The sequence below is a fragment of the Dendrobates tinctorius genome, unplaced genomic scaffold (genome assembly GCF_039654945.1).
Source record: "Dendrobates tinctorius isolate UK_male_01 unplaced genomic scaffold, ASM3965494v1 ptg000016l, whole genome shotgun sequence".
In the NCBI taxonomy this organism is placed as follows: Eukaryota; Metazoa; Chordata; class Amphibia; order Anura; family Dendrobatidae; genus Dendrobates; species Dendrobates tinctorius.
This window is the reverse complement of record NW_027361684.1, coordinates 59,882,081-59,954,169: the sequence shown is the minus strand read 5'-3', so window position 1 is coordinate 59,954,169 and position 72,089 is coordinate 59,882,081.

The following is a 72,089-nucleotide window of genomic DNA, read 5'->3' as shown; positions in this document are numbered from 1 at the left end:
CGCCCCACTCAAAATTAAACAACAATAAAGAATACACAGATTTGGTATTTCCGTGATCAGAATCACCCAATTATCAATATATTTAAAAATAATTAATATGATCGTTGCACAAAAAAATCCAAACAAAATTTTTTTGGGCAACCCAACATTGCATTAAAATGCAAAAACGGGTGATTGAAAGATCATATCTACCCCCAAGTGGTGCCTTAAAAGATCATATCTACCCCCAAATGGTGCCAGTAAAAACATCAGCTCGACACACAAAAAATAAGCCCTCCATCAACCTTAGATCCTGAAAAATGAAGACGCTAAGTGTCTCGGAAAATAGCAACTTTTTCTTTTGCAAACTTTGAATTTTTTTTTTGTTTAACTAAAAAAGAACCTATACATGTTTGCTATCTACAAAATCGTAATCACCTTGGAAATCATGGTAAAAAAATGAAAACCAATTGTAGAATTGCACTTTTTTTTCACCGCGCTTTGAATTTTTTTCCCACTTTCCAGTACACTATTTGGTAAAACCAATCATATCGTTCAAAAATACAATTTGTCCTTCAAAAATCAATTCCTCACATAGCCATATTGACAGTAAAGTAAAAAAGTTATGACTTTGGGAAGAAGGGGAGCAAATAACAGAGATGCTAAAACTGAAATACCGCAGGTCCTTTAGGGGTTAAACTTCCCTTCCTTTTTGTATTGTGTGAAGAACAAAAACAAATGCTGGTATTAGGCTAGTTTCACATTAGCGTTTACGGCCGCAGCGTCGGGCTGCGCACGGCCACCGCTAAGCCCCGCCCCAGCCGCGCCTCCGCCCGTAGCTCCGCCTAAGGGTGCATGACGCTGCATGCGTCCTGCGTCCCCTATCTTTAGCACTGGGGATGCAGGCCGAGCGCAAGTATGCGTTTGGCGGTGCTTGCGTCCTTTTGACGGTGCGCCGTCCAGCGCCAAACGCAACCTGTAGCAATTTGGTGCGCTCGGCGCACCGTCAAAAGGACGCATGCACCGCCAAACGCATACCTGCACTCGGCCTGCATCCCCAGTGCTAAAGATAGGGGACGCAGGACGCATGCAGCGCCATCCGCCTGTAGGCAGAGGCGCGGCAGGGGGCGGGGCTTAGCGTCGGCCGTGCGCAGCCCGACGCTGCGGCCATAAATGCTAATGTGAAACTAGCCTTAAGGTGATGTCACTGCAGTATATTGCAGATCAATCAGTTTACATTGTGGTTACACTGACTATGCAGATTTCTTTGGGTGATTATACACAGATTGAAATCACCGCTTTCATTTTTCAATATGCTTCAGCACTGCATTCACCACAATCATACTGTATATAGTTCTTTTCTTTTCATACCTGTAAAGGGTTGTGTGTTCCGAACTCACCTGAACTGCAACAAGCTAAAATGATCTCTTTTTTTCAGACAATTTTTATAGTACCTCTGATTAGCTGCACTAGATCATGTGATGTGAATAATACAAGGCATTATGCTTTGTCTACTGCTATCTGCAGAAGTGAGAGCAATGGCGTTGAGCATTTTTTTGTGATCCTCTGTAATAGAATAACAAATTTTTTTAATTCATGGGAATCTGTAGATTTGTAAAAAAATTAAACAAAGTTGATGTGCAGAAGATTGATATGCTCTTCTATATTAACAGTTCAGAAATCCACTGTCACCAATCACCTTGAAATAGTAATAATAAAGGAAAATGTTACAATTGAATATAACTGCTTTTACTATGAGTATTAGAAGATTACAATGTGGCTTATTTTTCGTGCTACTTTGGAGTCTCCTCTTTATACTTCAACTTACATGAAATTAATAGATATTAAAGTCCTGCAAGCTAAGATCATATAACCGTGCATTAATCTTAATTATAAAAAGCTATGCTTGATTTCCTTTGATGTAATAAATATCTACAAGAGCGGCAACATTTAAGAGGTGCATAAAGTCTATGTTTAAATTCAACATTGCTCATGTCTACAAGAATTATTTCAACAATTTTCTGTAATTTTTTATCTCAGTGATTCTCACCATTAACTATTACTTCTGCAAAAAAACATTTCATCCATTTTCTCTTTTTGCAGTTCAGTGTTTCTCAACATTAAATATTACATTAATTTTAAAGCCAATTTTTGATTTAGTGATTAATCCAGTAATAGATTAGATTGTAAATTTTAATGGATGTTTATCTGTGAGTTCAGTCTCGAAAGTAGTCTCTAAATAAGAATTCATAGAGTTGACAATGACTGGTTAAGTTCTCTATTCAAAATATTCAAAATAAACTTGGGTGGAATCTCCCCCCACCCACGAAAATACAGCTCTACAAAGAAGTGCTTTAATGGGGCAGAGATCAACCATACAGAGCCTTCATTAATCGTTAATAGGACTTTTGGAAATAGACAAGTACATCACATACAGTACCCTATATTATTTCATGCACTATTGCTGTTTATTAACTGCAGGGTAATTATGTTTCTGTCTTTGTTTTTTTTTTCTGTTCAGTGGCCAGTGTTAATGTGTACATACATGCTGCATGCACAAAAGTTTGTATCCCAGTTAATTTTTTTAGTTGTTATTTTTCAGTCTGTTTGCCCCATGTGCATATAAAGGAGTGGCCTGCCTTTTTTTTTGCACTGGACATTATATTGATGTAATTCCCCATGGCTGTGTCTACTAGCTCTGCTCAGTCATTTTCAGCCATTATCCATGTCATACCATGCATGTAAATTGAAAACGGTAAGGCTTTAATATTAGAGTATGACCATCCCAATTAGGGTCACCGTGAAGTGGTGGGATGACTTTTGCATTTTATAATCAAAATTATGTTAACCAAGTACTGTTTATTATTTTCAAGCACCATTGTTGTTTGTTTATTTATTTATTGCAGTTTATTTACTTGTTATGTTTCTGTCTTTGTTTTTTTCTGTTCAGTGTCAAGTGTGAAAGTTCACATCCATGCTGCATGCACACAAGTTTGTATCCCAGTTCATTATTTTAGTTTTTTTTAGCAAAGTATTAGTTTAAAGATGTGCAAATTTATGCAATCGCATTATATTAATTATTTATATTTATTTTTCCACCTGAGAAGATTTCAATTTGTTTTCAACTGAATTGTGCAGATTATAGGTGTTAGGAGTCTGATTTCTTCCTTCCCTATGATGAAATCTAGACCCTTACATGCTGCAGTCTCCTGCGTTTCATCTGTGGTAGAGGAGATTGCAGAGGAGAGTGCCTTGCGGCAACTCTCTCCAGAGGCTAAGTCCTCTGTTCCCTCCACTGAGCATGCTCATGGGACGAGCTCCCATTGGAGTTTGGGAGTCACATGCTCAGGTCCTGTGTCTAATCCTATTGGCTCCTCCTAGAGCCTTGGAGACTTCCGGAAGGTCCCGTTTGGTATAAAAAGCATGCATGGCTGGTCCGCCATGCGCTAGTATTTCATACTTTCTGCTGTATGTATGGTGATGGATGCTTGGACTGGTGACTGACTTATTAAGAAACCCCTTCCCTCTGATAATACAATTGTGTGAGTGTTTGGGCTCAGCCAGTAGCAGCGCTAGCGCCAGCGTGCATATGCTCCATCTTGCTCAGCAGCTTAGTGTCTGCATTGCGCCAGCATTATTGCAGCGCCTTGCCAGTGGCTGTTCTTGCCACGCTGCAGTTGCAGCTTTCTCTGCGTCCGCGGTTGTGACGCTTTGCACCTTATTTGTCGGTAGGTCTAGACGGAATAGTCCTGCTGTTTAAGGCTACTCCTGTGACAGCGAATACCACGACTGTATTGCTGTGTGTCTGTGACTCTGAACAGACTCAGCGTTTAATTTGAGCTTATTTGCCTGCAGCTCTGTGAGTATAACAGAGCTTGCTTTTGTGCACTGGGTGCCGCCTAACCCTTGTGCACATTACCGCCTTGTGCTCTGCCTCTCTAGCAGCGGTCTTTCCATCCATCGCACGGTGGACCCCGGGTGGCGAAGACACTTTATTTATTTTTTATTTAGTATCTTCCGCCACTCCTAACATAATACTAGCGCCAGGGTCTGGCTAGAGATGGCAGATCAGCAGCAACTGGCGCTGTGTGTGCGACAGCTCGAGGCTCGCTTGGCCACCCTTGAGAGGTCTCTCGCAGCTGCGCAGGCCACAGATGCTGCTGTTCAGGCACTTACAGATGCCATGGGGCATATGTCCGTGTCCTCCCTTGTGCCGACAGTTACCCGTCTCCTGTTGCCTGAAAAATTCTCTGGGGATGGCGCCTCCTGCAGCGGTTTCATCAGCCAGTGCTCTATACACCTGGAGCTGCTGGCTGCGCAATTCCCTACAGAGCAGGCTAAGGTGGCCTTCATTATCTCCCTACTGTCGGGCAAGGCTCTGGAATGGGCTACGCCTCTATGGGAACTTGGTGACCTCGAGATTCGGACTGCGGCCAACTTGCTAACAGCCACCAAGCAAGTATTTCTCGATACTCGGGTCACACATGATACGTCTCTGCAGCTGCTCGCCCTTACTCAGGGGTCGCTCTCGGTTAGCCAGTATGCTGTCCGTTTTCGGACACTGGCGTCCGAGTTGGAATGGTCCAACAGAGCGCTTATCCCCGTTTTTTGGCGAGGTCTAGCAGAGCACCTGAAGGATGATCTCTCCACTAGAGAGATCCCCACCAGTTTGGAAGAGCTAATTTCCGTCTCCTCACGTATCGACCTCCGTTTTTCGGAGCGCGGTATGGAGAGGGCTCACTCCAAGCAAAGAGCTGCTTCAGCTCCAAAATTTTTTGTACCTCCTGAGCTGTCTGAGCCAGAGGTTATACCCCCTGAGCCCATGGAGGTGTCTTGCACTGATCTCAACACAGACTCTGATCAGAAATTCATTTGCGGTTGTCCCCATGTATGTGCGGTTTCTCCGAAAGCCAGCTCCCCGCAATGGTCAGAATCTGAACCGCTCACCGAGACCTTTGTCCCTCCTCATCTTAGGGCTCAAGTTCTCACATGGGCGCATGCCTCCCATGTGCCTCAACATCGAGGTTACATGCAAATCTCGAAGCTCTTGGCCGGAGCGTATTGGTGGCCTCATAGAGCTCGGGATATTAAAAAATTTATCCAAGCTTGCACTTCATGTGCCCAGGTTAACCTTCCTAAACGGAGAGTGGTGACGGTCGCTGATTCGCGGCGGCGTTCACTTGCATCGCCAGCTCCTGCGATCTCCCTGGTGTCTCTGTTGAAACCTGGTGACTTTACTTCCACTGATGCCTTCCAGGTGTCCCTGTTTACTGTAACACCTACCAGGACATCAAGCTCGCCTTCGGGTGAGTTTGAGCCCAGGTTGATGGTTCGGAAGGCTCAGGGAGGAGGGGGCCCTAGGAGGGGGGTAATGTTAGGAGTCTGATTTCTTCCTTCCCTATGATGAAATCTAGACCTTTACATGCTGCAGTCTCCTGCGTTTCATCTGCGGTAGAGGAGATTGCAGAGGAGAGTAGAAAATAGGGGGGGAAGCCAGCACTGCTTAAGGTTAGAACGCATAAATTGAAGTGCATATGCACATAATATCCAGCTGTATTCAAAAATGAGATGTTTGGCAAAAAAATTGATCAATTCAATTGAGCCACCCCGCCGCGCCAAGGCAATCTCATGTGGGGGGTCCTACTCTACATTTATAATAAATACTGTGCCATTACGGCCTCCTAAGAGCATGACCACATCAAGTGCAATCTGTACCTGAACATTGCTGGATCGCTCCCATGAAGCCAGATGAAACAAGTGCAGATGAAGGCCAACCAGGTCTGAACACAGACATATCAGGATTGACCTCCACACATTGCCCAACCAGCAAACATAGATGAAGGGCGATATTGGCCCGGACACAGGTGCACAATTAAATAAAGCTTGGGGCAGGGTGGGGCTGCCGTGTGTGTGCACAGCAGCCTAGATCCATCATAATGAACACAGAAAAATTTATAGCGGACATAGCCAAGCGTGCTCGGCAGCAGTGGTGGTGAGCCACAAACCAACAACAAGAAAATAGGGGGGGAAGCCAGCACTGCTTAAGGTTAGAAGGCATAAATTGAAGTGCATATGCACATAATATCCAGCTGTATTCAAAAATGAGATATTTGGCAAAAAAATTGATCAATTCAATTGAGCCACCCCGCCGCGCCAAGGCAATCTCATGTGGGGGGTCCTACTCTACATTTATAATAAATACTGTGCCATTACGGCCTTCTAAGAGCATGACCACATCAAGTGCAATCTGTACCTGAACATTGCTGGATCGCTCCCATGAAGCCAGATGAAACAAATGCAGATGAAGGCCAACCAGGTCTGAACACAGACATATCAGGATTGACCTCCACACATTGCCCAACCAGCAAACATAGATGAAGGGCGATATTGGCCCAGGCACAGGTGCACAATTACATAATGCTTGGGGCAGGGCGGGGCTGCCGTGTGTGTGCACAGCAGCTTAGATCCATCATAATGAACACAGAAAAATTTATAGCGGACATAGCCAAGCGTGCACGGCAGCAGTGGTGGTGAGCCACAAACTAACAACAAGAAAATAGGGGGGGAAGCCAGCACTGCTTAAGGTTAGAACGCATAAATTGAAGTGCATATGCACATAATATCCAGCTGTATTCAAAAATGAGATATTTGGCAAAAAAATTGATCAATTCAATTGAGCCACCCCGCCGCGCCAAGGCAATCTCATGTGGGGGGTCCTACTCTACATTTATAATAAATACTGTGCCATTACGGCCTCCTAAGAGCATGACCACATCAAGTGCAATCTGTACCTGAACATTGCTGGATCACTCCCATGAAGCCAGATGAAACAAGTGCAGATGAAGGCCAACCAGGTCTGAACACAGACATATCAGGATTGACCTCCACACATTGCCCAACCAGCAAACATAGATGAAGGGCGATATTGGCCCGGACACAGGTGCACAATTAAATAAAGCTTGGGGAAGGGCGGGGCTGCCGTGTGTGTGCACAGCAGCCTAGATCCATCATAATGAACACAGAAAAATTTATAGCGGACATAGCCAAGCGTGCACAGACCTGGTTGGCCTTCATCTGCACTTGCTTCATCTGGCTTCATGGGAGCGATCCAGCAATGTTCAGGTACAGATTGCACTTAATGTGGTCATGCTCTTAGGAGGCCGTAATGGCACAGTATTTATTATAAATGTAGAGTAGGACCCCCCACATGAGATTGCCTTGGCGCGGCGGGGTGGCTCAATTGAATTGATCAATTTTTTTGGCCGAATATCTCATTTTTGAATACAGCTGGATATTATGTGCATATGCACTTCAATTTATGCGTTCTAACCTTAAGCAGTGCTGGCTTCCCCCCCTATTTTCTTGTTGTTGGTTTGTGGCTCACCACCACTGCTGCCGTGCACGCTTGGCTATGTCCGCTATGAATTTTTCTGTGTTCATTATGATGGATCTAGGCTGCTGTGCACACACACAGCAGCCCCGCCCTGCCCCAAGCTTTATTTAATTGTGCACCTGTGTCTGGGCCAACATCGCCCTTCATCTATGTTTGCTGGTTGGGCAATGTGTGGAGGTCAATCCTGATATGTCTGTGTCCAGACATGGTTGGCCTTCATCTGCACTTGCTTCATCTGGCTTCATTGGAGCGATCCAGCAATGTTCAGGTACAGATTGCACTTAATGTGGTGATGCTCTTAGGAGGCCGTAATGGCACAGTATTTATTATAAATGTAGAGTAGGACCCCCACATGAGATTGCCTTGGCGCGGCGGGGTGGCTCAATTGAATTGATCAATTTTTTTGCCAAATATCTCATTTTTGAATACAGCTGGATATTATGTGCATATGCACTTCAATTTATGCGTTCTAACCTTAAGCAGTGCTGGCTTCCCCCCCTATTTTCTTGCAGAGGAGAGTGCCTTGCGGCAACTCTCTCCAGAGGCTAAGTCCTCTGTTCCCTCCATTGAGCATGCTCATGGGACGAGCTCCCAGTGGAGTTTGTGAGTCACATGCTTAGGTCCTGTGTCTAATCCTATTGGCTCCTCCTGGAGATTTGGAGACTTCCGGAAGGTCCCGTTTGGTATAAAAAGCGCGCATGGCTGTTCCGCCATGCGCTAGTATTTCATACTTTCTGCTGTATGTATGGTGATGGATGCTTGGACTGGTGACTGACTTATTAAGAAACCCCTTCCCTCTGATAATATGATTGTGTGAGTGTTTAGGTTCAGCCAGTAGCAGCGCTAGCGCCAGCGCGCATATGCTCCATCTTGCTCAGCAGCTTAGCATCTGCATTGCGCCAGCGTTATTGCAGCGCCTCGCCAGCGGCTCAGTTCTTACCGTGCTGCAGTTGCAGCTTTTTCTGCGTCCGCGGTTGCGACACTTTGCACCTTATTTGTCGGTAGGTCTAGACGGAATAGTCCTGCTGTTTAAGGCTACTCCTGTGACCGCGAATACCGCGACTGTATTGCTGTGTGTCTGTGACTCTGAACAGACTCAGCGTTTAATTTGAGCTTATTTGCCTGCAGCTCTGTGAGTATAATAGAGCTTGTTTTTGTGCGCTGGGTGCCGTCTAACCCTTGTGCACATTATCGCCTTGTGCTCTGCCTCTCTAGCACCGGTTTTTCCATCCACCGCACGGTGGACCCCGGGTGGCGAAGGCACTTTATTTATTTTTTATTTAGTGTCATCTGCCACTCCTAACAATAGGTGACATTAAAGTTGGAATAAGATCTTGGTATAACACTTTACTTAGCAAAAGACAGGTATTTTAACAGGGGTATGTAGACTTTCTATATCCACTGTACCTGTTGAAGTGGTTTCGTTAGCATTCTGCAGGTGAAAGACTTACTTTAAGGGTGGAGTGCATAAATCTTGCCAAGGTTTTGATTTCAGTGACTGCCTCTAATGAGTTGTTGTCCATACAATACACATGTTAAGAATTCCTATTCTTTAGATATAAGAATAAGATAATTCTTCAGATATAAGCTACAGTCTTAAACAGAGATGATAACACACAAAGAACAAAAAACCGCGATCCAAAAATTCCAAAGAAATTATATAAATTTGCAAAAAACTAATGTATTAAATAAATAGGTACAAAGAGAGGAATAGTTCCACCAAATAGCGCATGTAGAAATAAGGTGCTCACAAGGACAAAATATAAAATATTAGAATGGCATAGAGAATGTGTCCTAGTACGAAAAATCAATACAAATATTGCACACTCCCCATATAGCCTAGAATGTCAATATTAAACCCCCTACATCAAATATATCATTTTGAATTTACATAAATTCATGCTATTACCTATTAGATGGTCAGAAGTAAGTCCTGGAGCGTCCTCCCTGACTCGCATTTTCTTGAGAAAGGCTTATACCGCTGAAATGTGCTTCATGACTAACAATACAATTTCCTATATTTTACTTCTATATTATGGATTGGGATCCCATCCAGGTACCTGATCCTGACTGGGAGTGCTGTATTTCCTCTTCACCAATACAAATTACTAAACATACTATACAGGGTGGGCCATTTATATGGATACACCTAAATAAAATGGGAATGGTTGGTGATATCAACTTCCTGTTTGTGGCACACTAGTAAAAGGGAAGGGGGAAACTTTTCTAGATGAATGGTGACCATGGTGTTCATTTTGAAGTCATCCATTTTGGATCTAACTTTATTTTTTTCAATGGGAAGAGGGTCATGTGACACATCAAACTTATTGAGAATTTCACAAGAAAAAAATGGTGTGCTTGGTTTTATCATAACTTTTTTCTTTCATGAGTTATTTACAAGTTTATGACCACTTATAAAATGTGTTCAAAGTGCTGCCCATTGTGTTGGATTGTCATTGCAATCCTCTTCTCCAACTCTTGACACACTGATAGCAACACCACAGGAGAAATAGTAGCACAGGCTTCCAGTACTCGTTTCAGATTCTGCACATCTCGTATCTTCACAGCATAGACAATTGCTTTCAGATGACCCCAAAGTTAAAAGTCTAAGGGGGTCAGATCCAGAGACATTGGTGGCCATTCAACTGGCCCATGATGACCAATCCTCATTCCAGGAAACTGTTCATGTATGAATGCTCGGACCTGACACCCGTAATTAATGGTATGGTGTGGTATATGGGGTACAAAGATAGTGGGGCCATTCTTCATCAATGGAAATCTCAATGCCACTGGATATCTGAAATTGCTACATGATGATGCGTTGCCCTCTTTATGCACTGAAGATGGCATGTTCTCTGAGTTTTTCCAGCAAGATGGTACACCACCACATTATGGGTGTAAAGTCCAAGCATTCCTACAAGGAATCTGACCCCCTTAGACTAGCATTTCTTCTGCGGTGTTCCTACCAGTGTGTCAAGAGTGGGAGAAGAGGGTTGCATTGACAATCCAACACATTTTATAAGTGTTCATAAACTTGTAAATAACTCATAAAATAAAACCAAGCACACCATTGTTTTTCTTGTGAAATTCTCAATAAGTTTGATGTATCACCCTCTTCCCATTGAAAAAAATAAAGTTGGATCAAAAATGGTCGACTTCAAAATGGCCACCATGGTCACCACCGATCTTGAAAAGTTTCATCCCTCCCATATACTAATGTGCCACAAACAGGAAGTTGATATCACCAACCATTCCCATTTTATTTAGGTGTATCCATATAAATAGCCCACCCTGTACATCATAATGCATTAAAGTAATACACATGTCTTCAAGGGAGAACGTGGGCAAACCTCCACTTCCTTACAGAGGAAACACAAGGAGTTCAGTTTTAGATAGAGGTGAGACTTTGTGTTAGAGACAAACGACGAAACAAAAAACCGGAGAAATGTCCATAATCAGTTAAATAATTTATTTTAAAAAATCAAAATTAATGCAGGGAAGGGTGGGAACAAAATACCAAAAGGAGAGGCTACACTAGGGATCAATAGCACTGATACAATGCACAAAGACAAATATGGGTATACAAGGTGGCTACATATTATCCATAAAAAAAAAAATATATATATATATATATGTGTGTAAACAAGCCACAAATTAATAATTAATCAATAAGATGTAAATATTCCCATATAAGTGCATATGAAAAGTAAAGTGCAAATGCGAGACAGTACTTAAGTAAGTTCAAGAACATGGGACAAGGGAGTATAGATAAAGTGCAAATGTCTAAATATATATAAGAGACACCAAAATATAAATTGCAGCTACTTCAAAGAGCGCAGTATATGGCATGTAATCTGTTTAAAAATTATACGCCTTAGAAGTATATAGAGGCCGTAGATTTTTGCTACAAATGCCCATTGATTAAGATATAGGGGAAAAATTACATATGCTAATGGTGCAAGTAATATGATTCATGCCTGAACATAAGTACATGCGCTGCTGGCACAAATAGTTGTAAGGTGTCCCCAAATTTTTTTTACCTTAAGTCCGTGCGTGCAATCCCCAGGATTAGCCTAACCCCTACGCGCGTTTCGGAGTCTGCCTTCGTTGAAACTTTGTGTTAGAGTCAGTAGATTATCACAGAAGATCAGTCAGGAGAAGACCAAGCATTCCAGGAGTTTAGAGATGAAGAGGAAAATGGAAACAGTTCTGTAGTTACCAGCACAGTTCTGGCTGAGAGATGTTTTTTTATGTAATGGGTGTATGATGACGTGTTTGAAGGAGAAAGGAAAGATGCCGGATGACAGAGAAATGCTAAATATTTTAGTTAGGTGAAAGGTAACAGCTGGGGAGAGGAACTGGAGGACATGAGAGGGATTAGGATCAGTGGTGCAGGTAATAGGGCAAGAAGTGAGAAGCATGGTAACGGGAAAAAGTATGAATGATATTATGGGATTGGGAGAAAATTTCCTATCGGATATGGCCAATTTTTTCTTTCAAATAATTTGCCAGTTGATCAGTTCTGAGATTTGTGATAAGTGCCTGCACTTTAGGACTGAGGAGGAAGTTGAATGTGTTAAATAGTCATTTTGGATTGTTAGATAGTGAGGTGAGTAGAGAAGTGTAGTAGGCTTATTATATTATTATAACTCTCTCTGTTGGAGTCCCACAAGGCTCTGTTTTAGGACCCCTACTCTTCTCAATCTTTACACTTGGTCTGGGGCAACTCATAAAGTCCCACGGATTCCAGTACCACCTTTATGCTTATGACACTCATATCTACCTCTCTGGCCCAGACGTCACCTCCCTGCTGTCCAGAATCCCAGAGTGTCTATCAGCCATATCCTCCTTCTTCTCCTCTCGCTTCCTCAAGCTCAATGTGGACAAATCTGAACTCATCATCTTTCCTCCATCTCACAGATCTTCCTTACCCGACCTAGCTATAACAATTAATGACATCACGCTTTCCCAGTACCGGAAGTCCGCTGCCTCGGATTAACCTTTGACACTGCCCTGTCCTTCAAACCGCACAACCAAGCTCTTTCTACCTCCTGTCGCCTCCAGCTCAAAAATATTTCCAGAAGCCATCCTTTCCTCAACCCTCAATCTACTAAAATGCTTGTGCATGCCCTCATCATCTCCCGCCTTGACTACTGCAACATCCTTTTCTGTGGTCTCCCTGCTAACACCCTCATACCTCTCCAGTCCATCCTTGACTCTGCTGCCCGATTAATTCATCTCTCTCCTCACTACTCCTCCGCTTCTCCCCTCTGCAAATCTCTTCACTGGCTCCCATTCCCTCAGCATATCCAGTTCAAATTACTAGAGTTGAGCGACTTTTGTTTTTTTAGGGTCGAGTTTCGTTTCGTGAAACCCGACTTTTCCAAAAGTCGGGTCAAGCAGCCGTGTGCATTCCTCAAAACACTGAAGGACTTTACAGAGGTCTTTCAGCTTCGACCACTGCACACCTGTCAACTCCATGTCTGCTCTCAAAGTGCCTGGCCATGTATCCTCCCACAAATGCATTATGGCCTGCCTCTGCTCGCACAGCCGCTCCACCATGTGCAGGGTGGAGTTCCATCTTGTTGCAATGTCGATAATGAGGCGGTGGTTGGGAAGGTGGAGCAATCGCTCCAGCTTCTGCATACGAACGGAGTGTACAGGCGACTGGCGGATGTGCGCGCACAGTCTTCGCACCTTCTGGAGCAGGGCTGTTAACTCCGGATAATTTTTGAGGAAGCACTGCACCACCAGGTTCAAGGTGTGAGCCAAGCAAGGTATGTGGCTGAGTTTTGAAAGGGCTATGGCTGCCACAAAATTACGGCCGTTATCACTAACTACCTTGCCTGCCTCAAGATGTACACTGCCCAGCCATGACTCAGTTTGTCGCTTCAAGTACTCGGCCAGCACCTTGGCAGTGTGTCTGTCGCCCAAACACATCATCTGCAACACAACCTGCTGACGCTTTCCACTAGCTGCTCGATAGGGGGACACCTCGTGTGCAACAGTGGCAGCTGCAGATGGAGTGCTCGAATGACTGCGCTCTGTGGACAAGCTTTCGCTTCTGGAGGAGGAGGAGGAGGGTGGAACGCCTACAGCCAACTGTTTCCTATACCGTGGGCTAGGCAGCACTGTCCCACCACCACTGTCCCCTGTGGACCTTGCATCCACCACATTAACCTAGTGCGCAGTGATGGACACGTAACGGCCCTGGCCATGCCGACTGGACCATGCATCAGTTGTGAGGTGCACTTTTCCACTCACTGACTGCTTGAATGCATGGTCAATGCGGTCTTTTACATGATGGTGGAGGGCTGGGATGGCTTTGCGAGAGAAGAAGTGGCGACTGGGTAGGTCATAGCGTGGTACTGCATAGGCCATGAGTTCGCAGAAAGCTGCGCTTTCCACCAACCGATAGGGCATCATCTCAAACGAGATTAGTTTGGCAATGTGGGCGTTCAAACCCAGTGTACGTGGATGAGACACTGAGTACTTTCTTGACCTACTCATAGTGTCTGGGAGGGTGAGCTGGACTTGAGAGCTGCATATGGTGGAAGTAGCGGTGGACAGGGCGGACTGAGAGAGGGTTGATGATGGTGATGGAGTTGGTGTTCTTTCTGATGGCCTAGATTCAGTATTTCGTTGATATAACAGTGGGATTCCCTGACTGCTGTGGCCTTGCAACGACACCTCAACATTTGCTGCTGTGCTAACCGGTGGGCTTACAGTGGGGGAAACAATATATCGTTGCTGACTACCTTCTTTGTGATCAGTTGCACATGTGGCACTTGAGGTTTGGTGTTGTGTCCACGCTTGCAAGTGCATGGTGGTTAAATGTCTAAGCATGCAACTGGTATTCAAATTTTTCAGATTTTTCCCTCTGCTAAAGGTCTTTGCGCACTTCTTACAGATAACCTTGGCCTGATCATGAGGATTTTGTTCAAAAAAGTGCCACACTGCACTCTTCCTACTTTGGCAGACATTTTGCGGCCTAGCACGCTGTGATCTTTTGACCCTCTGGACAAGCTGTCCAGCAATTCTTTTGATTTTTGGAACCTGTCTTTGGAGTGCTCCGGGCCTGCCAGATAACAGCTGTTGCGATGTCGATGTCTGCTGTGGATGCTCCTCATCTGAGCTATTGGAAGCAGCACCCTCTTCCCCCAATGGATGCCAATCTGTGTCAACAACTGGGTCATCCATCACCTCCTCTTCAATGTCATGTGCACCTTCCTCTGTGTCACCATGTATGCTGGTATAGTGTGCGGGAAGGGGCACCTGAGTCTCATCAGGGTCAGAATCTGGCTCTGTACACTGCGAGGACAATGTAGTGCTCTGAGTGAATGTACCAGCAGAATCATCTATCAGCGGCTGTGCATCAGTGCACTCCATGTCAGATTCATCTTGGCCTGGGTAATTCACCATTTCACTTGATAATCCAGGCATGGTATGTGAAAACAGCTCTATGGAGTAATCAGTAGTATGGCCTGCGTCATCCTTCAATCTTGGTTGGGGTGAAGGACACAAGGAAAGGTGTGGTTCATGAACATGAGCCTCCAATGACGACTCAGTGTTTTTACTTTTTACAACTTCAGAAGAGGAGGCGATAGAGCTGGAGGCTGAGTCAGCAATGTAAGACAAAACTTTTTCCTGATGCTCTGGCTTTAAAAGCGGTTTGCCAACTCCTAGAAAACTAAGCCTTCGAAGCCTTATGGAGCCAGACGATGACGCAGGCTCAACACCTCCTGCATTCGGTCCTATTTTGCTCCTGCCACTACCATCAGATCCACCACCAACACCATCATTACCATCTGCCAACCCCCGCCCAATTCCACGGCCTCTTCCACCAGCCTTCCTCATTTTTTGTAGAAATGTAGACAAAATCCAACAAACTATATAGTAATGTAAAACAAGGTACAAGGTGTCTATAGGACAGGGGAGATTTTGAATTTCTGCACACACTTGTGGACACTGGACACTTTTGGATTGTGTGAGGCCCACTGAATATCACAGCGCTATGTCACAGGCTCGATGGCACAGGTGTGAAAAAAGTGACTACAGGATCACAGAGATTTTGAATTTCTGCACTCACTTGTGGACACTGGACACTTATGGATTGTGTGAGGCCCACTGAATATCACAGCGCTATGTCACAGGCTCGATGGCACAGGTGTGAAAAAAGTGACTACAAGATAAGGGAGATTTTGAATTTCTGCACACACTAGTGGACACTGGACACTTTTGGATTGTGTGAGGCCCACTGAATATCAGAGCGCTATGTCACAGGAAGAAATTGGCTAGTGTATCACAAACTACAAGGTGTATGTAGAATTGGCAGAATAGGAATCTCCCTAGAGTGTAGATCTGTAAGAACGGAACAAGTCCTCCACTTATCCTTCCACAGTGACACACAGATAGCTTCACTGTGGCCGTGATAACAGCTGTTACACGGTACTGAGAGGAGCGTGCACGTACACGGCTGTCCGGTGTACGTAAAATTGTCAAGCTCCGTGTTTTTTAAGTATACGGACTGACACACGCTGTCTCTCTATAGTTTTGAATGTGATCAAACAGCAAATATATTTAACTGTTTGAAAGCTAGACAAAACTAGTAGGTGCAGGTCTGTAAGAACGGAACATGTCCTCGACTTATTCTCACAGAGTGACACACAGATAGCTTCACTGTGGCCGTGATAACAGCCGTTACACGGTACTGAGAGGAGCGTGCACGTACACGGCTGTCCGGTGTACGTAAAATTGTCAAGCTCCGTGTTTTTTAAGTATACGGACTGACACACGCTGTCTCTCTATAGTTTTGAATGTGATCAAACAGCAAATATATTTAACTGTTTGAAAGCTAGACAAAACTAGTAGGTGCAGGTCTGTAAGCACGGAACATGTCCTCGACTTATTCTCACAGAGTGACACACAGATAGCTTCACTGTGGCTGTGATAACAGCCATTTCACGGTACTGTGTGAGGAGCGTACACCGCTGTACGGTGTGAAAAATGCATGCTCAGTACCTCAGCAGGACAAAAAAAAAAATTGGGATTGCTTTTAAAAAAGCAATGCAGCTGTCAGGAAGCCTTAGAAGGCAGCCTAACAACCACCGCTGATCCACCACAATATAGCCTCCCCTTGCACTGCACACACAGTGACTGGTGTGTTGTACAGGCAAAATCGCTAGCAGCAGAAGCAGTTTTTTTTTCTTCTTCCCTGCCTAACGCTCTCCCTACAGAATCAGCAGCAGCAACCTCTCCCTATGCTAAGATCGGCAGAAGTAAGATGGCGGTCGGCGTGCACGCCCTTTTATAACCCCTGTGACGCCCACCAAAGCAAGCCAATCACTTGCATGCCCTTCTGAAAGATGGTGGTGACCCCTGCCTATGTCATCACTAGAGTTGAGCGACTTTTGTTTTTTTAGGGTCGCGTTTCGTTTCGTGAAACCCGACTTTTCCAAAAGTCGGGTCGAGCAAGATCGTCCGATTATAGGGAAAAGTCGGGGTCGTCCCAAAACACGAAACCCAATGTAAGTCAATGGGGAATAAAAGTCAGCAGTGAGAGGAGGACAGGAAACACACCTACAGTGCCCATTTGAATGCCAAAAGCATCAATTCTTCTTACTTAAGCTTAAGCTTGTCAACCTTAATTAACTTCATAATACAAGTTACGCACTGAAAAATGGGGTTATTTGGCTAAAGTTGTGGGGGGGAGGGCTGGCTGCAGGTTTTCATGTGCCGTGGGCGAAAGAGCGCCCCTTTAACACATACCACAACTCATCATGCTCCGATACGGCAGAGAAATAGCGGTGTAGTACAATGAAAAATACCTCACTTTTTACATCTCATGACGAGGCCAATCTATTTCTCCATACAGAATCATTGGTCCCATATAATGTTTGAAACAGTATATGATGAGCTCCACATAATGCTACAGTATATGTTGGTCCCCATGGATGAAGCTCCACTGTCTTATGGGCCCAAATAATGCTCCAAACATAATGAGCCCCATTTCTAATGCTCTAGTGTATAATGGGCCCTGTAAATGCTGCTCCAGTGTCTGATGTCCACCTTTGGAATGTTCCAGTGTATGGTGGGCCCCATCTATCATTCTCCAGAGTATAGTGCTCCCCAAAAATTGCTGTCCCAACATTGAAAACAATCAAATAAGTCTCCTCGCTAGGGAATCCCTGTACTTGTCTGGATTCCTTGTCGTCCCCATCTTCCATCTCACTGCACAGTATTTCAACTTTGCAAGTGCTGTGATCCTGAGCAAGCAGGGGGGGCCCACTCATTGGCGACGGCACTGGCACAGGGCCCCTGATAGTACGGTGGTGTGTCTGATGGCGGGTGGGCCGAACCTGCACTTTCATCTGCAGCTTCCTCTTTGTCACCGTGTAAGATGGAACTGTATATGGGAAGGGTAACCTGAGTTTCATCAGGGTCAGATTCAGGTCGTGTAGCGTGCGAGGGGAATGTAGTGGTCTGGGTCAATGTACCAGCAGATTCATCGAGCAGTGGCTGGGCATCAGTGCACTTGTGTCGCCCCCAGGAGTACGGTCGCCACAGTGGCATTACATTCTTCCTAGGGAGTGTGATGTCATGCTTGGGAGCAACGAACGATCTCTCTAGCAGGTTAACTGATTGGGCGGCGTTATTCCCACGAGTCAAGACCCTCCAAACAGCATTCATGAAGGCAAAGTGTTTGTTTTACGTGGGCAGTATGGTTGCAAAGCTGAACCTTAAAGGAATGTCCAGAAGGGCACCACCAGGAGTGGAGCCTACAGTTAAATTCGACTCCACCTGGGAAACCTCAACCATGCCAGCTACAGAACAGATGCACACATTGCAAGCTTAATTCCGTTAACGAACGAGACTCCATCATGCCCCGCGGTCCGAGTCTGGCTTACTAGAGGGACACGTGAGGCTCTGGCACATGAGATTGGCCAATAACTGGTGTGTCATGCCCTTTCATGTCCGTGGCTGCATGTGCGCTACACTGAAAAGGCCAGCGTTTGTCGCTTACAGGTGCAGATAACCCGCTGAACAACGTTAGTGATGGGGATCACTGATTACAATTATTACCCGCGAACAATGATTTCCCAGTAAGTGCAGGTCAACCGCAGTTCCGGAATTAGGCCTAACCGTCATTCCTGAAAAAATGAAAAACTTACATGTGCAAACCACAGGTGCTGTAGCTTGCTTAACAGCTCGCCAGCCGTTCTCACGCCCAGTATGGATTACACGTGATTGCACAAAGGTGAGAAAGGGTACCGTATCCCCAGATAACATGTATGGATAGCGTACACATTCAAAATATATGTCTATACATCAGGAGGCAGGCTCAGACGGTGTTAGGCCCAGTATGGATTGCACGTGATTGCACAAAGGTTAGAAAGGGTACCGTATCCCCAGATAACATGTATGGATAGCGTACACATTCAAAATATATGTCTATACATCAGGAGGCAGGCTCAGACGGTGTTAGGCCCTGTATGGATTGCACAAAGGTTAGAAAGGGTACCGTTTCCCCGGATAACATGTATGGATAGCGTACACATTCAAAATATATGTCTATACATCAGGAGGCAGGCTCAGACGGTGTTAGGCCCAGTATGGCTTGCACGTGATTGCACAAAGGTTAGAAAGGGTACCGTTTCCCCGGATAACATGTATGGATAGCGTACACATTCAAAATATTTGTCTATACATCAGGAGGCAGGCTCAGACGGTGTTAGGTCCAGTATGGATTGCACATGATTGCACAAAGGTTAGAAAGGGTACCGTATCCCCAGGTAACATGTATGGATAGCGTACACATTCAAAATATATGTCTATACATCAGGAGGCAGGCTCAGACGGTGTCAGGCACAGTATGGATTTGACGGCCCAGACTACACAGCGGAGGAGCAGGGAGAGGTAAAGATTGCAAATGCTGGGGCCCTGCCCAAGCAAGGGGGGCCCACTCGTGGGCGTCGGTACTGGCACTGGGCCCCTCATAGTACGGCGGTGTGTCTGACGGCGGGTGTGCACCACCACCGTCAGAGACACTTGATTGCACTATGAAGGACCCTGTACCAGTGCCCGCGTCCAAGAGTCGGCCTACCCACCTGTCCAGGGCAACGGCACTCGCACGGTGTCGTGCGCTAGGTGGTGACCCCGGCCATGGGGGGGGGAGGCAGCACAGTTAGGGAGTTTTAGAAAGTGGCATATGTTGATGTTGGACATTCAGCTGATGCAAAAGGTGAAATAGGTGAAGTCCCAGGAAGAGGTGGACCAAAGCAAGCCATTTTTCTGTCACCCTATGTGTCATCAGAGGAAGGTGGGACAAAATCCTTGGAAACCCATGCGTGGTTCATTTTAATGAAGGTTAGATCATCCACATTTTGGGTTGACAGACGGGTCCTTTTTTCTGTCACGATTGATCCAGCTGCACTGAAGACTCTTTCCGATAGCACACTTGCAGCTGGGCAAGCGAGCTCCTGTAAGGCATATTGTGCCAATTCAGGCCAGGTGTCCAGTTTAGCGGCCCAATAGTCAAAGGGGAATGACCTGTGTGGGAGAACATCGATATGGGAGGAAAAGTAGTTCGTAACCATAGTTGACAACTGCTGTCTCCTGTCACTTTCCATCGATGCAGTATTACCAGTTGTGTGAGCGGTACTTGAAAAATCAGTCCACAACATTGTCATGAAACCCCTGTCTCCAACGCCACTTCTGCTGTGTGCACCACGAACACCTCTGCCAAGCTGCCCCCGGCCCGTACGGCTCGTGTGAGAACCATCACCGCTGCTGTGTGCTGGGAATGCCTCAAGCAACCGATTTACCAGAGTTGCTTGTTTATTAGCCAATATTAGGTCAAGGTTCTCCTGTGGCATGATGTTTTGTAATTTGCCTTTATAGCGTGGATCCAGGATGCTGGCCAACCAGTAGTCATCATCGTTCATCATTTTGGCAATGCGTGGGTCCCTTTTTAGGATCTGCAAGGCATAATCTGACATGTGGGCCAATGTTCCCGGTGTCAATGATGCACTGCGAGTGCTGGTTGGAGGAGCAATTTCTGGCAAATCCACATCCCTCCAGTAACGCACAAACCCTGTACCAGACCTTGCCACGCCAACATTTTCACTTGACCCACGAGATGCATCCTCCTCCCCTAAGTAATCATCCCCATCATCCTCCTCCTCCTCCTCTTCTTCCTCCACCTCGTCCAGGAGAGGTCCCTGAGCAGAAAATGGCTGAATGTCATCAAGGATTCCCTCCTCCTCTTCCTCCTCATCAACATTGGCTGCAGACGCCTGCTCCTTAAGTTGCGTCAAAGTTTGCATGAGCAGACGCATAAGTGGGATGCTCATGCTTAGGATGGCGTCGTCTGCGCTTACCAGCCGTGTGCATTCCTCAAAACACTGAAGAACTTTACAGAGGTCTTTCAGCTTAGACCACTGCACACCTGTCAACTCCATGTCTGCTCTCAAAGTGCCTGGCCGTGTATCCTCCCACAAATGCATTATGGCCTGCCTCTGCTCGCACAGCCGCTTCACCATGTGCAGGGTGGAGTTCCACCTTGTTGCAATGTCGATAATGAGGCGGTGGTTGGGAAGGTGGAGCAATCGCTGCAGCTTCTGCATACAAACGGAGTGTACAGGCGACCGGCGGATGTGCGCGCACAGTCTTCGCACCTTCTGGAGCAGGGCTGTTAACTCCGGATAATTTTTGAGGAAGCACTGCACCACCAGGTTCAAGGTGTGAGCCAAGCAAGGTATATTGCTGAGTTTTGAAAGGGCTATGGCTGCCACAAAATTACGGCCGTTATCACTAACTACCTTGCCTGCCTCAAGATGTACACTGCCCAGCCATGACTCAGTTTGTCGCTTCAAGTACTCGGCCAGCACCTTGGCAGTGTGTCTGTCGCCCAAACACATCATCTGCAACACAGCCTGCTGACGCTTTCCACTAGCTGCTCGATAGGGGGACACATCGTGTGCAACAGTGGCTGCTGCAGATGGAGTGCTCGTACGACTGCGCTCTGTGGACGAGCTTTCGCTTCTGGAGGAGGAGGAGGAGGAGGGTCGAACGCCTACAGCCAACTGTTTCCTATACCGTGGGCTAGGCAGCACTGTCCCACCACCGCTGTCCCCTGTGGACCCTGCATCTACCACATTAACCCAGTGCGCAGTGATGGACACGTAACGGCCCTGGCCATGCCGACTGGACCATGCATCAGTTGTGAGGTGCACCTTTCCACTCACTGACTGCTTGAGTGCATGGACAATGCGGTCTTTCACATGATGGTGGAGGGCTGGGATGGCTTTGCGAGAGAAGAAGTGGCGACTGGGTAGGTCATAGCGTGGTACTGCATAGGCCATGAGTTCGCGGAAAGCTGTGCTTTCCACCAACCGAAAGGGCATCATCTCAAACGAGATTAGTTTGGCAATGTGGGCGTTCAAACCCAGTGTATGCGGATGAGAGACTGAGTACTTTCTTGACCTACTCATAGTGTCTGGGAGGGTGAGCTGGACTTGAGAGCTGCATATGGTGGAAGTAGCGGTGGACAGGGCGGACTGAGAGAGGGTTGATGATGGTGATGGAGTTGGTGTTCTTTCTGATGGCCTAGAATCAGTCTTTCGTTGATATAACAGTGGGATTCCCTGACTGCTGTGGCCTTGCAACGACACCTCAACATTTGCTGCTGTGCTAACCGGTGGGCTTACAGTGGGGGAAACAATGTAGCGTTGCTGACTACCTTCGTTGTGATCAGTTGCACATGTGGCACTTGAGGTTTGGTGTTGTGTCCACGCTTGCAAGTGCATGCTGGTTAAATGTCTAAGCATGCAACTGGTATTCAAATTTTTCAGATTTTTCCCTCGGCTAAAGGTCTTTGCGCACTTCTTACAGATAACCTTGGCCTGATCATGAGGATTTTGGTCAAAAAAGTGCCACACTGCACTCTTCCTACTTTGGCAGACATTTTGCGGCCTAGCACTCTGTGATCTTTTGACCCTCTGGACAAGCTGTCCAGCAACTCTTTTGATGTTTGGAACCTGTCTTTGGAGTGCTCCGGGCCTGCCAGATAACAGCTGTTGCGATGTCGATGTCTGCTGTGGATGCTCCTCATCTGAGCTATTGGAAGCAGCACCCTCTTCCCCCAATGGATGCCAATCTGTGTCAACAACTGGGTCATCCATCACCTCCTCTTCTATGTCATGTGCACCTTCCTCTGTGTCACCGTGTATGGTGGTATAGTGTGCGGGAAGGGGCACCTGAGTCTCACCAGGGTCAGAATCTGGCTCTGTACACTACGAGGACAATGTAGTGCTCTGAGTGAATGTACCAGCAGAATCATCCATCAGCGGCTGTGCATCAGTGCACTCCATGTCAGAGTCATCTTGGCCTGGGTAATTCACCATTTCACTTGATAATCCAGGCATGGTATGTGAAAACAGCTCCATGGAGTAATCAGTAGTATGGCCTGCATCATCCTTCAATCTTGGTTGGGGTGAAGGACACAAGGAATGGTGTGGTTCATGAACATGAGCCTCCAATGACGACTCAGTGCTTTTACTTTTACAACTGAAGAAGAGGAGGCGATAGAGCTGGAGGCTGAGTCAGCAATGTAAGACAAAACTTTTTCCTGATGCTCTGGCTTTAAAAGCGGTTTGCCAACTCCTAGAAAACTAAGCGTTCGAGGCCTTATGTAGCCAGACGATGACGCAGGCTCAACACCTCCTGCATTCGGTCCTATTTTGCTCTTGCCACTACCATCAGATCCACCACCAACACCATCATTACCAGCTGCCAACCCCCACCCAATTCGACGGCCTCTTCCACCAGTCTTCCTCATTTTTGGTAGAAATGTAGACAAAATCCAACAAACTATATAGTAATGTAAAACAAGGTACAAGGTGTCTATAGGACAGGGGAGATTTTGAGTTTCTGCAGACACTTGTGGACAATGGACACTTTTGGATTGTGTGAGGCCCACTGATATCTGAGCGCTATGTCACAGGCTTGATGGCACAGCTGTGACAAAAGTGACGAGAGGATAAGGGAGATTTTGAATTTCTGCACACACTTGTGGACACTGGACACTTTTGGATTGTGTGAGGCCCAATGAATATCTGAGCGCTATGTGACAGGCTCGATGGCACAGCTGTGACCAAAGTGACTAGAGGATAAGGGAGATTTTGAATTTCTGCACACACTTGTGGACACTGGACACTTTTGGATTGTGTGAGGCCCAATGAATACCTGAGCGCTATGTGACAGGCTCGATGGCACAGCTGTGACCAAAGTGACTAGAGGATAAGGGAGATTTTGAATTTCTGCACACACTTGTGGACACTGGACACTTTTGGATTGCGTGAGGCCCAATGAATATCTGAGCGCTATGTGACAGGCTCGATGGCACAGCTGTGACCAAAGTGACTAGAGGATAAGGGAGATTTTGAATTTCTGCACACACTTGTGGACACTGGACACTTTTGGATTGTGTGAGGCCCAATGAATATCTGAGCGCTATGTGACAGGCTCAATGGCACAGCTGTGACCAAAGTGACTAGAGGATAAGGGAGATTTTGAATTTCTGCACACACTTGTGGACACTGGACACTTTTGTATTGTGTGAGGCCCAATGAATATCTGAGCGCTATGTGACAGGCTCGCTGGCACAGCTGTGACCAAAGTGACTAGAGGATAAGGGAGATTTTGAATTTCTGCACACACTTGTGGACACTGGACACTTTTGGATTGTGTGAGGCCCAATGAATACCTGAGCGCTATGTGACAGGCTCGATGGCACAGCTGTGACCAAAGTGACTAGAGGATAAGGGAGATTTTGAATTTCTGCACACACTTGTGGACACTGGACACTTTTGGATTGTGTGATGCCAAATGAATATCTGAGCGCTATGTGACAGGCTCGATGGCACAGCTGTGATCAAAGTGACTAGAGGATAAGGGAGATTTTGAATTTCTGCACACACTTGTGGACACTGGACACTTTTGGATTGTGTGAGGCCCAATGAATATCTGAGCGCTATGTGACAGGCTCGATGGCACAGCTGTGACCAAAGTGACTAGAGGATAAGGGAGATTTTGAATTTCTGCACACACTTGTGGACACTGGACACTTTTGGATTGTGTGAGGCCCAATGAATATCTGAGCGCTATGTGACAGGCTCGATGGCACAGCTGTGACCAAAGTGACTAGAGGATAAGGGAGATTTTGAATTTCTGCACACACTTGTGGACACTGGACACTTTTGGATTGTGTGAGGCCCAATGAATATCTGAGCGCTATGTGACAGGCTCGATGGCACAGCTGTGACCAAAGTGACTAGAGGATAAGGGAGATTTTGAATTTCTGCACACACTTGTGGACACTGGACACTTTTGGATTGTGTGAGGCCCAATGAATATCTGAGCGCTATGTGACAGGCTCGATGGCACAGCTGTGACCAAAGTGACTAGAGGATAAGGGAGATTTTGAATTTCTGCACACACTTGTGGACACTGTACACTTTTGGATTGTGTGAGGCCCAATAAATATCTGAGCGCTATGTGACAGGCTCGATGGCACAGCTGTGACCAAAGTGACTAGAGGATAAGGGAGATTTTGAATTTCTGCACACACTTGTGGACACTGGACACTTTTGGATTGTGTGAGGCCCAAAGAATATCTGAGCGCTAAGTGACAGGCTCGATGGCACAGCTGTGACCAAAGTGACTAGAGGATAAGGGAGATTTTGAATTTCTGCACACACTTGTGGACACTGGACACTTTTGGTTTGTGTGAGGCCCAATGAATATCTGAGCGCTATGTGACAGGCTCGATGGCACAGCTGTGACCAAAGTGACTAGAGGATAAGGGAGATTTTGAATTTCTGCACACACTTGTGGTCACTGGACACTTTTGGATTGTGTGAGGCCCAATGAATATCTGAGCGCTATGTGACAGGCTCGATGGCACAGCTGTGACCAAAGTGACTAGAGAATAAGGGAGATTTTGAATTTCTGCACACACTTGTGGACACTGGACACTTTTGGATTGTGTGAGGCCCAGTGAATATCTGAGCGCTATGTGACAGGCTCGATGGCACAGCTGTGACCAAAGTGACTAGAGGATAAGGGAGATTTTGAATTTCTGCACACACTTGTGGACACTGGACACTTTTGGATTGTATGAGGCCCAATGAATATCTGAGCGCTATGTGACAGGCTCGATGGCACAGCTGTGACCAAAGTGACTAGAGGATAAGGGAGATTTTGAATTTCTGCACACACTTGTGGACACTGGACACTTTTGGATTGTGTGAGGCCCAATGAATATCTGAGCGCTATGTGACAGGCTCGATGGCACAGCTGTGACCAAAGTGACTAGAGGATAAGGGAGATTTTGAATTTCTGCACACACTTGTGGACACTGGACACTTTTGGATTGTGTGAGGCCCAATGAATATCTGAGCGCTATGTGACAGGCTCGATGGCACAGCTGTGACCAAAGTGACTAGAGGATAAGGGAGATTTTGAATTTCTGCACACACTTGTGGACACTGGACACTTTTGGATTGTGTGAGGCCCAATGAATATCTGAGCGCTATGTGACAGGCTCGATGGCACAGCTGTGACCAAAGTGACGAGAGGATAAGGGAGAATTTGAATTTCTGCACACACTTGTGGACACTGGACACTTTTGGATTGTGTGAGGCCCAATGAATATCTGAGCGCTATGTGACAGGCTCGATGGCACAGCTGTGACCAAAGTGACAAGAGGATAAGGGAGATTTTGAATTTCTGCACACACTTGTGGACACTGGACACTTTTGGATTGTGTGAGGCCCAATGAATATCTGAGCGCTATGTGACAGGCTCGATGGCACAGCTGTGACCAAAGTGACTAGAGGATAAGGGAGATTTTGAATTTCTGCACACACTTGTGGACACTGGACACTTTTGGATTGTGTGAGGCCCAATGAATATCTGAGCGCTATGTGACAGGCTCGATGGCACAGCTGTGACCAAAGTGACTAGAGGATAAGGGAGATTTTGACTTTCTGCACACACTTGTGGACACTGGACACTTTTGGATTGTGTGAGGCCCAATGAATATCTGAGCGCTATGTGACAGGCTCGATGGCACAGCTGTGACCAAAGTGACTAGAGGATAAGGGAGATTTTGAATTTCTGCAACACTTGTGGACACTGGACACTTTTGGATTGTGTGAGGCCCAATGAATATCTGAGCGTTATGTGACAGGCTCGATGGCACAGCTGTGACCAAAGTGACTAGAGGATAAGGGAGATTTTGAATTTCTGCACACACTTGTGGACACTGGACACTTTTGGATTGTGTGAGGCCCAATGAATATCTGAGCGCTATGTGACAGGCTCGATGGCACAGCTGTGACCAAAGTGACTAGAGGATAAGGGAGATTTTGAATTTCTGCACACACTTGTGGACACTGGACACTTTTGGATTGTGTGAGGCCCAATGAATATCTGAGCGCTATGTGACAGGCTCGATGGCACAGCTGTGACCAAAGTGACTAGAGGATAAGGGAAATTTTGAATTTCTGCACACACTTGTGGACACTGGACACTTTTGGATTGTGTGAGGCCCAATGAATATCTGAGCACTATGTGACAGGCTCGATGGCACAGCTGTGACCAAAGTGACTAGAGGATAAGGGAGATTTTGAATTTCTGCACACACTTGTGGACACTGGACACTTTTGGATTGTGTGAGGCCCAATGAATATCTGAGCGCTATGTGACAGGCTCGATGGCACAGCTGTGACCAATGTGACTAGAGGATAAGGGAGATTTTGAATTTCTGCACACACTTGTGGACACTGGACACTTTTGGATTGTGTGAGGCCCAATGAATATCTGAGCGCTATGTGACAGGCTCGATGGCACAGCTGTGACCAAAGTGACTAGAGGATAAGGGAGATTTTGAATTTCTGCACACACTTGTGGACACTGGACACTTTTGGATTGTGTGAGGCCCAATGAATACCTGAGCGCTATGTGACAGGCTCGATGGCACAGCTGTGACCAAAGTGACTAGAGGATAAGGGAGATTTTGAATTTCTGCACACACTTGTGGACACTGGACACTTTTGGATTGTGTGATGCCCAATGAATATCTGAGCGCTATGTGACAGGCTCGATGGCACAGCTGTGACCAAAGTGACTAGAGGATAAGGGAGATTTTGAATTTCTGCACACACTTGTGGACACTGGACACTTTTGGATTGTGTGAGGCCCAATGAATATCTGAGCGCTATGTGACAGGCTCGATGGCACAGCTGTGACCAAAGTGACTAGAGGATAAGGGAGATTTTGAATTTCTGCACACACTTGTGGACACTGGACACTTTTGGATTGTGTGAGGCCCAATGAATATCTGAGCGCTATGTGACAGGCTCGATGGCACAGCTGTGACCAAAGTGACTAGAGGATAACGGAGATTTTGAATTTCTGCAGACACTTGTGGACACTGGACACTTTTGGATTGTGTGAGGGCCACTGATATCTGAGCGCTATGTCACAGGCTCGATGGCACAGCTGTGACAAAAGTGGAGAGAGGATAAGGGAGATTTTGAATTTCTGCAGACTCTTGTGGACACTGGACACTTTTGGATTGTGTGAGGCCCACTGATATCTGAGCGCTATGTCACAGGCTCGATGGCACAGCTGTGACAAAAGTGACTAGAGGATAAGGGAGATTGGATTGCTTTTAAAAAAGCAGTTTGCAGAGCAGTGGGTAAACAGCAATGCCAGCCTGTCAGGAAGCCTTAAAAGGCAGCCCAACAACCAACACCACTAATACACCACAATATAGCCTCCCCTTGCACTGCACACACAGTGACTGGTGTGTTGTGCAGGCCAAAATCGCTAGCAGCAGAAGCAGTTTTTTTTTCTTCTCAGCAGGACAAAAAAAAAAATTGGGATTGCTTTTAAAAAAAGCAGTTTGCGGAGCAGTGGGTAAACAGCAATGCAGGAATGTCAGGAAGCCTTAGAAGGCAGCCCAACAACCAACACCACTGATACACCACTATATAGCCTCCCCTTGCACTGCACACACAGTGACTGGTGTGTTGTACAGGCCAAATCGCTAGCAGCAGAAGCAGTTTTTTTTTCTTCTCAGCAGGACAAAAAAAAAAAATTGGGATTGCTTTTAAAAAAAGCAGTTTGCGGAGCAGTGGGTAAACAGCAATGCAGGAATGTCAGGAAGCCTTAGAAGGCAGCCCAACAACCAACACCACTGATACACCACTATATAGCCTCCCCTTGCACTGCACACACAGTGACTGGTGTGTTGTACAGGCCAAATCGCTAGCAGCAGAAGCAGTTTTTTTTTCTTCTCAGCAGGACCAAAAAAAAAATTGGGATTGCTTTTAAAAAAGCAGTTTGCGGAGCAGTGGGTAAACAGCAATGCAGGAATGTCAGGAAGCCTTAGAAGGCAGCCCAACAACCAACACCACTGATACACCACTATATAGCCTCCAATTGCACTGCACACACAGTGACTGGTGTGTTGTGCAGGCCAAATCGCTAGCAGCAAAAGCAGTTTTTTTGTCTTCTTCCCTGCCTAACGCTCTCCCTACAGAATCAGCAGCAACCTCTCCCTATACTGAGATCGGCAGAAGTAAGATGGCGGTCGGCGTGCACGCCCTTTTATACCCCCTGTGACGCCCACCAAAGCAAGCCAATCACTTGCATGCCCTTCTGAAAGATGGTGGTGACCCCTGCCTATGTCTTCACGTTGCCCACAGTGTCTGTGGATCCTGATTGGCTGAAAAAGAGCGCAAAACAAACTTTTGAAACGCGACTTTGGCGCGTAAGTCGCCGACCTCGTTGCCGACCTCATCCTAGGGTCGGGTTTCGTTTCATGAAACCCGACTTTGCCAAAAGTCGGCGACTTTTGAAATTTTTCGACCCGTTTCGCTCAACTCTAGTCATCACGTTGCCCACAGTGTCCGTGGATCCTGATTGGCAGAAAAAGAGCGCAAAACAAACTTTTGAAACGTGACTTTGGCGCGTAAGTTGCCGACCTAGTGGCCGACCTCATCCTAGGGTCGGGTTTCGTTTCATGAAACCCGACTTTGCCAAAAGTCGGTGACTTTTGAAATTTTTCGACCCATTTCGCTCAACTCTACAAATTACTAATACTGACCTACAAGGCCATCTATAACCTGTCTCCCCCATATGTCTCTGAACTAATCTCCTGATACCTTCCCTCACGTAATCTCCGTTCCTCCCAAGACCTCCTTCTCTCCTCCACACTTATTCGCTCCTCATCCAACTGCCTCCAAGACTTCTCCCGAATTGCCCCTGTCCTCTGGAATTCTTTGCCCCAACTAGTCCGACTCTCAACCACATTGGGATCCTTCAGACGGAACCTGAAAACCCACATCTTCAAGAAAGCCTACAGCCTGCAATGACCCCGCTACCTCCTTCTCTCTCACCACTACCGGAGATATCACCTCCACTAACACCGAAACTGCTGCAACCCACCAACCTACTGTCTCCTTCCCCACCATCCTGTAGCATGTAAGCCTGAAATGGCAGAGTCCTCTCCCCTCTGTATCAGTCTGTCCTTGTTAGTTGGTTTACTGCAAGTGATATCTGTAATTTGTATGTAACCCCTTCTCATGTACAGCACCATGGAATCAATGGTGCTATATAAATAAATAATAATAATAATAATAATAATAATTAGGAAAGGTGAAGGGTGAATTTATAAGTTTTAAAGGGAATTGGTAATTGGGATCAACTTTCCTAAGCCATCTATATGGTCATGTAGATTATAGGAAGCTGAATAAAATTATACCTTGGTATAGTTAGAAATAAAAGATGAGTGATAGATGGGGAGAATTGATTACCAATAGGAATGTTAAAGTCCCCCATGATAAAAAGTATGGAAGTCAAAAAGTAAATTGATCCAGAAACTGGTGGGATTGGGATTAGCCTGGGGTATAGTACACAACTGTCAATCAGAGTGAGAAGGGTCAAAAAAGTCTGATGGTGTGGAAGTCAAAAAATGGGAAAATTAGTGATGGCACTGGGGAAATGACTTGAAAAGCAAATATTGTTGAAAGAAGTAGACCTACCCTTTAACCTTGTCTGTGTTCAGGTCTGGGCATATGTGAAAACTGCAGGGTACCATATGACAGAGATGCAACAGAGGTTGTGTCTGACTACTGAATCCAGGTTTCAGTAACAGCCAGAAAGTTAACAGAATTTGAAAGGAAAAAAAATCATGGATGTAAAGGAGCTTGTGACACATTGATATTGAGTTCTAGAGGGCATAGTTAAAGAAGACAGGAAAATGCATGCAAATAATTTCAATGAGATTAGCAAGGTTTCTGTGTATAGCAGAACCCAACCCAAGAGTGCAGGCCCCAACCACAGAGCTTCGAGCTGACGATCTGGCCAATTACTTCAAAGAAAAAATTGTTCATATCCGACAGGAAATTATCTCCCAATCATCTCATACCATGCACTGTCCTCCCTCCCCCACTGCATATAGCTCACTCTCTGAGTTTGAACCAGTCACAGAAGAAGAAGTAAGCAGGCTCCTTGCAACTTCTCGCCCAACCACTTGCACCAGTGACCCATTTCCATCACATCTGCTCCAGTCCCTTTCCCCTGCTGTCACCCCTCACCTATCTAAAATATTTGACCTCTCTCTCTCTTCTGGTATCTTTCCCTCCTTATTTAAGCATGCCATCATACATCCACTACTTAAAAAACTATCCCTCGACCAAAACTGTGCCGCTAACTATAGACCTGTCTCTAATCTTCCCTTCATCTCTAAACTCCTGGAACGCCTGATTCACTCCCGTCAGATCCGCTATCTATCTGATAACTATCTTCTCGACCCTCTCCAATCCGGTTTCCGCTCCCTACGCTCTACTGAAACTGCCCTCACTAAAGTCTCTAATGATCTACTAACAGTTAAATCTAACGGTCACTACTCCATGCTAATTCTCTTGGATCACTCTGCAGCATTCGACATGGTGGATCATCAGCTCCTCCTCACTATGCTCTGCTCCATTGGCATCAAGGACACCGTTATCTCCTGGTTTTCCTCCTATCTCTCTGACCGCTCCTTTACTGTATCTTTTGCCGGCTTCTCCTCCTCTCATCTTCCCCTTAGTGTTGGGGTTCCTCAAGGATCGGTTCTAGGCCCCCTCCTCTTCTCCTTGTACACTGCCCCTATTGGTAAAACAATCAGTAGATTTGGTTTCCAGTACCATCTCTATGCTGATGACACCCAATTATACGCTTCTTCTCCTGACATCACGCCAGCCTTTCTAGAAAACACTGGCGATTGTCTAAATGCTGTGTCTAACATCATGTCCTCACTATATCTGAAACTGAACCTGTCAAAGACTGAACTCCTTGTGTTTCCTCCTTCTACTAATGCACCTATACCCGACACTGCCATTTCCATGTGTGGTTCCACTATTACTCCCCATCAACATGCCCGCTGTCTTGGGGTCATACTTGACTCCGAGCTTTCATTCACCCCCCCACATCCAATCGCTCTTGTTATTTGCATCTCAAAAACATTTCTAGAATTCTACGTTTTCTTACCTTTGACTCTGCAAAAACTCTTACTGTTTCTCTTATTCATTCTTGTCTGGACTATTGTAACTCTCTTCTAATCGGTCTCCCTCTTACCAAACTTTCCCCCCTCCAATCTGTCTTGAATGCTGCAGCAAGGATCATATTCCTCGCCAATCATTACACCGATGCCTCTACCTTGCGCCAGTCCTTACACTGGCTACCCATCCACTCCAGAATCCAGTACAAACTTATTACCCTCACCCACAAAGCACTCCATGGCTCAGCACCACCCTACATCTCCTCCCTTATTTCAGTCTACCACCCTACCCATGTCCTCCGTTCTGCTGATGACCTGAGGTTAGCATCCTCGATAATCAGAACCTCCCACTTCCGTCTCCAAGACTATACACGTGCTGCACCAATTCTTTGGAATGCACTTCCCAGGTCAATACGAGTAGTCCCCAATCCCTACAATTTTAAGCGTGCCCTGAAAACTCATTTATTCAGACTGGCCTACCACCTCAACACATTAACCTAACTATCCCTGTGTGGCACAGTCAAAAGTTTTACCATAACCAGGTTCCCCGTATCATGTTCCCACATGCTTTATGCATCCATTAGCCCACTGAGTCCGTACTGTTACACACTTAACATTATGGCTGGTCCAAACAATCAGGGCAATTGTTACCACCCACCTTTCATGTCACCCCTTTTTCCCTCATAGATTGTAAGCTTGCGAGCAGGGCCCTCATTCCTTTTGTTATCTGTTATGATCTATGTGATTATTGTTATGCTGTAATGTCTATCGTCTGTACAAGTCCCCTCTGAAATGTAAAGTGCTGCGGAATATGCCGGCGCTATAGAAAATTTTTTTTTTATTATTATTATTATTATAGCAGAGAAGGAGTTAAATTTACCATTACAAGGAGGGCTTAGGTTCCGGGAAATATCTCCTATATCTAGGAGAAGATTAAAGAGAGTAAGCAGATTGTTCAGTGATTTGTGAGAGTGTATATTGTGTTATAGCATTAGAGTGAATGGATCTGTGTAGTTTGAGAATGTGAAAAAACCATGAGAGCTATAAATAGGACAGGGGAGGAGAGAGGGAGCAATATAGATGGAGAGCACAGAGTGTGTGATGGGACGGTATAAATGAAATAATGCAGCAGCTAGAACATAGGTAAAGTAACTATATTTGGTGAACCATTTTGTAGCACAAGCAAACTACAGTTGTGGCCAAAAGTATTGACATCCCTAAAATTCTGTCAGATAATACTCAGTTTCTTCCTGAATATGATTGCAAACACAAATTCTTTGGTATTATCTTCATTTAATTTGTCTTAAATGAAAAAACACAAAAAGAATTGTCCTAATGCCAAATTGGATATAATTCCACACCAAAAATAAAAAAGAGGGTGGACAAAAGTATTGGCACTGTTCGAAAAATCATGTGATGCTTCTCTAATTTGTGTAATTAACAGCACCTGTAACTTACCTGTGGCACCTAACAGGTGTTGGCAATAACTAAATCACACTTGCAGCCAGTTGACAAGGATTAAAGTTGACTCAACCTCTGTCCTGTGTCCTTGTGTGTACCACATTGAGCATGGAGAAAAGAAAGAAGGCCAAAGAACTGTCTGAGGACTTGAGAAACCAAATTGTGAGGAAGCATGTGCAATATCAAGGCTGCAAATCCATCTCCAAAGACCTGAATGTTCCTGCGTCTACCGTGCGCAGTGTCATCAAGAAGTTTAAAGCCCATGGCACTGTGGCTAACCTCCCTAGATGTGGATGGAAAAGAAAAATTGACAAGAGATTTCAACGCAAGATTGTGTGGATGTTGGATAAAGAACCTTGACTAACATCCAAACAAGTTTAAGATGCCCTGCAGTCCGAGAGTACAACAGTGTCAACCCGTACTATCCGTCGGCGTCTGAATGAAAAGGGACTGTATGGTATGAGACCCAGGAAGACCCCACTTCTTACCCCAAGACATAAAAAAGCCAGGCTGGAGTTTGCCAAAACTTACCTGAAAAAGCCTAAAACATTTTGGAAGAATGTTCTCTGGTCAGATGAGACAAAAGTAGAGCTGTTTGGGCAAAGGCATCAACATAGAGTTTACAGGAGAAAAAAAGAGGCATTCATAGAAAAGAACACGGTCCCTACAGTCAAACATGGCGGAGGTTCCCTAATGTTTTGGGGTTGCTTTGCTGCCTCTGGCACTGGACTGCTTGACCGTGTGGATGGCCTAATGAAGTCAGAAGACTACCAACAAATTTTGCAGCATAATGTAGGGCCCAGTGTGAGAAAGCTGGGTCTCCCTCAGAGGTCATGGGTCTTCCAGCAGGACAATGACCCAAAACACACTTCAAAAAGCACTAGAAAATGGTTTGAGAGAAAGCACTGGAGACTGCAAAGGTGGCCAGCAATGAGTCCAGACCTGAATCCCATAGAACACCTGTGGAGAGATCTAAAAATGGCAGTTTGGAGAAGGCAACCTTCAAATATCAGGGACCTGGAGCAGTTTGCCAAAGAAGAATGGTCTAAAATTCCAGCAGAGCATTGTAAGAAACTCATTGATGGTTACCGGAAGCGGTTGGTCGCAGTTATTTTGGCTAAAGGTTGTGGAACCAAGTATTAGGCTGAGGGTGCCAATACTTTTGTCTGGCCCATTTTTGGCGTTTTGTGTGAAATGATCAATGTTTTGCTTTTTGCTTCATTCTCTTTTGTGTTTTTTTGATTTAAGGCAAATTAAATGGAGATAATAATACCAAAGAATTTGTGTTTGCAATCATTTTCAGGAAGAAACTGAGTATTATCTGACAGAATTGCAGGGGTGTCAATACTTTTGGCCACAACTGTATACCATTAATTATAACTTGCAAAGATGGAAATTAAGTCACGCTTTATATGGCTTAAACACAGCAGATGAAATGAATATATAAAACTAATCAAAGCTTGCATAGATGAAGAGAAGTCTTGTTTTAGAAGGGTTAATACAGCAGATGAAATGAACATGCCGTGTTAAACTGCCTTGCACTTTGAAAATGAAGAAAAGACCAAATAACTACAAAATAAATATGTTATTTTTTTTTTATTAATGACAGCAATAAGCTGGTCAAAGACCTATTAAACAAGATAGGACAATTGCAAAAAAAAGAGATGGAGGGACACAGCACAAAAAGTAAAGCTGATGATAACCAATAAATATCATAGCGTTACAATTAGTATGACAGAATAAATTATATCTTAACAGATATAAATATAAAGATTGCAATTTAACAAAGTGCACTTAGCAGTAAAACAGGTAAAATGAGAAAATGAGCTAAAATGTAAATAAGCATCCAAAATGTGCATGGTACATATACATAATAATAATAATATATATTTATAAAGTGCCAATATGTTCTGTATCGCTTTAACATTGATTGGGTACAGATACAGACCATAACAGACTTTACAAAGTAACACATAATTCAACAATTATAAGGGGAGTGAGGGACCTGCCTGCTTACAATCTATGAGGAAACAAGGGGGTGGGGTATTAACTCGTTATATGAAGTTAAGATGAGTATCAATAAAATGCATGGTGTGATAAAAGAATAGATGAACCAAATATTGCTACAACATACACTCACTGGCCACTTTATTAGGTACACCATGCTAGTAACGGGTTGGACCCCCTTTTGCCTTCAGAACTGCCTCAATTCTTCGTGGCAGAGATTCAACAAGGTGCTGGAAGCATTCCTCAGAGATTTTGGACCATATTGACATGATGGCATCACACAGTTGGCGCAGATTTGTCGGCTGCACATCCCTGATGCGAATCTCCCGTTCCACCACATCCCAAAGATGCTCTATTGGATTGAGATCTGGTGACTGAGGAGGCCATTTGAGTACAGTGAACTCATTGTCATGTTCAAGAAACCAATCTGAGATGATTCGAGCTTTATGACATGGCGCATTATCCTGCTGAAAGTAGCCATCAGATGTTGGGTACATTGTGGTCATAAAGGGATGGACATGGTCAGCAACAATACTCAGGTAGGCTGTGGCGTTGCAACGATGCTCAATTGGTACCAAGGGGCCCAAAGAGTGCCAAGAAAAAATTCCCTACACCATGACACCACCACCACCAGCCTGAACCGTTGATACAAGGCAGGATGGATCCATGCTTTCATGTTGTTTACGCCAAATTCTGACCCTACCATCCGAATGTCGCAGCAGAAATCGAGACTCATCAGACCAGGCAACGTTTTTCCAATCTTCTACTGTCCAATTTCGATGAGCTTGTGCAAATTGTAGCCTCAGTTTCCTGTTCTTAGCTGAGAGGAGTGGTACCCGGTGTGGTCTTCTGCTGCTGTAGCCCATCTGCCTCAAAGTTCGATGCACTGTGCGTTCAGAGATGCTCTTCTGCCTACCTTGGTTGTAACGGGTGGCAATTTGAGTCACTGTTGCCTTTCTATCAGCTCGAACCAGTCTGCCCATTCTCCTCTGACCTCTGGCATCAACAAGGCATTTCCGGCCACAGAACTGCCGCTCACTGGATTTTTTTTCTTTTTCGGACCATTCTCTGTAAACCCTAGAGATGGTTGTGCGTGAAAATCCCAGTAGATCAGCAGTTTCTGAAATACTCAGACCAGCCCTTCTGGCACCAACAATCATGCCACGTTCAAAGGCACTCAAATCACCTTTCTTCCCCATACTGATGCTCGGTTTGAACTGCAGGAGATTGTCTTGACCATGTCTACATGCCTAAATGCACTGAGTTGCCGCCATGTGATTGGCAGATTAGAAATTAAGTCTTAACACACAGTTGGACAGGTGTACCTAATAAAGTGGCCAGTGAGTGTAGATAGCTATCTGCCACCACTACCACTAAAAGATAATATACAAATAATCATAAAAATCAATACAGACCTGAAGTCTCCATAATCACTATGTCTTTGACCTCACCATAGAATACACATTTTGCAAATACTTCCTTAAGGAGTATTGAGACAGGGGAATAGATGAGTATATAAAAGTCATAGGGTGAATAATAGGGCTAATAAGTCAAACATGGTGCTTGTGATCTAGGTGCTTAAAATTGCATCATGCCTATGAATGTCATCAAGGCTACTCCACACCAGCAATCAATGATGCTGTGAAAAGTGACGTCAATAAAAACAACTTTTACTAATTATCTATTAATAATCTTATAATAATCTTTATTTTTATATAGCACAAACATTTTCCGCAGCGCTTTACAGTTTGCACATATTTTCATCACTGTCCCTGATGGGGCTCACAATCTAAATTCCCTATCAGTATGTCTTTGGAAACCCACACTCCAAACTCACTGCAAACTCCTTGCAGATGGTGTCCTTGGTGGGATTCGAACCCAAGGCTGCAGCGCTACCACTGAGCCACCGTGCTGCCCTATTAAAAATATACCCAATATAGACAAATAAAGGATAGTAGATTTGTGACATAACCCAACTGTCCTAGTAAACAAAACATTACTTAGGGCTGCCTATGCACTGACAGCATCATATGGAGTTACACAATTGTGTTGAAGTCAATCAACACTATCTCTATTTAAGCTGAGGTACACTACAATAAGTCTTTATTATTAGGTAGGCATAAAACACAGTTTTCTTATATGTGCACCCAAGCGTCCTCATTAGACATGCAACAAAAAGCAAACAAACTTGACACATTATTATGTACCTATAAATCAACAGTGGTTGATGAAAAAAGCAAGCTATAGTACTTAGAGATACTTATATATAAAAGCTGACAGTGGCTGGGAAATAAGATATAAGTTTTTACAAACTCAAATGCATTTTATTGAGCTGACATATCAGATACCGTTTGCTAAATGCTTACACCTACACACAAATACATACATATATGAATCTTTCTGCAAGCTTATATTGTTACGGGGCTGGTGGAATGCACCAAATAATAAAGATGAAATAATATATAAGGTGCATTCGCAGCCCAGGGCCTACCGTGCAGAGGTGACCAAGTGCTGCTAAAAAATGAGAGAAAGGCATGTAGGAGAAAAGCAGGACACCTGTGCGTAACCACTGCTCCTGGGCTAACAGACACGTGCGCCGTTACTTTCCATAACATGTGCCTGCCGGCGAACAACCGCAACCTGTTAATGTCACAGGTCACGGGTTGTGAACCACTGCTGCAATGTGTGCAGTATCCGCCCTGACGGACACCACTAACCAGCCTAATAACCGGGTTGGAAAGCGCTACTAAAGCATACAGCGTAAGTAGTGGACGCTGCGATAGCAGTGGCCAAGGTGGCCTATATTGGCCGACGCCCAAGGCGTAAGAGGCAAACGATGAGGAACACTGCGGCACTATGCAGTGTCAGAACTGCTGTGCTGACTCCAATTCCTATCCCTAACGCATGCGTAATATTAGAGGAGGGGGGAATTATAATGCATCAGTCACCAGGTTCATTCATCCATCATCACACATACACTTAGTACCAGAGTCTATCATAGTGCATGGCGGGGTGGCCATGCGAGCCTTTTATAGCTGTGCACTTCTGGGACCTTCCTGATCCTCCAGGTGGACCAATCAGAACTGGAGAAGGACCTGAGCATATGACTCCCAATCCCCAATGGGAGATTGTCTCATGAGCATGCTCAGTGGACTTAAGGAAGGGCTCAGACTCTGGAGTCTTCTGCTGCTGGACAGGTTGCATTGTCATAACTGGACCAGAGGTGGCAGCAGCAACCGAACCCACAATGCTCGTGTGGGCAGAACGCTGTGATCCTGGAGTCTGCTCAGCAGGGTCCACTGTGGCTGGAGGGGAATGGGAGACCGCAGATGGCAAGTCTCGGGATTCCCGCTGCGCAGCGCTCGGAACCCGATGCCTAACATATATAAGATCACCCAATATTATCGCACAGTGGTGAAGTATATACATGGAAAGATGACACCAAAATATTAAACTTGAGAAGTTAATACTCCCATGTGGTTGTACCAAGGGCTTTATTTGCCCGAAGGACTATTTGAGGTCTAAAGCTATTCCCCTAAGGAATCCAGGATGGAAGAAACCCATCGGAAAGCTCAATAGGAAGTGAACCAAGCCAAATCAAAATAGCAGGGTAATCTGTGTCAGATAAACTGTAACTAATCCCCCTATATTAGCTCCTGGCACAACATTCTGTGATGGTGTAATCTTTGGAGATGAGATCTTTATTTACTTCACCACTGTGAGATACTATTGTGTAATCTTACATACACTTGCAAAAAGATTCAATTCATGAAAATCACCAAACAAAGAAAAATGGATGTCATTTCAATCACTGATGATGATTCCATCAAGCATAGAGCATGCTCTTGATGTCAGGTGCAGCCACACACAGACTTACCCAATAGGCCTTACAGATCCATATCATATATGATCTAGTAAAGTCAATCAGGAGGTACTATTACAGTGACGATAAAAGATGATGGTAGGGAAATCAGTGGCTATTTTATGATTTTACAGTCTAGGTATATAATAATAGAGAGTAAAGATATAGGGATAGAAAAACCTAAATCTGATTGTGCAGCACTAAAAAACAGTGAAAATGGGAGTGGTACTCCCAGTCTATGAATAACAATACAAAGATTGAAATGATGGAGAAATGCTGGACATGAAGAGCTCAGCGTGACTGTGAATTGATTGATCTTTGATATACTGCAGTATAGTTCCTTAAAAATACAGTTTTATTTTATTCTTTACTCACTACAAACATGGAGAGCAGTTTAATAGCTTTCCATACTAATTTACTTACTAAAAAGAATCCTGAAACCAAGGCTTGTGTGTCAGAAAACATGTGCTTCCTGGCTTGTGAGAAAGACCAGGCAAGAGCTATATTTTTTTGCATTTCATTCTTACTTTGAATCATTTTTTCAACACTGAAATTTTTGCACAGTAATGCATATCATTACACATTCTCTGTTAACACAACAATCTTCAGTGACAAATTAGTGCTTATCATCTTTAGACAGAGATGGCTATTATAAACTGGATATTATTTGTTTGATAATATTTAATATTTTTTTGCAACTGAGTGTGGTAGTAGTGCAGCCATTTTTTTTATTTGGTCCTTATTCTGAAAATTACATTCAGCTACTAACTTCTGTACTTCCATATCTGCTAGTTGCTTTTTACACATGTAACACTCCTGGGCTTCTTTATGCCACACTTACCACTTGTAGCTAGCTGTAGTATTTGTTTAAGAGAAAGGGTCAGATGGCCGTATAACTCAGGATGTTTGTGGCTAAACTGTGTCTGAATAAAATGTGATATTTTTATGGCGATTCCTGGTTTTCATGGTATGTTTTTTCTCTATATTTTCACTGCTTTTGGGCAGAGATTGCAACATAATGCTCAGACTGGCTGGTGGCTCTCCTGACATGAGTATGACAGCATATTTCTATGAAGAGCCCATGACCCGTCCGAGCATTGCGTTGTGAGCCTAGTCCGAGTTTCATGGCTGGCTAACTCTTCCTCAAACCTGTTACTCCTCTCCTGATACTCTGCACTTTGGTCACAATGCCGAACTCCTCTTTTCATACGTTAAGTTATCCTTCCCTTTAAATTTATAGTCATTACTCCAGGAAAAGTACAATAAGTTTAATAGACATGATTGCATGAAAGAAAGGTGCACTATTGTATGGCTAGTGGGTATACACAAATTGGTTAATTTTCACACTATATTTTATAAATATACTATATCAGTAATGCACTTTAATATTCAATATTTGTATATAGCATGGTGTTGTAGCCACCGCAGCTTGCACCAATTCAAAATTGTTTCATCCTGTTAGGAGGTCATATTTCATCTTTTCTAGATGGGTATAGATGTAGCATTTCTTAAATCAACACACTAGAAATATATTGTGCAGAAAATTAACTTGTCATATTTATCACAACAAAAGTCAATGAAGTTGTTTAGTTTGGAGTCAAGTTACGTTTCTCTATAAGGGGATATCTCGTTGCATTGTAATATATTTTTTATTTTAAGAAATGCTATATCTGTAGATAGATAGATAGATAGATAGATAGATAGATAGATAGATATTTTGTATAGCCACATATTGTACTTGAAGTAGTGAGGCATCCCATTTAAGTACTAAGTATATAAAATATATATGCTTTTGGCCATCAGCCACTTACTGGCTTCCATTAGATAAAAAGCTAAATGAATTAAATGATGAAAAGAAGGAAGACTTAAGTACTGCTATGTGCTGCTAGGATGCTTCAAATTGCTGTAAAGCAATGGTTCACCTTAGGTGACACTTTACTTTTAGGCATTTACAGCAATTCCCTTATATATACTTATTGGCTACATCTCTCACCTTCTAGCTGGGAATCATTTGGCTAAAGAAAAGCAGGCAGAGAACAAAGTTTGTCAAGTAAGCCACAGAATATTTCAAGTAGGTCAGGAATAATATAGAGGCATTTTTTTTGGATTGATACAATGTAAAGCCTAGGACTCATGAAGTGCTGAGAATTAGGCTATGTGCACACAGAGTTTTTTGGCTCTGCGGATTTTGTAGTAAAAACCGCAGATAAATCCGTAGGACTAAAGTCCTGCGGTTTATCTGCGGTTTTGCCTGCGGTTTTACACCTCATAATGGATGAGGTGTGAAACTGCAACGTTTCTGCACTCAGGCTATGTGCACACGCTGCGGATTCACCCATGGATTTGTATCTGCGGATCCGCAGGTAAAACCGCAGCTAAAATGACCTGCGGATTGGCCTGCGGTTTCCCCTGCGGTTTGACACCTGGACAATGGAATAGGTGGCAAACTGCAGCGGAATCCGCAGAAAGAATTGACATGTCAATTCTTTCTGTGGATTCAAAAGCGCAGCTTTTCCGCAGTTGAAAATCCACAGCATGGGCACAGCAGATTGTAAATCCCATAGACTTACATTGTACTGTACACTGTCTGCGGAACTGCTGCAGATCCGCAGAGGCCAAATCCGCAGCAGAATCCGCAGTGTGTGCAAATAGCTTCAAGAATTGACATGCTGCAGATTGTAAACCGCAGCAAAACCGCGCGGAAAAGTCCACAGCATGTGCACTGCGTTTTCCAGTTTACCATTGAAAACAATGGTACTGTACAACGCACCTAAATCTGCTGCGGACCCGCTGTGGATCCGCAGCAGAATCCGCACCGTGTGCACATACCCTTAGTACCTGAAATGTCATTCCATAGTGTAATAAAATCAGAGAAACAAAAAAATACCAAAAGGTATACTTACTATACAGGCAGACCATGTGCATGCTGGATATATAGAAAAACAATATGGTCAGAACATATTTTAAGTAAAACTAACCTCATCGATTCACAGAGGATTGAGTTTGAGTTGAATTCCTGTCCTGAAATTCACAAATCCATACGAATGTAACATTTTGAGATTTTATTTGTGGTTTTCAAAAAAATCAAAATTCCCTGAACACTGCTGAAGCATCAATGAGCGGTTTAATGTCATTTTGCATTGCTGCATAAGCCTCCCCATAATGTCCCGCTGCTATGACATCTGAAGGATCATTATACTTTTCTGGTGGTGGTCAGTACCTGAGCTATCACATTTCAGCTGTTCTCAGCAGAACACAGTTTGTACAGTAGAGTCATTTTCCATCTCCAGAGTCACTGGGTATGTCTTTCTCTCCTATTATGTGTAAGCTCTTATGATCAGTAGGGTTCTCTCTCTTACCTGTAGAATGTAAGCTCTTATGGATATCAAGGTTCTTCGGTAGTTGTAAGTCAAATTAGGTGCAGTAGTATGATAAGATGAACTCACAATAAACATAATAGTAGAGCAAGGCACTCTAGTATCTTGATAGTGAATGTGTATATATTTAAAGAACAGTATATGTGATTAAATCACTTTTTTACAGACAGCCAATATTTGGGTCCATCAGAAATCCTTTTCAAAGCCTATGTTATTCAGTGGTTTAGTGTGTATCTGTTTCCATATCGTGTACATACCTGAGTCACACCCCATTATCATTATGCAGAACTAGCATCCTAAATTGATCTAATACACATTTTCACACTCTTCAAAATATTTCTAACATTTCTACTTTACTTTAGAAGGATTTCTGTCATTGTACTGGAACTGAGAAATGGAAAAAGGAATAGTTTTGTCATTAGCAATAATTAGACTGTATGCTATTGAGATTTCAGCGCTGAAATCTATTCTCCCAAGATCTTTATGCCGAGATCTCCAGCTGCGCATCCGCTGCTCCCCGGTGGCCATTTTCCCAGAGTCGGGGGCTCTGGCCTTTCACAAAATGTCAGCAAAGCCCCCTGCAGCACCAGAGACTCACTCAGCAGCACCGGAGACCCCTGAATCACCGCTGGACACACCTGCAGCACTGCCGGGTACCCGCAGCGCCAGACATCCCAGCAGCACCGGACACCTGCAGCAGCACACTGCACATTGGACACCCCCCTCATCCCAGCCAGTGGCCTGCAGCATCACCCCACTTCTGCCCCCTCAAGCAGCAACCCTGGGACCCCGCTTCACTGCAGCCACCACCCCAGGTAAGCAATAAGACACATGGATTGTAAGAACCACCACCATTTCATTTAAAAAAAATCCTATTTTTCTCCTCAAATCTTGGCATGCATCTTATAATCCAGAGCATCTTATATTCTGCAAAATACGGTAGCCAAATTTTCTTGAATGTGAATCAAATTGCTGGCAAAAGTTTTTTTTATGCCTTGAGGTCTCTCTTTTTTGGAAGAGCTGTCCTTTTATGGGTACTATATTGCGGTACATACAATGAGTTGAGATAAAAAAAACAGTGATTATGTTTTTTTATTTTGTTGTGCATTTATCATGACTTTCTGTGATGTCTACAGTAGAAAGTGCATCAGATGGGGCTCACAATCTAAATTCCCTAACGGTATGTCTTTTGGTGTGTCTAGAAAAACTGGAGTACCAGAGGAAACCCATGAAAGCACATGGAAAATTCATCAACTCCTTGCTGATGCTGTTCTTGGCAGGATTTTAACTCTGGAACCCATCACTGCATGGCTACACTACTAATCATTTTGTTCATATTGTCATGTCGTGGTACTCCTAGGCTCATAAATGCTATACACTAAGTGTAATGACTGCCAAAAATTGCAAGCAGGGTCATCCATACACCCTTGAGGGCACCAACTGTGGAACCTCAGTCAAATATTGTGAATAAAGTATAGTTGCATTCCTCCTACACTCATAAAATTTCTGCACAGTGCAAAGACTATCAAAAATTACAAGAAGGGTCATCCATACACCATTGAAGGCACCAACTATAGTGTCTCATTCAAATAATCTGAGCAAAGTATAGTTATGGCCCTCCTACACTCAAAAGTTCTGCACAAAACAAAGCCTGCCAAAAATTATAAGCAGGGTCATCAATAAACACTTGAAGGCATCAACTGTAGTACCTCTTTCAAGTATTATGAGAAAATTAAAGTTGTTATACTCCTACACTCATAAAAGTTCTGCCCACTGCAAAGCCTGCCAAAAATTACAAGCAGGGTCATCCTTACACCCTTGAAGGCACCAACTGTAGTACCTCATTCAAATGTTGTGAAAAAAAAGTATAGTTGTGGTCCTCCTACACTTGTAAAGGTTTTGCACACAGTGCAAAGCTAGGACAAAAATTATAAGCAGGCTCACCCATAGACTCTTGAATGCAAGAACTGGAAAGCCTCATTAAAATATTAAGAAAGTGTAGTTTAGGTGCTTCTCCACTCAAAAACACTCTAAACAAAGTTCTAAGCCATGAAAAAAAATTATAAGGAGGCAACAACTGGAGGGCCTCATAAAAATATTTTGATAGTGTAGTTGATAAACTCCTACACTCATAAAGGCTTTGCACAAAATGCAAAGCTAGGAAAAATTATAAATAGGATTATCAAGTCATTCATAGGCCTTTGAAGTAAAAAACTGGTGGGCCTCATTCAAATATTGAACATTAAAGCCACTTTATGTACTGCTGTCATCTAAAGGTGTGGAAATGTTGTGGGTAATCCAAGCTTTGTTCAATTTTTTATCAGTGTGAACCTGTCAGCACTTTATGTTGACAGGCAAAAGCATCTGTCTGTTTTAATCCCCCCACCCACATTAAAAATCTGCTTAGACAAGATGCTAGCAGCAGGGCATCACAACACCTCCAAAACATATATAGACAGCTCTTGCCTCATGTCCAGCTTTGAGACCCAATAGCTGAAGTACGCACAGGAATTAGGGCGTACACTGGTTTGGTTGGCCAGGTATTGCATTACCATCTTAAAAAAACATTTTCCTCCTTGTCAAAAATACCTGTGCATCAGGGTCTGGATGCTGGGATGGTGTCATGAAATTGGTCCAGGTCTTTCACAGTTTACGCCTGCTCTGCTGTTTATACCTAGCCTCTCCTCCTTGATTGGCCAAGAAACTTTGACCCAAGCTGCTAGCGTCATCTGATGGGAATTTTTCCAACATATTTTCCACAATGGCCTTCTGCTATAGCACCATATTAGGTAGACCTCTCCACCACAGGAAAGAGAGATGCAAGGTTCTCCTTGTAGAGTGGGTCTAGCAGGGTGAACAACCATTACTCTTTTTTTGGCAAGATGAATATACACTAGGGTCACGGGAAAGACAATGGTGCATAAAGTTTGCTTTATGTGCCAAGGTCCCTACAGCCAACACTTCCCTATCTCCACCATGATAACTACATTCCATCCGCTCTTCCACCTACCCCATCTCTTCCTCCTCATTCCCCTCCTCAGCCTATCCACATAGGAGAGACAGAATGAAGCTGTCATACAGCTGCTTCGACAAACACTAAATCTCTGAGTACGCCAGAATACTCAAAGGACAACCGAGCATGCTCGGGAAAATCCGAGCAACGAGTATACACGTTGATCACTATTTAGCATAAATCTCAGTTTACTTCAAATATTCAAAAGCTTATCAAGAAAAGTGTCATTGTGTTTTATGCCACTGTAAATGGAAATAATTGAAAGCATGTTCTCTACACACCCCTTATAAGAATGTGTTCTGTTTCACAGGTATTAAAAATCTAATAATGTAATATGGTAGAATTGTTGACATTCATACAATAGTTCTTGTACCTTGTGTAGATCACAGTCTAATTGTTCAATTTCACATATCTCTGCTAGGACTAAATTCATAGGAAGCAAGTAGCATTAATATGTTTTTTGAAAGTGAGATGAATATCATAACACACTGGGAATACATTGAAAATTTACAGTGTCCCTGTAAACATCTGCAACTTCTAAAATTGTCACTTTGCCTCTAACCAACCACTCCTACTTTAATTGCATACTGACATCAAAATACAAAAAAACTGAGAGCAGAAAATGATTATCAAATGGATAGAGAATATCTTATTATTTTGTAACTAACCCGTTATTCTCCTCCTTTTCTTTGTATTTGTCTTATAGTAAACTGAGGAATATATTAAAGAAAATATTTGCAAAGTTTGTCATGAGATCTGCCTTGTCCCATTTCTCTTCATCACTCTCCTGAATATGAATGTAAGACAGCTGAGATTCTGAATTCTCACAGTGTGTGCACTGCACACTTTTAGGATATTCCCTTGCCGGTGACAAGAGTGGAGAACATGTAAGCACAGGTATACAAATTGCAAATGTCTGCCACATTCCAACTAGACGTGTCCAGCCTCGCTCAATTTATCTTCTTTGAGTGAGGCCACACATATCTGGTCGACAGGTAACTGCATGTATGCAAATCGCATACTTGCGGTTTCATGACCTCTTAATCTCACTGCCGACACTAGAGAATCCTGATAGTGTACAGTGTGCTTTGTGAGAATTCAGAAGTCTGCAGTCACGTATAATGACTGAAGAGTCATCACAAACTTTAAAAACCCTTTATTGCTCCTAACTAGAGATGAGCGAATATTTCAATGTTAGGTTTGGATTACGTTGGCCAAATTTGCAATATTTGCCAATTAATTTGCCGGATATTCGCCAAACATAACCGAACGCCATTCACGTCAATGGGAGGCAAAAACAAATGCATGCACAACACCTTATAATGGCCTCAAATGCTGCCAAAACACATCAAATGAGGAACAGACTCCATGAAAGTGGCCTTAAATCACCCACAGTACAGATTTTGGCATGGCACTATAGCAATCAGCCACGTATGAGGTATCGGGGTCTGGGACAGCATTTACAGCTTTCAATTGAAAATCACAGTAAGATGAGGTGGGTGAGGAATCGGTGTAGGGCCCTTTTGCTGGGAGCCTTGATACCACATGCAACACCTCTACTTGCTTTCATGCTGAGCCACACTCAGGTGGCATAAATATCAGTTTTCTAGGCTACCATTCTCAGAAAAATTTAAGGATAGTAAGACGGGTAGATGAGTCCATGGAATTGGAGGTCTGACGGTCTCTGAGACCTACTGATACAGGCAACATGAATGTAGGAGACCCAAAGAGAAGTCTACACATTTACAAAAATTAGTGGCAGACACAAACAAAGTGTCATTAATTGCAATAAAGTAGAATTAGTGTAGCGGTGACTGACACCTCTTCCACTACAGCCAACCCAGCAGATAGAGACTGTAAAGGGCAAGGTTGTGGAATCACTGTTCCATATCCCTCTGAATGCCTGGAAGGGGAATAACTAGGTGGCCTTCCAAATCCCTGCTCAGACAAGTGGCAGCAGGTGAAAACTGTGACCCAAGGAGGTACAAAGTGGTGGCACCAGGTGTTACTCCATGGCTTACCTACTGTCACGGGGGGCTTAGATCCACTAAGGCTGTAATACCCGGGGCCCCTGTGATGTCCCTATAACTAGGGGAAACCCTGTCTGACCCTCAACCCAGGGTTTTTGCTGATGGTGCAAATGCCTGAGCCTCCAACCTCCGGGACACCCCCCAAGTCACCCTGACGTAAGGTACAAAACTGAGGATGTTGACCGTACACACAAAAGAATGGAGACTCTCCCGATGACTCTTGGCGGTGATTATTTAACGCAAATTCGGCCAGAGGAAGGAAAGTAGACCACTCCTCCTGGTTGTCGGACACAAAGCATCGTAAATACTGTTCTAGATTTTGGTTCATGCGCTCAGTTTGTCCATTAGACTGTGGATGAAACGCCGATGAATGTGACAACTTGATCCCCAAACGTGAGCAAAAAGCTTTCCAAAACCTCGCCACAAATTGCGTACCCCTATCAGATACAATGTCCGATGGTACTCCGTGGAGTCTGACCACCTCCTTCACAAATACCTGAGCCAACGTCTTAGCATTGGGCAATGAAGACAATGCCACAAAAAGCGCCATCTTTGAAAAACGGTCAACCACCACCAGGATGACCGTGTTCCCCGCCGAGGCTGGCAAGTCAGTGATGAAATCCATGGAGATTTCTGTCCATGGCCTATTGGGCACCCCCAGAGGCTGTAGCGTTCCAGCAGGACGGGTACGGGGTGACTTAGCCCTAGCGCACGTGATGCAAGCTGCCACGTATGAGACCACGTCCTGCCGGATTTTGGGCCACCAGAAACGACGCGATACCAGCTCTAAGGTGCCCCTCACCCCTGGATGACCAGCCAGTACCGAGTCGTTGTGTTCCTTCAACACCTTAAGCCGAAGATGCAGGGGTACAAATGATTTGTTGGCGGGAAGTCCTGGTGGTACCTCCTCTTGGGCCTCGGCAATCTCCGCCTCTACCTCCGTCGTGAGAGCCGAGACCACTACCCCTTTCTGGAGGATGGGTATCGGCTCTTCCTGAGGTTCTCCCCCCGGAAAACACCTAGACAAAGCTTCCGCCTTGGTGTTTTTAGCCCCGGGATGGTAAGTCACAAGAAAATTGAAACGAGTAAAAAACAATGCCCAGCGAGCCTGCCTAGGAGACAGACGCTTGGCCGACTCCAGATAGAGCAGATTCTTATGGTCGGTGATGACTGTGACCTGGTGAGCCGCCCCCTCCAAGAAGTGTCGCCATTCCTCAAAAGCCAGTTTGATGGCCAACAACTCCCTGTTGCCGATATCATAATTCCGTTTGGCCGGAGACAGCTTCTTGGAGAAGTAGGCGCATGGATGCATCTCGCTCAAGGATGAGCCTTGAGACAGTACTGCCCCCACTCCCACCTCCGACGCATCAACCTCCACCACAAAAGGTTTAGACACGTCTGGTTGCACCAGAATGGGGGCTGAAGCAAAACTATTCTTCAGACGCTCAAATGCACGTATAGCCACCTCAGGCCAGTTTGCCAGATCGGCACCCTTTTTTGTCATGTCCGTGAGCGGTTTGGCGATAGTCGAAAAGTGTTTTATAAATTTCCTATAATAATTCGCAAACCCAAGGAATCGCTGGAGTGCTTTCAGACTCTCCGGCCTCTCCCATTGCAGCACCGCTTGCACCTTAGCGGTGTCCATTTTAAACCCGGCTGCGGACACAATATATCCCAAAAAGGGCAACTCCTGGACAAAAAATAAACATTTTTCCAGCTTAGCATAGAGCTGGTTCTCCCGGAGCAACTGTAACACCTGCCTGACATGCTCCAAATGAGTGTCCCGATCGCTAGAATAAATGAGGATATCATCCTGGTATACAATCACAAATCTCCCCAGGACATGAGCAAATACATCATTAATAAAATGTTGGAAAACGGCAGGCACGGTGGTCAACCCAAACGGCATAACCAGACTCTCAAAATGACCCTCAGGAGTGTTAAACGCAGTCTTCCACTCATCCCCCTGACGGACCCTTATGAGGTTATACGCCCCCCTGAGGTCCAGCTTGGAGAACCATTTCGCCCCCGCTACTTGGTTGAACAAATCTGGGATTAACGGCATTGGGTAGGGATCACGGATAGTAATCTGGTTTAACTCTCGGAAATCCAGACACGGGTGTAACCCCCCATCTTTCTTCTTAATGAAGAAAAACCCCGCGGCTACAGGCGAGGATGAAGGCCGGATGTGTCCTTTGCTCAGACTCTCCGCGATGTAGTCTTTCAGAGCTTGTCTCTCAGGACCAGAAATATTAAACATCCTGGCCTTAGGTAATTTGGCCCCAGGTTTTAACCTAATCGCACAGGCATAGGCTCTATGTGGAGGCAGTTCTTTGCAACCCTTCTCAGAGAAAACATCCGCGAAATCCTGCAAAGCCTCCGGCAGGCTGGGCATCACGGCGGACACACATGTGGCCAAGCAATTGTCTTGGCAAAAACCACTCCATTGTACTATGTCCTGAGTTTTCCAATCAATTACCGGGTTGTGCCTGGACAACCATGGAAAACCCAGGACCATTTGTGCTGGGAGATTACGGAGGACCCTACATGTAACCGACTCAGAATGTAGGACCCCAATGTGGAGTCTCACCTCTGCCACAAACTCCATAATCTCCCCTTGAGGGAGGGGAACAGCATTAATAGTCACCACCTGTATGGGGTGAGGAAGTTTTTCGATCTTAAACCCGGCGGTGTGTGCAAACTCCTCATCTATGAGATTGGTGGCGGAACCGCTATCCACAAACACTGATATTGGTAGCTCTCTGCCTGCAATAATAACCATGGCAGGGAGCATACATTGTGATACCATCATGGAGGATATGCATACGCTCAGTTGGGTCTCCTCCATACCCTCTGAGCTTAACAGTTTTCCACCGATGTGACCCTCTTAGGTAGTACCGGGCAAACGTTAACATAATGACCACTTTTACCACAGTAGAAACATGCTCCGGGTTTCCGGAATCCCGGAGCGCGACGCTTAACCTGTGCCATGCCAGCAATCTGCATAGGTTCAGGGAACTCATCTACTTTAACCACACTTGCACCTCTGCTTTCCCCCAGAAGGAGCGTCTCCTGTGCCGCCTGACAAAAACGGCGATCAATACGTATCACCAAACTCATGGCAGACTCCAACGATGCCGGAGTCTCATACATCAGGAGGGCTTGTTTAACCCTCCCTGATACCCCATGAATACACTGGCTCCGCAGTGCTGGGTCATTCCACTGTTTTTCTACGGCCCAGCGGCGAAATTCCGAACAATAGTCCTCTGCCAAGCGCTCCCCCTGGCGGAGGGCGCGGATTTTAGATTCCGCTAGAGCCAGTCGGTCAGGATCATCGTAAATGAACCCTAGGGGAGAAAAAACACTATCAACAGAATGAAATGTAGCAGAGTCAGCTGGTAAGGAAAATGCCCATGCTTGGGGGTCACCACTCAGTAATGACAACACCAGCCCTACCCGCTGGGCCTCATTACCTGAGGAGATTGGCCGCATGCGGAAGTATAACTTGCAGGCCTCCCGAAATACGACAAACGATTGCGATTGCTGCGATCCCCTGAAAATCGTTCTGGCAGCGGAAACTTCGGCTCTGCACCGATACCTGCAGATGCCGTTTGCACCTTCGCTACTACCAGGCCCTGCTGCTGAACTGCCCCTTTCAACTCGGAGACCTGTATGGACAACGCCGCCAACTGGCGGGTTATGGAATCTAATGGATCCATGGACTCCTGAAAAAATGTGGGCCGATTATAATGTCACATGGGGCTTAGATCCACTAAGGCTGTAATACCCGGGGCCCCTGTGATATCCCTATAACTAGGGGAAACCCTGTCTGACCCTCAACCCAGGGTTTTTGCTGATGGTGCAAATGCCTGAGCCTCCAACCTCTCCTTGTCTCCTGCTCAGCCCTGCACTTAACCCTCCACCCTCCACCCAGTGAGGAGTCACACCACCAAAGCCCCCACACAAATTATGACAGAAAGGGAGAACTTAAACTGCACTGCGCCCCACACACACAGGAATATACAGTAATGTGAACAGGGCACAACTAAACACAAATATGGGAAGGAGAAAGGATAACAACGGATCATACGCCACCAGATACGAATCTCTCTCTCTGCAACACCTCCACTCCAGACCGGAGCCACTTGGTATGAAACACAAGCTATAATCGGCGACGCCCATAGGCCAGCATGACTATTTAAAGACCGAGGGCGTGACTAACCATCCAACCTGGTCTCCAGCAGGATTAACCCCCGAGAGCCTGAAGATCAAGCCGGCGCCACTGATGCTATAGTGGCTGGAGGTGGAACTACCTCTGCCTGCCGGACGCTGTGGTGTGAACAGCGTCCGACATGACACCTACATAGTGTGTCAGCTGACCCCCTACAGCAGGTAAGCTACTAAGGCCCAAAGAAGGGATGAAAAATGCAGGCAGGCACTGTAGGGAGTCTGGAGCCACATGTACAGATGGGACCAGCTGAGGAACCGAAAAGCACTGGCAGGTGCGGGCTGGACTGACTGATGGACAGAAGAGTGCAGACAGGCACGAGCAGATGGGCACAGACAGCTAATAGCAGATGGGTACAGGGTAGACAAGCAGACAGGTGGACCTGGGGAACCTGACAACTAGCAAGCATGCAAGGCAAATTAACAACGTAGCTCAGACACCTCCAAATTGGAGGAGAAGCCTTAAATGGAAGGTGTTGCCCAGCTATAAGTTGGGAACACCTTAGGTTGATGCAGGCAGTCCCTTTAAGAAGGAGGGAGCACACAAGTGCACCCTCCAAGTATAGTTCTTGGTCCTACAATTGAGCCTTGGTGGACATCGGCGCATAGAGGGCGAAATGAGGAAGTGGTGTGTGAGTGGGAAATACTAAATGTCCTGTCTGTTAGGTACGAAGAGATCCAACAAAGGGCCAAGTCTGTAATGTCAATAGATCAGAAAGTCTGTAGTAAGAGGGAACAGCCCACTGTGTCAATGACAGATGAGGTCAAGGAGAGGGAGGAGGACAAACTCGCGTCACTTTAATTTTTGGCAGCTAGTAGGTCGTTTGTGACTTTAATCAGGACAGTTTCAGTGGAATGGTGCAATCTGAAGTCAGATTGTATGCGGTCAAAGAGGGAGCAAGAGGAGAGGTGGGAGGACAGTTCAAAATGGACATGCTGCTCCAGTAGTTTTGTGGCATAGGGGAGAAATGATATGGGGCAATTGGTAGACACAGAGGATGGGTCAAGGGTGTGCTTTTTGAGGATGGGTGTGATCGAGGTATGTTTCAATCAGGATAGAAGACACCAGTTGTTAGTGACAGGTTGAATAGGTGGGTTATGCTTGTGATGAAGACTGTGGTAAAGTTTGGAATGAGGTGAGACGTTATTGAGTCATGTTAACAGGTGATGAGGCAAAGTATTCTGCTGAGATGACAGAAGAGGGAGGGGGAACTGGTGAATGCAGGAAAGAATTGAAAGTACAGAATAGCTGTTTAGGGTTGTGAGACAGGCAAGAAATGAGGGATGAGAAGCAGTCAGAATTTGCGAACCATTTTTATAACTTCTATTACTGGATGGGCAACTCCGCTCCCTTTCTTTGGCAGCCATACAATGGTACGCTTAGTAGATGAGGGCCAGAAAGAACATGTGCTCAAGTAGATGGCAAGCACTGCATCAAGTGGCCTCTGCTCCTCTTCCTCCACCTTAGCATCACACACAGAACAGTCTTCAGTGGTGGCACCCCAATTAACCTTTTTTAGCCCACATCACAACTCTCCAAGTGCCCAACTGACTGTTGGGAATCACAGATGACTGAGTCTGCAGATCTCTTCACACATTGTATGCCATGGGCATAGGAAGCATACTCTAAAGATTCACAGAGTCAAGAGTAGGAAATCATCTGCACCGATGGCCAAATTTTTTCTGACTTATATCTATGGCCGGACAAAGTTTTGTCTGAGCATAAACCAAACCCTCTTCAACAGACGTTAACCCTCTTTGGTTGAAGGTGATCCATTTGTGACGAGACGAGACTCATATATATGAAGCGCCCACGGACTGTACTGTGTTACACACCATAAGATGGATAACTAGACTACTATGCAACAGGGGTTAGAGAACTAAACTACTAAACAGCTAGGGTTCTCATTGATAGATTTATGGATAAGAAATATCCAAAACGATTAATCATGGCAGCATACAGAACTAATCTAGAAAGAACTCAGCAAGAATGTTTAGCTAGAGAGTACAATAAAAACAAGGAAGTGGAAGAGGGGATAACTAAAGGAGGAAGAGAAAAACCTGAGCAGATAAATAATAAAAACAAAAATAGGAATATGGAAAGAAAAAAAGATGGGTGGCAGTACAATTTTATTACCACTTTTAATTGTAGTTATACAGAGAGAAGAAACATTTTAAATAAATATTATATACATTTTTGAAAAAACTTTTACCAGATAGACCCAATATTACCTTTCGTAGGGGCCAAACGGTGAAGGGTATAATTGACCCTAGTAATCTCAGAATAACGAAGGATGAGGAACGGGAATGTAAAAATAAAAAATTAGGATAAATAAAACGGATGCTTTCAAACTGGGTATCTATTGATGTGGTTCCCAAAAATGTTGCACCTGTAAAATTATCAGTCACATGACTCAATATATTACATCATATACATTTGTGGCCAAAAGTATTGACACCCCTGCAATTCTGTCAGATAATACTCTGTTTCTTCCTGAAAATGATTGCAAACACAAATTCTTTCATATTATTATCTTCATTTAATTTGTCTTAAATGAAAAAACACAAAAGAGAATGAAGCAAAAAGCAAAACATTGATCATTTCACACAAAACTCCAAAAATGGGCCAGACAAAAGTATTGGCACTTCAGCCTAATACTTGGTTGCACAACCTTTAGCCAAAATAACTGCGACCAAAGGCTTCCGGTAACCATCAATGAGTTTCTTACAATGCTCTGCTGGAATTTTAGACCATTCTTCTTTTGCAAACTGCTCCAGGTCCCTGATATTTGAAGGTTGCCTTCTCCAAACTGCCATTTTTAGATCTCTCCTCAGGTGTTCTATGGGATTCAGGTCTGGATTCATTGCTGGCCACCTTAGAAGTCTCCAGTGCTTTCTCTCAAACCATTTTCTAGTGCTTTTTGAAGTGTGTTTTAGGTCATTGTCCTGCTGGAAGACCCATGACCTCTGAGGGAGACCCAGCTTTCTCACACTGGGCCCTACATTATGCTGCAAAATTTGTTGGTGGTCTTCAGACTTCATAATGCCATGCACACGGTCAAGCAGTCCAGTGCCAGAGGCAGCAAAGCAACCCCAAAACATCAGGGAACCTCCGCCATGTTTGACTGTAGGGACCGTGTTTTTTTCTTGGAATGCCTCTTTTTTTCTCCTGTAAATTCTATGTTGATGCCTTTGCCCAAAAAGCTCTACTTTTGTCTCATCTGACCAGAGAACATTCTTCCAAAACATTTTAGGCTTTTTCAGGTAAGTTTTGGCAAACTCCAGCCTGGCTTTTTTATGTCTCGGGGTAAGAAGTGGGGTCTTCCTGGGTCTCCTACCATACAGTCCCTTTTCATTCAGACGCCGATGGATAGTACAGGTTGACACTGTTGTACCCTCGGACTGCAGGGCAGTTTGAACTTGTTTGGATATTAGTCGAGGTTCTTTATCCAACATTCGCACAATCTTTCGCTGAAATCTCTTGTCAATTTTTCTTTTCTGTCCACATCTAGGGAGGTTAGCCACAGTGCCATGGGCTTTAAACTTCTTGATGACAATTCGCACGGTAGACACAGGAGCATTCAGGTCTTTGGAGATGGACTTGTAGCCTTGAGATTGCTCATGCTTCCTCACAATTTGGTTTCCCAAGTCCTCAGACTGTTCTTTGGTCTTCTTTCTTTTCTCCATGCTCAATGTGGTACACACAAGGACACAGGACAGAGGTTGAGTCAACTTTAATCCATGTCAACTGGCTGCAAGTGTGATTTAGTTATTGCCAACACCTGTTAGGTACCACAGGTAAGTTACAGGTGCTGTTACACAAATTAGAGAAGCATCACATGATTTTTCGAACAGTGCCAATACTTTTGTCCACCCTCTTTTTTATGTTTGGTGTGGAATTATATCCAATTTGGCTTTAGGACAATTCTTTTTGTGTTTTTTCATTTAAGACAAATTAAATGAAGATAATAATACCAAAGAATTTGTGTTTGCAATCATTTTCAGGAAGAAACTGAGTATTATCTGACAGAATTGCAACGCTGTCAATACTTTTGGCCACAACTGTAGTATGGGTGAAACCATAGCAATCACGCAAAAATTAAGATCTGATAGTGATTTTGTGATATAAGTTATCACCTGTGCCTGTGACCTGCAATATGTGGGTCGGACCACTCAGTCCTTACGATCCCGTATGAATGGCCACAGACACAATACTAAAAATGCTTTTTTAAAGCAGAGTTTATCCCGGCACTTATGTTTGAAGCATATTAAAACATTCAATATTTCCGTGACCCCGCTGGAGCAAATACCTGAGAATTGTACTAAAAGGATACAAAAGCTAAACTGGAAAGAATCATATTGGATCTTCGGTCTGGGTACATTATACCCAGATGGATTAAATAAAGTTATATAGAGGGTATATGATATAGAAATTAAATAAATCGACAGGATGAAATTGCATACGAGCTTTATACATGTATGAATGAGATATCGAAAAATTCCATTTAGCTTTTGGAAACAGTTATAATATGAAGAAAAAAATAAAAAATAAAGGAAGAGTTTTAAATTTTGCTATACTGTACATGTTTGTATGATTTTATATTTTATATTTTTGCATCAAATCACACTTCAGTATATTTAACCCCTTAGGTACGGAGCCAATTTTTAAAATATTGACCAATATCAATTTATGTGGTGATAACTCCAGAACACTTCAACAAATCCCATTGATTTTGAAATTGTTTTTTCGTGGCACATTATAATTTATGATAATGGTAAATTTAGGTTGATAAGTTTTGTATTTATTTATAAAAAATATCAGAAACTTGACAAAAATGTAAACAAATTGCAATTTTCAAAATTATTCCTTTAATCCATATAGTCATACCACAGAAAAACATTAATAAATAACATTTCCCTCATGTCTGCCTTACATCAGCACCATTTTTAAAATGCTAATTTATTTTGTTAGGCTTTTAGGAGGTTTAAAAATGTAGCAATAATTTTTCATTTTTTCAAGGAAAGTTACAAAATTTATTTTTTGAGGGACCTAACCAGGTTTGAAGTGACTTTGGAGGTGCTATATATTGGAAAACTCCAAAAAGTGATACCATTTTAAAAACGGCACCCCCTGACATATTGAAAACTGCTGTCAGGTAGTTTATTAACCCTTCAGGTGATTTTCAGCAATTAATGCAAGGTGGTATAGCAGGAATGAAAAAGTGTTCGTTTATCACCTAAATGTCACTGACTTCTGAACTGACTGCTATATCCGGGAGACTCTAAGGCCGCTTTTTGGCCATGAACAGCTATGGCAAACATCAAGACCACACAACACAATCATGATCTCGGTGGTCAATTAGATTAAAGCGGAAGCCCCCACAATCTTTTAACCATTTTTCTGATGTAGTCACTTTTGACAGCAGCAACTAAGGGGTTAAACAGATATGGACGGTGCCAACACTGATCATTTGTGATACAGCAAGTTGTCAGCTATAGTGTACAGCTGACAGCTGCTGGATTGTGACCTGTGTGGGGATGATATTCTCTTATATCTCAGGTCAGTAAAAAGACGTATTGGTTGTCATTAACCCCTTTCTGCCATTAGACGTACTATCCCATCCATGTGCCCTGGGACTTAATTCCCAAGGACGGGATAGTACGTCTAATGCGATCAGCGGCACCCACGTGTGATTATCACAGCTGACACCTGGCACAATGTGTCAGGGATGGTCACGGACTGCCCCCGACACGTTAACCCCTTGTACACCGCGATCAAACATGATCACGGTGTACCGGGGGTTAAAGGGAAGCATCGGCAGGGAGGGGGCTCCCTCCGTGATTCCCTGAGCCCCCCACGGCAGCGCAATGTGCAGCGCTGCTGCGGGGGACTCCTTCCCTACAGGACCCCGGATCCAAGATGGCGACGGGGGCCTTCGGGGGCCTGTAGGGAGCTGACTTCCTCACTGCCTGCAAAGCACAGGCATGAGGAAGTCTGCAGAACTGCCTGTGACAGATTGCTGATCTGTCACAGTGATCTGTGATGTGACAGATCAGCGATCTGTCACAGGACAGTGATGTCCCACCTGGGACTATGTAATAAAGTAAAAAAAAAAAAAAAGTGTAAAAATAATTTTAAAAAATCGCTAAATAAATTAGTAAAAAAAAAAAAATTATTCCCCAATAAATTCATTTTTTGAAAGTAAAAAAACCAATAAAAGTACACATATTTGGTATCTCCGCATCCGTAGCAACCCACCCTATAAAACTGTCCCATTAGTTAACCCCTTTGGCGAACCCCTTAAAAAATAAAAAAAAAAACATAGCAAAAAATAATGTTTTATTATCATACCACCGAACAAAAAGTGCAATAATGCGCGATCAAAAAGATGCATATAAATATCCATGGTACCACTGAAAACTTCATCTTGTCCCACAAAAAACGAGCCGCCATACAGCATCATCCGCAAAAAAATAAAAAAGTTATAGCTCATAGAATAAAGCGATGCAAAAATAATTATTTTTTATATAAAATTGTTTTCATTGCAAAAAACCGACAAAACATAAAAAAACGACCTAAATGAGGTATCACTGTAACCGTACCAACCCGAAGAATAAAACCACTTTATCAATTTTACCGCATGCGGAACGGTGTAAATGCACTCCCCCAAAAGAAATTCATGAAACGCTGGTTTTTGTTCATTCTGCGTCACAAAAATCGGAATAAAAAGCGATCAAAAAGTGTCACGTGCCCGAAAATGGTATCAATAAAAACGTCAACTCGTCCCGCAAAGAATAAGACCTCACATGACTCGGTGGGTCAAAATACGGAAAAATTATAGCTCTCAATATGTGGTGATGCAAAAACTATTTTTACAATAAAAAGCGTCTTTTAGCATGCGACAGCCGCCAAATATAAAAACCGCCATAACTAGTAAATCAAAACCCCCATTATCACCCCCTTAGTTAGGGAAAAATAATAAAATTTAAAAAAAGTATTTATTTCCATTTTCCCATTAGGGTTAGAGTTAGGGCTAGGGTTAGGGATAGGGATAGGGTTAGGGCTGGGGTTAGGGTTAGGGCTAGGGTTAGGGTTAGGGTTAGGGCTAGGGTTAGGGCTCAGATTAGGGTTAGGGCTGTGTTGGGGTTAGGGTTGGAGTTAGAATTGGGGGGTTTCCACTGTTTGGGCACATCAGGTGCTCTCCAAATGAAACATGGCGTCTGATCTCAATTCCAGCCAATTCTGCGTTGAAAAAGTCAAATGTTGCTCCTTCCCTTCCAAGCTCTGCCATGCGCCCAAACAGTGTTTTACCCCCACATATAGGGTATCAGCATACTCAGGACAAATTCCAAAACAACTTTTGGGGTCCAATTTCTCCTGTTACCCTTAGGAAAATAAAAAATTGGGGGCAAAAATATCATTTTTGTGGAAAAAAATGATTTTTTTATTTTCACGCCCAGGCATTATAAACTTCTGTGAAGCACTTGGGGGTTCAAAGTGCTCACCACACATCTAGATAAGTTCCGTGGGGGGTCTAGTTTCCAAAATGGGGTCACTTGTGGGGAGTTTCAATAGTTTAGGTACATCAGGGGCTCTCCAAATGCACATGACACCCGCAGACCAATCCATCAAAGTCTGCATTCCAAAACGTCACTACTTCCCTTCCGAGCCCTGACGTGTGCCCATACAGTAGTTTTCTCCCACATATGAGGTATCAGCGTACTCAGGACAAATTGGACAACAATGTTTGGGGTCCAATTTCTCCTGTTACCCTTGGGAAAATAAAAAAATTGGAGACTAATTGATCATGTTTGTGGAAAAAATACGATTTTTTTATTTTCATGCCCCGGCGTTATAAACTTCTGTGAAGCACTGGGGGGTTCAAAGTGCTCACCACACATCTAGATAAGTTCCATAGGGGGTCTAGTTTCCAAAATGGGGTCATTTGTGGGGGGTTTTCACTGCTTAGGTACATTAGGGGCTCTCCAAACGCACATGACACCCACAGACCAATCTATCAAAGTCTGCATTCCAAAACGTCACTACTTCCCTTCCGAGCCCCGACGTGTGCCCATACAGTAGTTTTCTCCCACATATGGGGTGTCAGCGTACTCAGGACAAATTGGACAACAACTTTTGGGGTCTAATTTCTCCTGTTACCCTTGGGAAAATAAAAAAATTGGTGACTAAAAGATCATGTTTGTGGAAAAAATACAATTTTTTTATTTTCACGCCCGGGCGTTATAAACTTCTGTGAAGCACTGGGGGGTTCAAAGTGCTCACCACACATCTAGATAAGTTCTTTGTGGGGTCTAGTTTCCAAAATGGTGTCATTTGTGTGGGGTTTCTACTGTTTTGGTACATCAGGGATCTCAATTCCAGCCAAAAACGTCAAATGGCGCTGCTTCCCTTCCGAGCTCTGCCATGCGCCCAAATAGTGGTTTACCCCCACATGTGGGGTATCAGCACACTCAGGACAAATTGCACAATATCTTTTATGGTCCTGTTACCCTTGGAAAAATAAGAATTGAGGGTGAAAAGATCATTTTTGTGGAAAAAATATGATTTTTTAATTGTACGGCTGTATGTTATAAACTTCTGTGAAGCCCTTGTGGGTTCAAACTTCTCACCACATATCTAGATAAGTTCCTTGGGGGGTCTAGTTTCCAAAATGGGGTCACTTGGGGGGGTTTCCACTGTTTAGGTACATCAGGGGCTCTCCTAACCCGACATGGCGTCCGATCTAAATTCCAGCCAATTTTGCATTGAAAAAGTCAAACGGCGCTCCTTCCCTGCTGAAGTCTGCCATGCGCCGAAACAGTGGTTCCCCCCCACATATTAGGAATCAGCGTACTCAGGACAAATTGCACAATAACTTTTGCAGTCCAATTTCTCCTGTTAACCTTGGTAAAATAAAAAAAATTGAACCTGAATTTTTTTTTAGTGAAAAAAAGTTAAATGTTCATTTTTTTTAAATATTCAAAAAATTCCTGTGATGCACCGAAAGGGTTAATAAACTTCTTGAATGTGGTTTTGAGCACCTTAAGGGGTGCAGTTTTTAGAATGGTGTCACTTTTGGTTATTTTCTATCCTATAGACCCCTCAAAGTGGCTTCAAATGTGATGTGGTCCGTAAAAATAAAATGGTGTTGCAAAAATGAGAAATCGCTGGTCAATTTTTAACCCTTATAACTTCCTAACAAAAAAAATTTTGGTTTCAAAATTGTGCTGATGTAAAGTAAACATTTGGGAAATGTTGCTTATCAAGTTTTTTGTGTGCCGTATCTCTGTGATTTAAGGGCATAAAAATTCAAAGTTGGAAAATTGCGAAAGTTTTGCCAAATTTCCGTTTTTTTCACAAATAAACACAAGTTATTTGAATGAAATTTTACCACTAACATGAAGTACAATATGTCACGAGAAAACAATGTCAGAATCACTGGGATCCAGGGAAGCGTTTCAGAGTTATTACCTCATAAAGGGACAGTGGTCAGAATTGTAAAAATTGGCCTGGTCATTAACGTGCAAACCACCCTTGGGGCTTAAGGGGTTAAGGGGTTAATAACATTTTAAGGAAATTTTATATATAGTTTTATTATATTTATAGTGTTTTCAGAAAAGAACAAAAGTTTTAGCGTGAAAAATTTGTTTGAAATATTTTTATACATTTTTTCATTGACTTTTTAATGTGAATTTTTTTTGTATAACATTCATTTGTTTAGTATATGGGTTTTGTTAGATTCCTCAGAGTGCAAAATCCTGCATATCTGACTATCTGGGTGTGTCTGAAAAACAGACCTTTCAACCCACACCAAAAACGACATGCAAGGATATGTCACGTGCCCCGTCCTGAGTGACACGGCCAGCAGGCCGGTAACTAATACAACAAGACGCTGCACGTGTAATTGTCCTATGTGACGCGGCCCGCAGGCCGGTAACTAATACAATAAGACAAGGGAATAGGGAAAACCTGGGTAACAATAACAATAGTGGCCCTGCGATAGGGAACGGAGAAATGGAGACCTCCTGAACTCCCCTGAGTCAGTGTCTCTACACTCCTAACGTTCCCTAGGCTGGTTCCGCACCGGGCACCGATCAAGAACCTAAAAACCCTGACTCGCCCTGCACCTAAACCCTCACTAGGGAATTGGTCGGTGCAGAAACTAATCCCACCACTGCACTAAACACACATAAGGAAAAGTGACAAAACAGGGGAACACCACTTAGCTTTGCTCTGTTGCTTACGCTCCCAGCAGCAGAGCCCACTACCTGCGTGCATCTTTTCCTCCACCGTGTCCAACATCTGGGTGCACTGTCCAGCAACGGAGTCCAACACCTAAGTGCAGCTGTCCAGCAACGGGGTCCCGCACCTGAGTGCAGCTTCAGCAAAAGAGTCCAGCAACTGAGTGCAGCTCTACAACATAGCTGCCACTCCACCAAGCTTTGCAAGAATTCTTCACAGACACCATAGCTGCCACTCCACCATGCTTTCCACGAACTCCTCACTGGCACCATAGCTGCCACTCCAGGACTCTGACTGAGTTGTCCTGGACTCTTCTCAGCACCATAGTGCAGCCTTGGAGCAAACAGAGTCCACACCTGCGTGCAGCTGTCCAAATGAAGATTGCCTGGTTGTGCAAGTGTCTCATTATACTCCTTCTCCTCCTGAGAAACCTCATCCCTTAGTCCTTTAAGTGATGATTCTATAAGGCATATAAGGGGAATAGTCAGGCTGAGTAGGGCAGCATCTGCGCTCACCATCAGAGTGGAGTCCTCGAAGCACTTCAACATGGTGCATATGTCCTTCATTGATGCCCACTCTGTGGTTGTAAAGTGGGAGGGCTGAGATGTGTGTCGCCTACTTTGCGGCTGATGCAGCTGTAACTCCATAATTGCAGGTTGCTGCTCACACAACCTCCGCAGCATATGCAAAGTCGAATTCCACCTGGTCGGGAGGTCAACAATGATGCAGTGCTCGGGCAGGCCCAATCTGCGCTGCATGGCTGAAAGATGCGATGCACCCATGCTTGAACGCCGCAAATGAGAGCACTCATATCTGACTTTGTGCAGCAGCTCCTCAAGGTCAGGATAGTTCCTAAGGAAACTCTGCACCACCAAGTTTAAGACATGGGCAAGGCATGGAATGTGAGTCAGACCACCTAGGCCCAGAGCCGTGACCAGGTTTCGGCCGTTGTCACATACCACCATACCTGGTTGGAGGTTGAGCGACGCAAGCCACATGTCGCTCTGCTCCTTGAGCGTGTTCCACCGATCGGTTGTGGTGTGGCTAACATCACCCAGATAAACCAATTTCAACACGGCCTGTTGATGATTGGCCAATGCAGTGCTGAAATCGGTTGTTGTGGTACGTCTGGGTGCAGGCGAGTCTGACGAGGAGTATGAGGAGGAGTCAATTTGTATGGAGGAGAGGCCTGCAATCCGTGGAGTTGGCAGGACCCGCGCACTTGCACTGTCTACTTCAGTTCCAGGCTCAACTACATTTACCCAATGGGCGGTGACGGAAATGTAGCATCCCTGGCCATGCTGACTGGTCCACGCATCGGCGGTCAGGTGGACCTTGCTACTAACTGCATCTTGTAGTGCATGCTTAATTTTACGCTCTGCATGCTGTTGCAGGGCGGGGACGGCTTGCCTGCTGAAGTAGAAGCGGCTGGGAACGCTGTATTGTGGGATTGCAAACTCCAACATATCGATAAAGGCTAGCTTGCTCACCAGCCAGAATGGTAGGATTTCCACTGCAAGCAGTTTGGCAATGCGAGAATTCATGCCCTGTGCTCGTGGGTGGTTTGCCGAGTACGGGTGCCTTTTCTCCCACACCTGTGTGACAGATGGCTGCACACTGGATTGGGAGTGTGAGGATGCCAGCGATTGGGATGCTGATGCTGACGAAGTACAGACAGTGTGCCGCCATACAACACTGCCTGCAGATGCACCCTGGCATTCTGGCGAGGAAGTGGGAGCAGCTGTTTGCGAGCTGGAGGAAGAGGTGGCCGCTGTGGCTGAAGAGGTGGACGGTGGGGGACCAGTTGCAGGTGGTGAATCATCTTGGGTGTGATGCTGCCACTCCACAGGGTGCCTCTTCCTGACATGCATCAATATATTGGTGGTATTAAGGTTGCTGACGTTCTTCCCTCTCCGCACAGTTTGTCGTCAAAGCTTGCATCTGACTACTGTAATGTCATCTGCAACTTGGTTGAAAAAGGCCCATGCAGCACAACTTTTGGGCATACCCCTTGTGCTCTTTAAAAGAGCCCTGCTCCTAACGGGTGCTGAAGTTGAGGGAGCCGACAACCAATTTTTCCCTCTTCCTCTCCCACGTGGATGGCCACGCTGCGCCACACCTTCAAGCTCTTCCTCTGAGCTATCCCCACTTGCTTGCTGCCCCTCAGCATGCCATGATGGGTCAAGGACCTCGTCATCCAATACACTTTCATCAGCAGAAACTGGCAGCTGAGTTTCATCATCAGCTGCTGACTGGGGTCTGGTCACTGTGGGCACTGGCCCACCCTCCACTTCTTCCTCAGACACACACAGTGGTTGCGCATCTGTGCACACTACCTCTTCTTCAGCTGCAGGAATGCTGTCGAGCTGGCTTTTGACAAAGATTGCATAGATCGAAACGCGTAAAGCCTGTCCCATGTGTATTGGCAGCATTTTCTGGATAGTTTTCTTGTCATTTGACATATGTCTTTTTATTGAAAACGAATAAAGCAAGCAAAAGTGTTTTAACGCAGCTAGAACTACAAATTCTTTTCTTCGTCATTGATTCCCCGTCTGTCTTACGGAGTTCCGAGGTCTCTGCGGCAGTTACTGGTGAACTGGCTTTATCATATTCTTTTGTGTCTAGCTGGCACACAGATTCCAAGCCAACAGATTCTCAGAAGAGGATTAAGGTTGGCTCCTGGCCCTCAAAATGTCTGCGCAATTTAGTGAGCGGTGAAGAAGCAGATGGGTGCTGCCCTTCAGTGGCCTGACCCGATGTGGTGGAGAGGTCCTGGGAGGATGCTGCGCTCATTGAGGTGGATGCCTCAGCTGCCTTCCAACCAACAACGGTTTCTACTTGATCCTCTCTTATCAGCCTATGGCCCTGCGCTCCTAACAAGCTGCGCATAAATGACTGCTGCCGGGTGAAAGTAGGTGCTCAGTGACTAGGGCCTGCTGCTTGCTCTGCATGTACACCATGTCTAGCTGCTGATGCACCTCTTCCGCGGCCGCCGCGGGGATGTCCCTTACTCCCTCCCTTCTTCATCTCTATCGATGGATTCAGAAGGGCAAGAAAGTAATTATTAGGCATTAGTGTGCTTATTCCTGTAGAACTACAAACAGGTATAAGAAACACTAATGGCACTGTATGATGGTGTGTCTGCTACACTTTATTTGAATCTAGTGTGGCCTACACAAAGAGTAACGTGTGTTTGTGGTGTTGGTGTACATGTTACAGTCGGATGTCACAGCGCAGTAAATGACACTGCTGTGATACCAAAAAAAAGGATTCTCCTGGACTGGGACAGGTGCTGTGTGGCACCAGCCACAGAGGTTGTTTGGGCCCTCACAGTGCAATCCCTATATAGTGTTTAACTTTAACCTCAATAGATGATGTGAGGTAAAGTAACACTTATAGGTGTACTGAGAGTGAATTTAATGGTGAAAAATTTGGGGGTGGGCAATAGAATAGGCCGCACTAGGGGTCCTGCAGTCTGATGTGACTACAAAGACTGACCTAGTGGGTGCAGCACTCCACAAAAAATAGCACACAGGTGGCTTACACAGCGGAGGTTACTAACTGTGAAAGCGCACCAGGGAACAAGAGATGGTTTGGGTCCCTCACAGCACGATTCCTATATAGTGTTTAACTTTAACCTCAATAGATGCTGTGAGTAGAGTTGAGCGATACCGTCCGATACTTCAAAGTATGGGATCGGAATGGATCGGCCGATCTTAAAAAAAAGTATCGGTATCGCCGATTCCGATACCGGAAGTCCCATTCAAGTCTATGGGACTTCCGGTATCGGAATAAGAAAAATCCTGTTTTTCCCTTGTACAGCCTCTCTGGGGTCTGTACGGGCCTTTCGGGGGGCTGTGCCGGCCTGCCAGGGGGTCTGTGCAGGCTCCGGTGGTCTGTGCCGGCCTGCTGGGGGGCTGTGCCGGCCTACCAGGGGGGCTGTGCAGGCTCCGGTGGGCTGTGCCGGCCTGCCGGGGGGCTGTGCCGGCCTGCCGGGGGGCTGTGCAGGCTCCGGGGGGCTGTGCCGGCCTGCCGGGGGGCTGTGCAGGCTTCGGGGGTCTGTGCAGGCATCGTCCGATGGGACTACAAGTCCCATCGGGCGATGCCTGCTACCATGACAGTGATTGACACATTAGCCAATGATGGGACAGTAGTAGTCCCATCATCCGGCTAATGTGTTGAATGTAAAAAAAAAAAAAAAAAAAATTACATGCTACATACATACAACATGCATACTACATACATGCTACATTCATACTACATACTACATACATGCTACATTCATACTACATATATACTACATGCAACATACATACTACATATATACTACATGCAACATACATACTACATATATACTACATGCATGCGACATGCATACTACATATATACTACATGCTACATACATACTACATATATGCTACATACATACTACATATATACTACATGCATGCTACATACATACTACATACATACTACATATATGCTACATACATACTACATATATACTACATGCATGCTACATACATACTGCATGCTACATACATATTACATGCTACATACATTCTACATATATGCTACATACATACTACATATATACTACATGCATGCTACATACATACTGCATGCTACATACATACTACATGCTACATACATACCACATATATACTACATACATACTACATGCATGCTACATGCTACATACATACCACATACATACTACATACATACTACATACATACTACATGCTACATACATACTACATATATACTACATGCATGCTACATACATACTACATGCTACATACATACTACATATATACTACATGCATGCTACATACATACTGCATGCTACATGCATGCTACATACATACTACATACATACTACATGCTACATACATACCACATATATACTACATACATACTACATACAATACATTCATACAATACATACATAGACATACAGTACATATAACATAGAGTAACATACTTACCAATACTTGTCACATTTTTCCCCGAAGCCATTGTCTTTTACGGAATAAATATTAACATAACAAACCACAAAAATACTCACCCACGATCCGAAGCAGTCCACGAGTGTGTCCCACGACGATCTTGGGTAGAGAACTGCAGCATCAGCTGTTGCTGCCGTTCTCTACGGGCTGCAGGAATCCAATGACGGAAGGTAGGTATCCTTCCGCACTGTATTCCTCCGCCACTTAAAAAAAAAAAGTCCCTAGACTCACTTTATGCCATTGCTGTGTGGGAATTTCCCACGCAGCAATGGCATAAAGTGAGACTAGGGACTTTTTTTTTTTAAGTGGCGGAGGAATACAGTGCGGAAGGATACCTACCTTCCGTCATTGGATTCCTGCAGCCCGTAGAGAACGGCAGCAACAGCTGATGCTGCAGTTCTCTACCCAAGATCGTCATGGGACACACTCGTGGACTGCTTCGGATCGTGGGTGAGTATTTTTGTGGTTTGTTATGTTAATATTTATTCCGTAAAAGACAATGGCTTCGGGGAACAATGTGACAAGTATTGGTAAGTATGTTACTCTATGTTATATGTACTGTATGTCTATGTATGTATTGTATGAATGTATTGTATGTAGTATGTATGTAGTATATATGTGGTATGTATGTAGCATGTAGTATGTATGTAGTATGTATGTAGCATGCATGTAGCATGCAGTATGTATGTAGCATGCATGTAGTATATATGTAGTATGTATGTAGCATGTAGTATGTATGTAGCATGCATGTAGTATATATGTAGTATGTATGTAGCATGTAGTATGTATGTAGTATGTATGTGGTATGTATGTGGTATGTATGTAGCATGTAGCATGCATGTAGTATGTATGTAGTATATATGTGGTATGTATGTAGCATGTAGTATGTATGTAGCATGCAGTATGTATGTAGCATGCATGTAGTATATATGTAGTATGTATGTAGCATATACACTCACTGGCCACTTTATTAGGTACACCATGCTAGTAAGGGGTTGGACCCCCTTTTGCCTTCAGAACTGCCTCAATTCTTCGTGGCAGAGATTCAACAAGGTGCTGGAAGCATTCCTCAGAGATTTTGGACCATATTGACATGATGGCATCACACAGTTGGCGCAGATTTGTCGGCTGCACATCCCTGATGCGAATCTCCCGTTCCACCACATCCCAAAGATGCTCTATTGGATTGAGATCTGGTGACTGAGGAGGCCATTTGAGTACAGTAAACTCATTGTCATGTTCAAGAAACCAATCTGAGATGATTCGAGCTTTAGGACATGGCGCATTATCCTGCTGAAAGTAGCCATCAGATGTTGGGTACATTGTGGTCATAAAGGGATGGACATGGTCAGCAACAATACTCAGGTAGGCTGTGGCATTGCAACGATGCTCAATTGGTACCAAGGGGCCCAAAGAGTGCCCAGAAAAAATTCCCCACACCATGACACCACCACCACCAGCCTGAACCGTTGATACAAGGCAGGATGGATCCATGCTTTCATGTTGTTTACGCCAAATTCTGACTCTACCATCCGAATGTCGCAGCAGAAATCGAGACTCATCAGACCAGGCAACGTTTTTCCAATCTTCTACTGTCCAATTTCGATGAGCTTGTGCAAATTGTAGCCTCAGTTTCCTGTTCTTAGCTGAGAGGAGTGGTACCCAGTGTGGTCTTCTGCTGCTGTAGCCCATCTGCCTCAAAGTTCGACGCACTGTGCGTTCAGAGATGCTCTTCTGGCCACCTTGGTTGTAACGGGTGGCAATTTGAGTCACTGTTGCCTTTCTATCAGCTCGAACCAGTCTGCCCATTCTCCTCTGACCTCTGGCATCAACATGGCATTTCCGGCCACAGAACTGCCGCTCCCTGGATTTTTTTTCTTTTTCGGACCATTCTCTGTAAACCCTAGAGATGGTTGTGCGTGAAAATCCCAGTAGATCAGCAGTTTCTGAAATTCTCAGACCAGCCCTTCTGGCACCAACAATCATGCCACGTTCAAAGGCATTCAAATCACCTTTCTTCCCCATACTGATGCTCGGTTTGAACTGCAGGAGATTGTCTTGACCATGTCTACATGCCTAAATGCACTGAGTTGCCGCCATGTGATTGGCTGATTAGAAATTAAGTCTTAACACACAGTTGGACAGGTGTACCTAATAAAGTGGCCAGTGAGTGTATGTAGTATGTATGTAGCATGTAGTATGTATGTAGCATGCAGTATGTATGTAGCATGCATGTAGTATATATGTAGTATGTATGTAGCATGTAGTATGTATGTAGCATGCATGTAGTATGTATGTAGTATGTATGTAGTATATATGTAGTATGTATGTAGCATGTAGTATGTATGTAGCATGCATGTAGTATATATGTAGTATGTATGTAGCATGTAGTATGTATGTAGCATGCATGTAGTATGTATGTAGTATGTATGTAGTATATATGTAGTATGTATGTAGCATGTAGTATGCATGTAGCATGCATGTAGTATATATGTAGTATGTATGTAGCATGTAGTATGTATGTAACATGCATGTAGTATGTATGTAGTATGTATGTAGTATGTATGTAGTATATATGTAGTATGTATGTAGCATGTAGTATGCATGTAGCATGCATGTAGTATATATGTAGTATGTATGTAGTATGTATGTAGTATGTATGTAGTATATATGTGTTATGTATGTAGTATGTATGTAGTATGTATGTAGTATATATGTGGTATGTATGTAGTATGTATGTAGTATGTATGTAGCATGTAGTATGTATGTAGCATGCATGTAGTATGTATGTAGTATGTATGTAGTATGTATGTAGTATATATGTAGTATGTATGTAGCATGTAGTATGCATGTAGCATGCATGTAGTATATATGTAGTATGTATGTAGTATGTATGTAGTATGTATGTAGTATGTATGTGTTATGTATGTAGTATGTATGTAGTATGTATGTAGTATATATGTGGTATGTATGTAGTATGTATGTAGTATGTATGTAGCATGTAGTATGTATGTAGCATGCATGTAGTATGTATGTAGTATTTTTTTTTTTTAACATTTAACACATTAGCCGGATGATGGGACTACTACTGTCCCATCATTGGCTAATGTGTCAATCACTGTCATGGTAGCAGGCATCGCCAGATGGGACTTGTAGTCCCATCGGACGATGCTTGCACAGCCCCCCGGCAGGCCGGCACAGCCCCCCGGCAGGCCGGCACAGACCCCCACAGGGTGCACAGACCACCGGCAGGCCGGCACAGCCCCCCGGCAGGCCGGTACAGACCCCCACAGGGTGCACAGACCACCGGCAGGCCGGCACAGCCCCCCGGCAGGCCGGTACAGACCCCGGGCAGTCCACACAGCCCCCCGGCAGGCCGGCACAGCCCCCCGGCAGGCCGGCAGAGACCCCCGGAAGGCCCGAAATGATGGCGCATCATGATGCGCACACACCGCGCATCATGATGACGTCAGGCTGTCAATCAACTTTGAACTTACGATTCCGATGCCGACTTCCGATATTGAAAAAATATCGGAAGTCGGTATCGGAATTCCGATACAGCAAGTATCGGCCGATACCCGATACTTGCGGTATCGGAATGCTCAACACTAGCTGTGAGGTAAAGTAACACTTATAGGGGCACGGAGAGTGAATTTACTGGTGAAAAATTTGGGGGTGCGCGATAGAACAGGCCGCACTAGGGGTCCTGCAGTCTGATGTGACTACAAAGACTGACCTAGTGGGTGCTGCACTCCCCAAATAAAAGCACACAGGCGGTCTGCGCAGTGGAGGTGACTAAATTGTGCACAGCGCACCCAAGCACCAGGAAAATTGAGGGATAAATGGGGTAAGGGATTGGGGGGGAGGTTCGGGGGGGGGAACCCCTCACTGAAAAATCCCTATATAGCGTTCACCAAAATGTACTGGATGGTGAAGCTACACTTTTAGGAAAAAATAGGGGAAGGGGATATAAGGGATGAAAAGAAAAGGCTGTGAAAAGGCAGTGAGATACACACCAGACAGTGCTGCAGCAAGAGGAGCTGCAGCAGCTGCAGTGAATGTGCGCTGCACTGTCTCACTAAGCACCTCACTGCGGGCCTGCACAGCACAAAAAATGAAATTCCCACGCAGCAATGGCATAAAGTGAGACTAGGGACTTTTTTTTTTTTAAGTGGCGGAGGAATACAGTGCGGAAGGATACCTACCTTCCGTCATTGGATTCCTGCAGCCCGTAGAGAACGGCAGCATCATCTGATGCTGCAGTTCTCTACCCAAGATCGTCGTGGGACACACTCGTGGACTGCTTCGGATCGTGGGTGAGTATTTTTGTGGTTTGTTATGTTAATATTTATCCCGGAAAAGACAATGGCTTCGGGGAACAATGTGACAAGTATTGGTAAGTATGTTACTCTATGTTATATGTACTGTATGTCTATGTATGTATTGTATGAATGTATTGTATGTATGTAGTATATATGTGGTATGTATGTAGCATGTAGTATGTATGTAGTATGTATGTAGCATGCATGTAGCATGTAGTATGTATGTAGCATGCATGTAGTATATATGTAGTATGTATGTAGCATGCATGTAGTATATATGTAGCATGTATGTAGTATGTATGTGGTATGTATGTAGCATGTAGTATGTATGTAGCATGCATGTAGTATATATGTAGTATGTATGTAGCATGTAGTATGTATGTAGTATGTATGTGGTATGTATGTAGCATGTAGTATGTATGTAGCATGCATGTAGTATATATGTAGTATGTATGTAGCATGTAGTGTGTATGTAGTATGTATGTAGTATGTATGTGGTATGTATGTAGCATGTAGTATGTATGTAGCATGCATGTAGTATATATGTAGTA